The sequence below is a fragment of the Anabrus simplex genome, chromosome 2 (assembly GCF_040414725.1).
Source record: "Anabrus simplex isolate iqAnaSimp1 chromosome 2, ASM4041472v1, whole genome shotgun sequence".
In the NCBI taxonomy this organism is placed as follows: domain Eukaryota; kingdom Metazoa; phylum Arthropoda; class Insecta; order Orthoptera; family Tettigoniidae; genus Anabrus; species Anabrus simplex.
Genome location: NC_090266.1, coordinates 585,405,904 through 585,477,992, shown reverse-complemented (window position 1 = coordinate 585,477,992; position 72,089 = coordinate 585,405,904).

Below are 72,089 nucleotides of genomic sequence, written 5' to 3'. Positions count from 1 at the left end.
CGAATTTAGTTTCGAGTTGTTGATCTACTGGAAGTTGAGCTATGACCTGTTCTACTTCAGCAATGGTTGTTATGTATTGCTTTTGGTTGTATGGATTAGACCAATTATGTTTGGGTCCTTTGTTGATAATCTGCAATTCTTTGTCCTCGAAAACAACGTCAGTTAGATTCTTAGTCGGAGGGTGAAAGGTTGAATTGGGTTCAATGTTAGTGGAGGATTCTTTTGACTGATTTATGTTTTTTTGATTTAGAGTAAGACCGTGAAGTTTTTTGTTCAAGATTTCTTGTTTCTTATCCAAGATATTTTGAATTTTTGTATCACCATATTTCAAAAAGGAATCCCATTCAATAGGGGCCATAAGGGAGGAAGCTTCTAGATGAGCGTTATATAACTTAGAGTTTAAAAAAGACTTTTTTCTGTATAGAAATTTAATTTCATTTTTGAGCCATAAGTCGTTAGTTTTTTCCTGAGTAGCTTTGTGCCATTTTGTTGTACAAGGTTTTCTCTGTACTGAATTTAGAAATTTAGGAACGAGTTTTTGATGTAAACATTGTTTTAGGAAATTTATGTCTTTGCCAATTTTTGGCAATTTAATCTTTAAGTTCAAATAGGTATTTGATTGTTTTTTTGCCTGGTTGGCTAAATTACAGCTTATAAATCTCATGTTTATTCCGTATTGGCTCAACACAACTAAGGTTAAGTTAAGAGTAAGTTCCCACCTTCCAATACTTAACAATTTCTATATAATAGACTTATTAATTACATAATATAATCCATATAACCTCTAGTACATGTTTCGTTCCGATATGGAACATCTTCAGCTAAAATTGGTAAAATGGCAAGACAATTAAAATACATTGATGTTAAGATGATATATAAGCTAAAAGATATGATACAATGGCTCGAAAATTAAAACATATGATAAAGATGATGAGATAAAGTTCATTCATGTTGGTTAAAAACACAACAAGTCAGTTTTCAAGTGGCGAATTAAAAACAGCGATAAGGTTCTTCATGTTGGAGGCGTATACATTTTGTCGATCTTGAAAATAAATTGAAGAATACAGGATTTTCTTATATGTGATTTATCGGGGAAATCTTGATAAAATGACCGTAGTTGAAGTTGAGTTTGGTAGGATTATTAAAATGTGTCTGAAACGAGAAAAGGAGAAGTGAAATAGAAAATATTTTGAGGAGAAAACCTTGTTAAAAATGTATGTTCGCGAGAAAGAAGGATAATAGAGTTGATTACCTTAAAGACAATCTTGTCGTATTTAACGTCCTCCCTTACGCCGTGTTGTTAACTGACTGAGTCCTGTGTACGTGTGTGAGGTGCTTGCGGTGGGCGGGGAGTATTGGAGGGAGAGGTAAGTGACGTGAGGAGAGCGGGTGAAGTGTTGCGTAGGGTGGAGCTTACTGAGGAGTGGTGTTGTGATAGGCTAGGGGAAACGGACGGAAAGGTAGGGGGACAATTATGTAAGGTGGAGCTGTTCGGAAGGAGGTGTGTTGGTTGTTTGTTGGGATTCTTTTTGATGGTTTTTCTGGATGAGTCTAAATTAGTAGCCTCTTCTAATAATATATTTATGTTTTCCGTAATTTCGTTAACATTCTGGTTGGGATTTCGCTTCTGATCAATTTCAATATAGATATTTTCAAGGATATTCATTAATTTACCTTTGTTTAGCGTTTGTAGAATGGTTAAGTCCCTTTCTATTGATGTAAAATTGTGTTTATATTCGGTCATGTGAAGACTCATGGCCGAGTACTTCCTGTGTTTTTCGGCATTAATATGTTCTTGGTATCTTACTGAGAAATTGCGGCCTGTTTGTCCGATATAAGAAGTGGCACAATTTGAGCATTTAAGCCTATATATCCCGGAATTTAAATATTTGTTATTACTTGCAATGCTTTGGTGATTGAAAATTAGCCGTTGATTGTTGTTATTGGTGCGGAAAGCAATATTGAAATTAAATTTCTTAAAAATGTTAGTAATCTGGTAAATATTCCCGTTATTATAAGTAAAGGTGGCGTAGTTCTTCTTTTTATGTTCTTTTACTAGCTGCGTTTGAGGTTTATTCTTCATTTTATTCACTAATCTATCTATGTAGTGTTTTGTGTATCCGTTGCTTATCGCTATTTTATAAATGAGATTAATTTCTTTTTGGAGGTCGTTTTTAGATAAGGGAATGTTGAAGGCTCTGTTTGACATGCTTAAAAAGGAACTCTTTTTATGTGCCTCAGGATGGTATGAATCTTTTCGTATGGTATTTATAGTTTGAGTCGGTTTTCTAAAGATTGTAAAGGCCAACTTTTCTTCTTTCCTTTCGATTGTTAAGTCAAGGAAATTTAGTTTTTTATTGTTCTCAGTTTCTAATGTAAATTTTATGAAAGGGTCCAAACTGTTGATTTGGTCTAATAAATTAGTGCTACTATTGATTTGTTCATCTATAATTGCGAAGATGTCGTCGACAAACCTTAGCCAGATAATGATGCCTTTTTCATCATTTAAAATTTTATGTTTTTCTAAGTGATCCATGTATATTTCAGCAAGGATACCTGACGCTGGAGATCCCATAGGAAGACCACTTTGTTGGTATACTGTGTTATTGAAGGAAAAATAATTATTGTTAAGTGTGAATTCTAGGAGTAACATAAATTCTTCTATTTCATGGTTACTAAGTTTTCTGTGTGTCTTTAAGTTGTTCTTAATTATATTTAAAGTTTCTTTCGTGGGGATCGTAGAATACATATTAGTGACGTCGAAAGAGTTCAAGGTGAAAGATGATTTTAATTTTGTGTTCTTGATAATTTTACAAAATTCTATTGAGTTATTGATTGTGGTTCTGCTTTGGAAAGTATAGTACTTCTTTAGGAAGCTATTGATAAATTTAGAGGTTTTGTAGGTGGGGCTATTTCTAAAGTTAATAATTGGTCTAATGGGTGTGTCAGGTTTATGTATCTTAGGCAAAGCCCTTGCTGTTGGTAGTCTTGGATTCATATTAATTAGGTTTGATATTTCGTTCTCATTAAGGATGAAATTAATGTTTTTAAGTATTTGTTTTAATTTTCTTTGGACAGAGTTAGTCGGATCTTTTTTAATTTTTGTGAAAGTATTATCTGAAAAAAATGCTTCGGTTTTTTCTATATATTCTTTTTTATGCATAATAACTGACACATTGCCTTTATCCGCCTTTGTGATTATAAGGTCATTATCTTTTATTTTTTGTTTTAGGCCTTTTATATCTGTAGAAGGTAAATGGGGTGTGTTAACTTTCTGATCTTTAAATAATTCTACAATAAAATAATTAAAAATTAAATTAATAATTAAAAATTAAAATAATTCTACAATTAAATAATTCTACAAACGCTAAACAAAGGTAAATTAATGAATATCCTTGAAAATATCTATATTGAAATTGATCAGAAGCGAAATCCCAACCAGAATGTTAACGAAATTACGGAAAACATAAATATATTATTAGAAGAGGCTACTAATTTAGACTCATCCAGAAAAACCATCAAAAAGAATCCCAACAAACAACCAACACACCTCCTTCCGAACAGCTCCACCTTACATAATTGTCCCCCTACCTTTCCGTCCGTTTCCCCTAGCCTATCACAACACCACTCCTCAGTAAGCTCCACCCTACGCAACACTTCACCCGCTCTCCTCACGTCACTTACCTCTCCCTCCAATACTCCCCGCCCACCGCAAGCACCTCACACACGTACACAGGACTCAGTCAGTTAACAACACGGCGTAAGGGAGGACGTTAAATACGACAAGATTGTCTTTAAGGTAATCAACTCTATTATCCTTCTTTCTCGCGAACATACATTTTTAACAAGGTTTTCTCCTCAAAATATTTTCTATTTCACTTCTCCTTTTCTCGTTTCAGACACATTTTAATAATCCTACCAAACTCAACTTCAACTACGGTCATTTTATCAAGATTTCCCCGATAAATCACATATAAGAAAATCCTGTATTCTTCAATTTATTTTCAAGATCGACAAAATGTATACGCCTCCAACATGAAGAACCTTATCGCTGTTTTTAATTCGCCACTTGAAAACTGACTTCTTGTGTTTTTAACCAACATGAATGAACTTTATCTCATCATCTTTATCATATGTTTTAATTTTCGAGCCATTGTATCATATCTTTTAGCTTATATATCATCTTAACATCAATGTATTTTAATTGTCTTGCCATTTTACCAATTTTAGCTGAAGATGTTCCATATCGGAACGAAACATGTACTAGAGGTTATATGGATTATATTATGTAATTAATAAGTCTATTATATAGAAATTGTTAAGTATTGGAAGGTGGGAACTTACTCTTAACTTAACCTTAGTTGTGTTGAGCCAATACGGAATAAACATGAGATTTATAAGCTGTAAAATGAAAGTGACTGAGGTATGAGTGATGCTAGTAATGCCATTCCTTCTGCAGCCAGTCCCTGCTATGAATGGTGTGAAAATATTGCTCATAGGGTCGGTTGGTGCATGCATTTCAGTGGGCTTGGCAGACTGATATGTAATAGCAACTTCTGGCTCGGTGAGGAAAGCAACGGGAAACTACCTCACTCCTCATTTCCCTAGTACGCCTCTTCAGTGATGCCCAGGCCATCTATGATAGCTGATGGCGGAGCTGTTGAGGATCCAATCAGCCTTCGGGCTGAGGACTAAACATACATACACATCCAGTGAAACAAAACCCAATGAATCTACACAGCCAAACATATCGCTTTAAAACGTCCCATATCTATTTCACAAATGCTCCGATTTACTGAAAAATTACCGCCTTGTAATTTATGAACTTTACTAATTGGAAACTCGTCATTACAGTCAAACAACACCAACCGTGTATACACAATGCTCTTTTATCCTTGAGGTCATATTCTAATATTCATTACTGACTTTACGTAACTAGTCACTTGAAATTTTACTACCAAGAGTTACCCACCAAAATCGTTTTTCACTTGGGGTCTTATTTGACATTTACTGTGCTTCACACAATAATTATCTCGGACCGACCTTCTCCGGGTCCCAGCTTTTGGACTGTTAGCGGAATATACTACAGCTTGCCACATCTCACATTTAATATACAGCCTGTCTCAAAAATCCTTCCTCGGCAAACATAACCTGTCTCAAATACTCTTCCTTGGCAAATATAGCCTATCTCAAAAAATCGTTCTCCTCGCCTTCTCATGGCGGTATTACGTAAAATCCAGGCTCCCTTTTGCTTTCAACATTTCTATCACTCTCATCTCCACATATATAAATTCTTCGCTCTCAATCCATTTTTCTTATATTTCAAGACCTTTTTCAAATCTGAAACCTCTTGTGAAAAACAACTTTTATAAAAAAATATACCTTTTTTATTTTTACTGTTACAACAACTTTCCGACCTCGAAATTACAACAACACACCGTGATTTTCCATACTATCGACATACACGATGTCACAAAATTTTACTTCCCATGGATAAAACATAACTTTATCGGATTTCACTGGAAACTTTCTAAATGCCCGCAGTCCTAGTAGAACATACTTGTTATATCCACTTTTAATATAGGAAAATTTTATCCCGCGGTAGACATTATTATTATTATTATTATTATTATTATTATTATTATTATTATTATTATTATTATTATTTCGACAAAAATTTCTGAATTCAAACGATATTCGAAATGAAGACATTCGCCAAGACTACTTTATCATGATCACCTTCCTAATTTTCCTCACTTCGGGCAATATCTCAAAGAACATTAACACAAGTTTTAAACGTCGCATTTTTATAGTTTCTCGATGTGAAATTTGACAAAACTAAAGATTTTCACACGCTGACCAAAATATAATATCTTTTTCTGATCATTACAAAATATCTGCCCGACACACGCAATGCAAATTTTGGTTGGGACAAACAACATTCTAACTACAACATTGATTAAAGGTTACAGACCTGTGATCTTAGCCGTCATCCTTGGAGTTCTGGCTGCATTTAGTCAGCAAATCTCTCGTATAGCCCACCATAGCTAGGTTATATATCTTCTTTATAAACATAACATAAATTACACAACACTTTTCAACGCACTTTCAAACGTTTAGCAAGCGACGAGCACTCTGCTCAAATGACCGCATCTACTGCGTTTTCAAGACTGTTCCCTCTCGCCCGACTATGGCCAGGTGTTCCAACAGATAAGAAACCAGACACAGTAGCTAACTTCAAACGCCTCTTTAACAGACACACACTGAATATCGAGAGAAATTCAATCACTTCTAAACCTTCAAAGTTTCATTAGCGGCAGCTCAGAAAATTTCTATCATCTTCCATTCCTAACAGTAGATCTGAACCATAGCCACGAACAAGTAGTAAGTTATTTGGAGATCAATTTTTTTTTTACACTTTTCTGTTGACGAGCGACGTGGACTCCGCTACTTCAGAAACCAGACAGACACACTGAGAAATATACGTAGGGGGTTTATTTTATACTCTGTGGGATGACGCTACTCACACCATGGAGCTTGGTTATGCAATATGCTAATTCCGCATCCAATAGACCGACTTTCCTGAAATTTGTTCCCTGACTTCGGACAGACTTACAATTTATTTAGGCGTTAATTTCATAATTTTCCCATACTCGCAACAGACGAAATAAATTATTTCTGCCCGGGCGTTTCGCGGATTTTCTTCATTCATTGATCTTGGCACGTGTGGGTAGTCCGCGGATCTGACGCGGACTTGTCTCTAGGCTTAACTGCATTTGTATTTACCCTGGGGGTTCTGTCTTCACGTAGGGTTTAAGAATAATTTAGATTCTTTATTTCTGGACTTACTGTGTTGACAAAATATCTCGTTACGAAGAATTCCTTGAATATGAAGAATTGTTGAATATTCGAAGTCCACCGATGTGTCACGGTATTTCACGAGCTTGCGGCTCGGTTCGACACGGTGAGGTCGCTCCCACGAGACAGCCAGACTCATGAAATGACCGCTCTCAAACAAGTAACTTTCATTTGAAATAAATATTGAGAAAAAAATATTCTCATCGTAGAATTATGGGTTCAGTATATACGCTGTAAAGTGATGTACAGATGAACAATCAACAATTGCCGCCCCTCTGGAGAAGTGAAATATAAAAAGACAATTTCGGCTATAATGGGATTTGTACAGTCAGCTGGATGAGATATGCAGCAGGGCCCATAGTGTTCGATTATTATGTCAGTCACTCTAACTCTCCCGTCTCCACACACCCTTCTTTTGTGACATGCACTTGCATTAGCATATGACACACTCCGTCGTAGCCCAGTGGGTCAGCTGTAGGCTAAAATGTTCATGCTTCTTCATAACAGTTAAATTTCGAATCACGACGTGAATGACTTTTTGTTCCCGAATGAATACACCGCTATGACGTCAGGCAATGAACACACCGAGTTTGACCGAACTAACTTCGATAGAACGTGCTCCATTCCATTCTGTCATGGCACACTATTCGCACGCGTCAAGCGAAGAAGTGCTGGCTCCCGTCCAACACGGCAGTATTAACATTCGTGGGGCAGCGATTCGGTGTAGCGTTTCGCCTAGGGCTGCTCAGAGTTGGATACAGCAGTGGCAACAGTTTAAATGAAACTTGCCGGGATAACCCGTTTGTAAATCCCGCGCAACTCATGCAGGCAACCAGTTTTCCTGGATATCTATACACGATCCGTGAACGACTACGAGAAGCTGGATTCTGTGGCAGAAAAGCTGCCGCCAATGTGTCTTTCTCCGATAAAGAGAAGCCAGATGGTCAATCAGTGCTCCTTTGCCGAGGTAGAGTTATGTCGTAATTGGGGGTCATTTGATCTTATCTGACGAGATTTCTTTCAGTTCGGTGGAAGTTGTGCCGGTTCATGTTTACAGGCCACGAGGAGACGGCAAAAGATATACTGTATATAGCGGAGCGCTCACGCACTGGCCGAATATGGGTCGTGCCGTGGGTGGATACCGTCTGATGGGTCTGGAGTGCTTCATCAGATAAATGACCGTCCCACATCGGACCAATATTTTTATATTCTGAAAAATAATGCGGTTGTTGTGAATGTGAGAGAGCGCTATCCAAGTGGCATACTACAGTTCGTACAAGACAACTTTCCAATCCACATGAACGGTCGCGTTCATAGCTGGTTTTCTGAGTACGACTCCACTGAACTGCTCTATTGGGTCCCTTGTGCTCCAGACTTAACCCGCTTTGAACATGTGTGAGCTAGGTGGAAACGTCATACAAAGCAACATTGGCCTCGACGAGGAATATTTTAGGAAGCTTCTTGAGTCAATGCCACGTCGGCTTTGACAAGCTGTTCAAGCCCATGGAAACTGTCAAAAATAGTCCATTTTATGACTAAGATAAATGAAAGCTCAATGGGATATTTCGCATTGAATAGAAGTAGACATGTATTTGGTTAACGGAGCCAATAACCTAGATGTTACACCCTTCAAAAACAATTAAGAATCACAATAATTTAGTTTACGCTTTCTCGGAGTTAACTGACACTCTTATGAACATACTTAATATGGCATGCAGCATATTTACACCTCTATAAACAGTTCTTCGAGGAGCCAGTGCAAGAATGCGGGGTGTAAATGCAAAGTCTGTTAGTATGGTGCAGTCACATAATAGAGTAAGTGAGTACAGTAAGAGAAACTGCCGATACCCGCATTGGAACCCCAGATCTCTTAGTTGATAACCCCTACACTAACACTTACACGTCATGAATTATTTCGCATCGAGCTCCACTTGCCAGGCTTGTCCCTCACTTCAAGTATTTATTGTATCATTTTGGCAATTTCTCGTCATTTCATTGTATTCTTTTATGTTATTCTGATAACAATGCGGACAGTTGCATTGTGTACTAAGAGTCGCATTTCGTTAGAAACGTGTCGTTTAACAATAAGCGAGTTGTATCACTTATTGTTGTAGCCGCATCGCCTCACTCAAGTACGATGATATCCAATGCAGGACTTCAAAATTTTTCATACGTTCATTTTTGATTTTTCAACTGTACATTATTTGGGGCTACATAAATTTATTGGTCATAACACGTGAAAAAAACTGTACAACAGCTGAAATATAATTTAAGTACTTTTGGTAAATTTGTATTCTTATAACGAACAACAGAGTTGAATGTTGTAAAAGTTAGGTAAATACAACTCTCGTTGTTTGCAAAGATGAGGATAACCTAGTTTCGTTCCATTGTTGTTGTTGTTGTTGTTTGAGTCATCAGTCCATAGACTGGTTTGATGCAGCCCTCCATGCCACCCTATCCTGTGCTAACCTTTTCATTTCTACGTAACTATTGCATCCTACATCTGCTCTAATCTGCTTGTCATATTCATACCTTGGTCTACCCCTACCGTTCTTACCACCTACACTTCCTTCAAAAACCAACTGAACAAGTCCTGAGTGTCTTAAGATGTGTCCTATCATTCTATCTCTTCTTCTCGTCAAATTTAGCCAAATCGATCTCCTCTCACCAATTCGATTCAGTATCTCTTCATTCGTGATTCGATCTATCCATCTCACCTTCAGCATTCTTCTGTAACACCACATTTCAAAAGCTTCTATTCTCTTTCTTTCTGAGCTAGTTATCGTCCATGTTTCACTTCCATACAATGCCACGCTCCACACAAAAACATCTTTCTAATTTCGTTCCATATGCCATAAAATGTGTAAGAATTAGGATAAAAATCGCCTTGAGAAGATAAGAATCCCATGAAAAACTGATAAGTAGAATGTAGGTTTAAATGCACGGGAAGAACTATCCTCGTGAATTAAACACAGAATATAATATAACCTAATAGAATTCAGATCGGAATGAATAAATAATTTTCAACATTAAGGTCTTGTTCAAGATTACCTGATGACCAGTGACCATTCCGGCAGTTTGTGTGGCTCTCTAGCACTGTCTTGCTTTTGTATAGCCACATGATGATCGAAAGTTCGTTCTGTACGATTGCAGCACTTGCCTGCAAATTTGTTAACGGAGTAAAGTGCAATGATTGTAATACTGTAGGCCAGGGCCTCTCAGAGTGCAGGAGACGACTTCACTAGGTTGACCAGAGTGCAAACCCCCACTCCACTTCCCCTACACCTGTCACACCCGTTCGCCTTCTACACCTTCCCCGCTGATTCTCTCCTCACTGCGAAATGTTTATGTGCGGTGAGCGGTGACACTGTTGTATGGGATAATGTTACCGGTGTTAAAACACTCTTCTTTCAATTTAGTTGTACGACTCGTCGGCTGAAAGGTCAGCGTACTGGCCTTCGGTTCACAGGGTCCCGGGTTCGATTCCTGGCCGGGTCAGGGATTTTAACCTTAATTGGTTAATTCCAATGGCTCTGGGGGTGGGGTGTGTAGCGTATTCAACATTAGAAATCATCCTAGGTAGGGCCCTCATCTTCACAGGCATGCAGGTCGCCTAATAGGCCGTCTACTAGAAAAAAGACCTGCACCAGGCCTCTCCGGAGGCCATACGCCATTATTATTCAATTCAGTTTGAGCAGATAATTTATCTTCTCTAGCTCTACTTTTCTTTATCTTTGCAATGATACCAGTTATGCCTGGAACAAAGGACCGGCTGACAGCAATTCTGAGAGCCTTCTTTAAATTACAATCAAAAGTAGGCCTACTCGCACGCAATCTAGTTTTCGTACAAGTCAAAACAGGAAAAAATACTTTTCACATATGCACGTGGAACCAAACATAGAAATAATCTTAGCTGCTTCTCGATACAGCTTAAGAAAATCTTCCTTCGACAAATTCTCGTAAAATTTGAGCAAAGTATTTTTATTGGAAAATAGATCTTTTTGATTAATTATTGTCCCACGGATTAAGCACTTGGGTTCATCGTCAGAACTGACAAAAAAATACGAAAGTTCCCAGTTCGATTGAAATGGACTTTCGGAATTCTTTGCTTTCTTCGAAACAGGTTGCTCGATTATTATGTTGATGTCTTGCGCTTAATCTATTTCACTGATGAACAAGCTGTCTACCAGCGAACGCTTCGTCGCTCTCAGCACACTACACCATCCGAGTCAAGCCGAATTGAGCCGAATCGGACCGATGCACAGTGCACGGAGTCTCTGCGCCTCGATTTGCACGCGTGGGATTTTGGGCGTTTGAGAGGCTCTGCTGTAGGCTATTTGCGGTAAGTTAACTAATAGCATTATACATATCAATGATACTACCAGTACTATAAAATGCTGTGTGTGCGATGGTGAGTTTGAATCTTCTTCTTCTTGTCCTTTTGATATTTCGTTAAACTGTGGTGGAGTCATGGGTGTGAACTGCTCCATGTACGTGAACATGGCCTAGTTTTATGGCCGAAAGCCCTTGCTGACACCAATTCTGTGAGGAGAGATGCATTTGGTTATGGCGTGTTGCTTTGGTGGATGGCACTGTGATGTACTGCGTGCAATTGAATATGTACGTATAAAGACAATCATAAACACCCTGCCTCGATTTGAAGGAAATGACCAGACTAAATGCCCGGACCGTCCGAGAATCAAACCCGAGGCGAGTCGAAGCCTGCTACACTGACCTATCATTCTAGGTAAAACAATATTGACTAAAATTTTTGTGATGCCCTTCAGGATCTTGGAGGCTGTAATGATAAAATAACTTTAAAATGGTTTCATATCTATTATTACAGAATGAACGATTCGTAATTACATTACGTGAAAGAGTAAATGTCTTTAGAAAGGAATTAGATTCACCTAGAAGTGGGACGTCTGCCTCGCGTGTAAATAAAAACGTAACTGATAATAGAGTGCACCTCTATGGTGTAGTGGTTAACGTGATTAGCTGCCGCCCCCGGAGGCCCTGGTTCGATTCCTGGCTCTGCCACGAAATTTGAAAAGTGGTACGAGGGCTGGAACGGGTCCACTCAGCCTCGGGAGGTCAACTGAGTAGAGGTGGATTCGATTCTCACCTCAGCTATCCTCGAAGTGGTTTTCCGTGGTTACCCACTTCTCCTCCAAGCAAATGCCGGGATGGTACCTCACTTACGACCACGGCCGCTTCATTCCCTCTTCCTTGTCTATCCCTTCGAATCTTCCCGTCCCCCCAAGACCCCTGTAACGCATTGCAGGTGAAGCCGCCTGGGCGAGGTACTGGTCCTCCTTCCCAGTTCATCCATCGACCCAAAGTCTCACGCTCCAGGACTCTGTCCTTGTGGCGGTAGAGGTGGGATCCCTCGGTGAGTCGGAGGGGAAAACCAACCCTGGAGGGTAAAAAGATTAAGAAAGAAGGAAAGAAACTAATAATAGAAGTGTCTTAAAAATAACGCAATCCAGTACTATTGTTGTACAGTCAGAAAGTAAACAGTTCAAAATGCCGAACACGATGGATGTCTAGACGAGTCTCGAAGAGGAAATAGGTAAGTGCCCCTCGCGTGCTGGCACACTGAACGAGCGCGATTGCGTTTGGCCGGCGCTGCAGCTTTTCCCCACAACCATGATTTTCTGTAATGAAATGTCGTATGGCTTTTAGTGCCGGGATATCCCAGGACGGGTTCGACTCACCAGGTGCAGGTCTTTCTATTTGACTCCCGTAGGCAACCTGCGCGTCGTGATGAGGATGAAATGATGATGAAGACAACAAATACACCCAGCCCCCGTGCCATTGGAATTATCCAATTAAGGTTAAAACCCCCGACCCGGCCGGGATTCGAACCCGGGACCCTCTGAACCGAAGGCCAGTACGCTGACCGTTCATCCAACGAGTCGGACATGATTTTCGGTGAAAATGTGTTAGAGAAAAGGATGTATGCTAACACTCGTGAGAAGTGGGGATAAGCGGAAGGTGTACTTGTGATGAAATGGGACTGATGAAGCAAAATCCACGTTCACAGCCTTCCTTTTTCTTTCTTAAACATGACAGAGTGGGATGTGGAAAGTAACATATATGGACATTTACAAACATATGTTTTGAAGTAGTAGCAATTATTACTTTTCTTCTCCGCATAGAAGGGGAAAGTTTACTTCTTCTCCTTAATCCGTTTTTCTCCAGTGTTGGTTTTCCCTCGGACTCAGAGAGGGATTCCACCTCTACCACCTCAAGGGCAGTGTCTTGAAGCGTGAGCCTCTTGGTCCGGAAGATAAAACTGGGAAGGAGGACCAGTACCTCGCCCAGGCGGCCTCACCTGCTATGCTGAACAGGGATCTTGTAGGGGGGGGGGTAGGTTGAAAGGATAAACAAGGAAGAGGGAAGTAAGCGTCCGTGGCCTTAAGTTAGGTACAATCCTGGCATTTGCCTGGAGAAGAAGTGGGAAACAACGGAAAACCACTTCGAGGATGGCTGAGGAGAGAATCGAACCCCATCTACTCATCTCTACTCATTTATTCATATGGTTGCGAGGGTATTTACTAGTTGCAGTACGGATGTAGCCTCTACAGGAGAGGGTTTTGAAGTATCTGGTAAGATCCCGATTAGAATTAGACCATCACCAGAATTATTTGATTGGAGAACTGAAAAATTCCACAGGAACGCACCACGATTTGTTCTGGTTGATTTCCGACAGAAGAGTAGTGTATAGAAAATGTTGCAAGACTTGGGGCTAAGGAAACGAGATTATTGACTAACCGGTGTGCTCTGGGCTGTCAGCAGAGCCTGAGAGATCTTCGATAACATTCCAACTTCTTTGAAATCATTTAAGAAGATACTAGGGAATCTGTCACCTCGGCGACAGACCTAAATGCAGATAAGTGGGGATTGATTGATTGATTGATTGATTGATTGATTGATTGATTGATTGATTGATTGATTGATTGATTGATTGATTGATTCCTCGACTGAGAGTCAACCGCTAGGAGTTGCGCAGGTTTAATTCCATTAATTCCGCACTTTTCCGGGACTTGGTAAATTTAATATAAGAAAAATAGCCCATTCGCACTTATAGATGAACTGAATATTGAGAAAATGTTCGCAGCTTGCCTATGCAGTCGAGAATATTGCAGTCGAAGAAGTATTTTACGAAATTTTCGTATGTACTCAGAATATGAAAGTGAACATATCTAGGAATCAAATTGCTATTGGAAGCAAATTTGTCAGTGAAAATCGAAATATCAGATATTGGGTGTGGCAAAGACTTTATCTGTACCTGTTTACAGGCTATCCCATCAAGCTGAAATTGATCATTTTTCTGGTTGTTTGAAGCCCAACTTACCTGATGTGTCCTATGTTAAACGTGTCCGTAAACATTCTGAGATTTTCGCATCATCGTCATAGCATTTAATGCGGAAAACTTGTCGAAAAATACAAAACATTTTATCACCATGACCCAAAAGGTAACGATCGATAACCCCAGAAAAATCACAGGGTTAAATATCTATAATGATTGAAAACTCTAAGAAACGTACAATGGCCTGCAAGGGAAATAAAAGCAGTGTCAGATTTATATCACTAATGATAGTTTGTGATATTCAGTGTCTGGGCAACAAATCAGCCATTCCTAATGTCTCATTATTGCCTCATGATTATGGAGTAAAATATTTTAGTTGAAATCACGAATATGTTTGTTTTCTTGATGGTTAATCAGTTGGAAGTACTTTTTTCAGGCCGAGACATAAACAATGTGTATATTAAAAAAATAAACTCGATGCCACAAATATGAACATAACAAAATCCTCTGTGGTGTTACCCTTTGGAGTACACATACTGGAATCATTTGAATATTTTAACTAGTTAATAATTACAACACATGGGTCTACTGATAGTGAACTTTACACTTTCTTTGATTATTCTTCAGCTGACAGTAATTTATGCTTACAGTGTCCATACATGGTGATTTAAAAGCTAGTATCTTATTCAGTACTAAAAGTGGTTTACTTTTGTGTAAGATTCTCAGATCATTTCTGTTTTCAAACAGCATTCGAGCCACCTAGAGGTAAATCAAATCCTGGCTGGATAACTTGTTTACAAATTTGAATTTAAAATATAATATAAAAGTCTGTGATCTAGGTTTTCCCAATTACTCTTTTAGGACCTACACTAAGTATCAAACACTTGGTGAATTCAAAGTGATCTGTAAGACCAGTGTGTACGCTTTTGTAGGAGAATTAGCTGGTGATTGGGAGCATCTCTTCATAAATACACCGTAGTAATGAGGGATATATTTAATGGATTTTACAATTACTTCAATACATAATTCTGTAAATATTTCTCACTACTTTAATATTTCCCACTACCTTCTGAAAGGAAGTTTTCAACACATGTGATGAGCTGCTATACAACTCCTTTAACCACCTTCAAAGAAGGTTACACTCTTATTTTTAAAGAGATTTATACGACGCTGTACAATCAATATTTATTGGAGATTTATTAAGCCAAAGTAGACAGAAACGATTATTAAAAATAAGGACTAATCCATATCCATGGTCTAAGTGTTAGTGTGGCAGCTTGCTGCCTGGTTGATTTGGGTTCGATTCCCATTAATGTTACGTATATCATTGGTTTTATAATATAGAACGGAATGCCTTTACAAATACCATCACCTGCACAGCCACCAGTGCACACAGGATTCAAGACGGGTTTCACACCTACTAAATATAGGGAGATATCGGTTATGGTGTTCCAAGCTTCTTACATGAAGCAGAAAGAGATTCATTTTATTCAATAGCATATCCTCGGCGTAGTCTCTGATTTATTGACCTCTTAAAGATAGTAATTGTATGCTTTTACACTCCACATTTACCGTAAGACGATGATGCAGCATGCCGCTTTATGAAGCTCAGATTATTCTGAGATCGCAAGTATTCCTAACTCTGGTTAATAAGTTTCCTTATAAACTAGCAGGAAATTAAAGCAGCACATCCGGAAGGGTTGTGGATTTAAATTATAATTAACTGTATGATAATGACCGTTTGTATAGCGTACTTGGTTGAGGTACTCGCTTTCCATACTGAAGATTAGGGGGGTAAGCAGTCTGCCTCTGTGGTGTAGTGGTTAGTGTGAATAGCTGCCACCCCTGGAGGCCCGGGTTCGATTCCCGGCTCTCCCACGAAATTTGAAAAGTTGTACGAGGGCTGGAACGGGGTCCACTCAGCCTCGGGAGGTCAGCTGAGTAGAGGTGGGTTCCTTTCCCACCTCAGCCATCCTAGAAGCGGTTTTTTTTGGTTTCCCACTTCTCCTCCAGGCAAATGCCGAGATCTTACCTAACTTAAGGCCACGTTCGCTTCCTTCCCTATTCCTTGCCTATCCCTTCCAATATTCCCATCCCCCACCAAGGCCCCTGTTCAGCATAGCAGGTTAGGCCGCCTGGGCGAGGTACTGGTCATACTCCCCAGTTGTATCCCCGACCCACTGTCTCATGCTCCAGGACACTGCCCTTGAGGCGGTAGAGGTATGATCCCTCGCTGAGTCCGAGGGAAAAACCAACCCTGGAGGGTAAGCAGATTAAGAAGAAGAAGAAGAAGAAGAAGAAGAAGAAGAAGAAGAAGAAGAAGAAGAAGAAGAAGAAGAAGGTGGGGAAGCACGATACAGTAGGTTGGCGTTGCTTAAAGTTTAGAGAACCGTGTCGATAAATCAAGCCATTTTCGGATTAAAATTATGGGATTCAAATGTCTCTTAATAATTACGGGGTTTGAAGCTATATAGTTATGGTATCCTTCTTTAATGATTAACAAGTACACTGGAATTGGAGGACATCCCGGTGAAATTGCCTGCTAACAGTGGTATAGCAACAGAGTTAAATCAAAACATGAGTTATGTAATAAAAACTACAAAAAATGACATGAAAACAGAATATTACAAGAATTTATAATAAAACAAGAAATTTCATGAGAATAATAATAATAATAATAATAATAATAATAATAATAATAATAATAATAATAATGGCGTGTGGCCTTCGAAGAGGCCTGGTGCGGGTCTTTCGACTTGACGCCATAAACCATGAATTAATTATCAGTGACATACATTTTAGAAGCAATCATCCCACGAGGTTCTTCTAGAAACAGACTTTTAAGAAATACTGATAGAATCTACTTTCTCAGAAAAGGGTTTAAGGAACAATGCAATCTATTTACTCATTATATTATTTCTAGAACTGATAGAGGGCTTTCTTGTTCCTGTCCTTTGTGATAAATGAGACTACCAAACAGAACTTCTTCTCCTTCTTTTTCTACCGCTTTTCCCACGCATGTGGGGTCGCGGGTGCGAACTGTGTCGCACATGGGGATTTTGCCCTGTTTTATGGCCGAATGCCCTTCCTGACGCCAACCCTATATGGAGGGATATAATCACTATTGCGTATTTCTGTTGTGGTTGGTAGTGTAGTGTGTTGTCTGAATATGAAGAGGAAAGTGTTGGGACAAACACAAACACCCAGTCCCAGGGCCAGAGGAATTAATCAAAGGCGAATAATTCTTTACTTCCTGTAAACCATGGCAGTTATTGTTTTACACTGAATTTGAACAGCAAGGAAGATACATTTCACCTCAGAGAATATCAAATATGTTGGGCAGCACATAAATCATGGCTACCTTAATGAGAAATTAACGACAATACCATCGATCTAACAAAAATATGTGAGTAAACAAATCAGCTCTACAATCTCACGTACTACACCTTACAGAATCCTCCTCCAAGGTTAGACATAATCATAGATATGAAATCTTATTGTAATGCATGTCTTAGAACGTATTTATTTTTTACAATTTGCTTTACGTCGCACCGATACAGATAGGCTTTATGGCGATGGTGATGGGAAGGAAGCGGCTGTGTACCAAGTAAATTTACAGCCCCCCTAGTTGCCTCGTGAAAAAAAAGGGAAAGCACAGAAAACCGCCTATATGGCTGCCGACAGTAGAGTTCGATTCCTGTATCTCCCAAATGCAATATCTTAGAATAATTGACTCGAAAAAATATTATTTACCAATCTCTCAGCAATCAACGTTTATTTCAACACCTTTCTAAACTGAATTTAAGGAATTTTACCAAATACTTATAAAAGTTCGGCACTGTATCAATGCATCACCTAAATTCTCAAATATAAGTTCATAAAGTGCACTTTATCATACCTTTCATCATTTGGAAATTCACTAAGTTTAAACCAAGAGAGAAGAAACATCAGCTGTCTGTCCTACATTTTGAAAGACACGTCACAGTGCATTAAATTTTCCACGCAACTGGTGCCAACATGTCGTTCGTGAGGACAGATATCTCATGGGAAAGTCACATCGCCTATCGGAATCTGGACAGTCAGTTATTGTGACATATGCTGAAAAGGATGATTTATAGACACAGTTTTAGGTACTGGCGATAGAAGGGCGAGAGGGTGGATGGACGAAGCAGACGGGCTGAACAAACTACAATATCGACAAAGCTCAGCCAATTGTAAAACCATATCTCGTTTTGTGTGTTTTATTTTGACAGGCAAGAGTAATAACTTATCGATTACTGGCAGCAGCGATCAGGTGATGTACCGTCGATCTTGGGGACATCGATACGGTGGTAATTTATCAAAAAGAAATAACGTTCCACGATCTGGAACATATTAGTGCTACTTCAGCTACCATACCCGGCTTCTTGGCTAAATGGTCAGCGTAGTCGCCTTCTGGTTCGATTCCCGATCGCGTCGGATATTTTAACCTTAAGTGATAAATTCCCCTGGCTCGGGGACTGGTTGTTTGTACTGTCCCCAACATCCCTGAAACTCACACACCATTCACAACACTATCCTCTACAATAACACTCAGTTTCCTATCCACAACAGAAGCCGCCCACCCTCGCCGGAGGGTCTGCCTTACAAGGCAAGAAAGACTAGAAATAGCCACACAAAATTTTAAAATTATTATTAACTGCTATTAGCAGCTCTCAGGAGAAGAAATACAGCGCACGCTCTACACAGGTCTCGTAATGTGACTTTGGTTAAATTTTGATATAATCATATCACTTGTTCAACGCTCCTTCAAATTTAACAAGTTTTAGGAGACGAAAGTGTGTCGGAATTTTATTCCACTCAAATGACATCAACCCAATCTGGATCAAACTTTTTCTCTCTATCTATCTCTCTCTCTCTCTCTCTAGGGAACATAAGGACAATGTCGAACCCCTTGAGCTACTGGGATCATTATATTTTCAAATAAATACAACGAATCACTTATGTGATTACAGTTATTTCTGAGCTTCAATATGTTCGACATGGAAAGTAATTATTGTTCCGAGTCGATGCGAGTGTTAGCCCTGCTGTAGTCCCCTTCAGTATTTGCCGGAAGCGATGAGTGGGTAAGGTCGGAGACCTCCTAGGCAACCCGAAGGCATGTGCCAGAACCTCCTTGTAATGTGCATTGGGCTGGTGCCTGCGTGGACCTTCTGGAGGCAAAACTCAAATGTTCCCATTCCGGTGGCGCCCCGAAAATTCCAAAACTCCATCGCCAGGAATATAAATGGAGGCTAGCCGCGAACAAGCGGAAGTCGGTGTGGGAGAGTGTTGTCGTCGAGGAGTTGTGAGAATATCGTCGTTGAGTTAACTGGACTAGTGTGTTGGAGTCTAATGTGAAATTCTTGTCTTTACCCGTGTGTGCTATTGTCGAGTGATATGTGTTGAGTAGTTCGTTGTCGGTAGCAGTCACGTTTATTGTGATATAATTGTGTTAAGATGATTGTGCGAGTCATCGACCTTGTCTGGAGTCGAGTCTAGTGTACAGCAGTGGTATGACTGTATGAGTTATCGGCCTTGTCCGAAATCGAGCCAGATCAACAACAGCCGTGTATTGTGATAATCAACAGACCTGTGTTCGCACCTAAGTACAAGGAACTGCCGGGCGAAGAGACCGGTGTGTGCGTAACGAAGTCAAAGGAAAGGCCTGTGAAGAGCCTTTGTAAATAACCACTAATTAGTGAATTGTTGTCATTCCTTTTCAAGTATAATTGTTCGTATATACTAATTGGGTCACCCTACATAAATTAGATCAACACAACACACAGTCTTTTATTCGTAACAATAATGACGTGCCACTAGATCTGACAAGGGGGCATTCCCTACTCGTCACCACCGATTTCGCTCAAATTTATAGAACATGCAGGGCTTGGCTAGAAATTCAAGTACCTAAAGTGGGAACTCCAGATGGCCTAGCGTATTGAAAATAAAAATAAAAATGAAAATGTTGACGCGGCTATCGCACCGTATAAGCCACTTACGTTAGCGCGCGTGCCGGGTAGTTGTTGGCATAGCGGAAACAGCTCGGACTGGTAATTTGATGGTCGTGTGTTCGACTCCCCGTGTGGAGAATATTTTTCACAATTTTTATATTATTCATTTATTTTAATTTATTTATTTCTTTATATGCAAAAGGCATATATGACGTCATTTTTTAAATGAGCGCACAATTGTAGAACATTTGGAGTTGCGAACTTTCCCGACGTGTTCAAACAGAAATCCTTTTTTCTCCTTTATTGGCTATCTCCCCTCCTTAGAGAATGTGCCATAAACGTGAATAGTCGTTTCGCTGTAGGATTCGTTTCCACCTGACAAGTGAAGGTTCCTCCTGGCGGCTTTACACAAACAATAGATTCTTGGGGCAGATAAAAAAAAGTCTGACAATGAAATCCCAATTTTTTTTGCCTTTTCAATGCCTTTTGCGTAGAAATAAATAAAATAAATTATTCACCTCTTTGCTTATTTGGAAAATGGATAATATAAAAGTTGACAGAAAAAGCAGTCTCCACACGGGGAGTCGAACCACCAACCATCGAATTACCTGTCCGAGCTCTTACCGCTACGCCAACAAGTAACAACTGGAGGGTAAACAGATGATGATGATGATGATGATGATATTAAGAGAATGCCATCTTCAGTTAAAGATAATTGATGCTCATCCTCTGAAAAATCGAGTTTGTTAAGTGGCTTTACAGCTAACGGTGTAAAGCTGTAAGGTGTAAAGGTGTAAAGACTCTTGGTCGGGGGATACAACTGGGGAGTATGCCCAGTACCTCGCCCAGGCGGCTTCACCTGCTAAGCTGAACAGGGGCCTTGTGGAGGGATAGGAAGATTGGAAGGGATAGGCAAGGAAGAGGGAAGAAAGCAGCCGTGGCCTTAAGTTAGGTACCATCCCGGCATTCGCCTGGAGGAGAAGTGGGAAACCACGGAAAACCACTTCCAGGATGGCTGAGGTAGGACTCGAACCCACCTCTACTCAGTTGACCTCCCGAGGCTGAGTGGACCCCGTTCCAGCCCTCGTACCACTTTTCAAATTTCGTGGCAGAGCCGGGAATCGAACCCGGGCCTCCGGGGGTGGCAGCTAATCACGCTAACCACTATACCACAGAGGCAGACATTCTCTTAATATTCTCTACAAAATTGGTGCTTGACATCTAACGACTTCTTCCTGCAGATGACATATGACTGAATGAAATGTGCGTGGGTACGCAAGTGGAAGATGACTGGCTGATTTGCACATGGTTTCGAATGAAAGGGAGGTTGCTTTCGTCATCCAAACAGAAAACAAAATTTCCAACTTAATTATAAAATATACTGACCGATATAGAGGCCGGCTCCACGGTGTAGGAGTAGCCTGCCTGTCTCTTACCCGGAGGCCCCGGTTCGATTCCGGGCCAGGTCAGGGATTTTTATCTGCATCTGAGGGCTGGTTTGAGGTTCACTCAGCCTGCGTGATTACTATTGAGGAGCTATCTGACGGTGAGACGGCGGCCCCGGTCTAGAAAGCCAAGAACAACGGCCGAGAGGATCCGTCGTGCTTACCACACGACACCTCATAATCCTTCGGGGCTGTTGCGCCATGGGGTTTGGTTTGGTTTGGACCCATATAGAGTAAAATTACCAAGTGTTAATAAAGACCATTATTGATTCTCCTCTACACCACGATGACAGCAGGCTGAGACGGTCTGCTGTTAACGTATATATCCCTGGAATCTATAAACATTGGTCATATGAATGACTGTCGCCATATCCATGACGGAATTTATTTAAGCCCCTGAGCACTGAAGGTATATCAATATTGTGGCAAAGATGTATTTTGACACGTTGATCCAGCTGAGATATTTTCAAAGACCTCTCCTTCCACATCGAATCTCTCGTAAACTGAGCTTATTACCAAATGTGAACAGATCTAATTACGTCCTATCGCCTGTACGATGAAGATGACTTTTTTTGCTATTTGTGCTTTAGGTCGCACCGACACAGATAGATCTTATGGCGACGATAGTATAGGAAAGGCCTAGGAATGGGAAGGAAGCAGCCGTGGCCTTAATTAAGGTACAGCCCCAGCATTTGCCTGGTGTGAAAATGGGAAACCACGGGAAACCATTTTCAGGGCTGCCGACAGTGGGGTTCGAACCCACTATCTCCCGATTACTGGATACTGGCCGCACTTGACTATATCTTCATTATGGTAAAAAGTACATTGCTTACCAAACTCCACATCAATGATTTTCCATCTAATAACATTATTAACAACTACCGAGGTGAATCCTGACCAAATACAGATATCAGAGTGGTTGTGTCAGCATATTGAATCATCCAGTCGTGCTGCTTCACATTCACGAGCAGGGTTGCAGATTTTCATATCAAACAAGAAAGTCAACCAATGATTTACGTCATTAGATATTGTGAGCATAGCTACATGGCTTGCAGTTCTGCGTGGAGTACGAACCACAGGGACGTTACATTTCAATATTCTCACATGAATTGACCAGAATTCGAACCATGACCACGGCCCAAATATCAAAGTTCAAATCCTTTAAGGGCATGCCAGCCGCGTCGTGTAGAAGTAGAGTATCTACTTCATACTTCGAGATACCGGGTTTGACAACCGGCCAGTTCAAGGATTTTAGTTCTGGACTAATTGTAAGGATTGGAACGTGGTTAACCAAGCTCGTGATACCAACTGAGACGCTATATGATATGAGAGGCAGTGGACCCGACCACAATAACCAAGAAATAAGTCTGAGAGTGTAATCACGTTGACTGCGTACACTTCAATATCAGTAGGCGGTCTGATTGGTCACCAACCAATCCAGAGCACGCAGAAGGCTGTATTTTCCACAGATATATTACGTGACAGAGACGCTACTCCTCCATCACCAGATCAATAAGAGGAGGAAGAAGAAGAAGAAGAAGAAGAAGGAGAAGAAGAAGAAGAAGAGGAATAATAATAAAGTGCATTTAGTGATCCATGAGCTTTGCTGGTCTTTGCCTTGTAAAGCGTATGTCGAGATTCAATCCCATGAACTTGCGTACACAAGGTGAGATCGAAATAACTGATCTACGCAACTGACCTTGTAATTATAATCCAACTCTGTCGTGTACTTCTTATTCACTTAAGTAAAAAATGATGTGTTCAACCAGGTTTCAAACTCAAAGCACTCTTAAGCTCGTGGGTCACAAATCCAGCACCAGCCGGCGCCTAAGTTGGCAAGCCTGCGGACCGGGTTTATAATCTAACAAATTCCCCCCATTATTCATCGCTATATATCATCGACGGCGTAGAACGAGAAACAATGGTCGCCGGCGGTCGTATCCCTAATCCGGCTCGGACCTAGCTCTCGCGGTCACCATTTAATGCGGTTTCGTGCCTCGGTTGAGGATGTAGCAATAAATAGTGGACGCAGCACACAAGAAGGCGGTCGTTGCCAAACGTTTCACACCACATTCCTTCCAAAAGAAACACTAGGCCGGACAGCGAGAGTACAGACAGCTTGGAAGACCCGGGATCAACGTCGTTTCCAGTAAAAGCAGACACGGCGGCTTATTATTAAGGACTTCAACTTCATCAATAACAATAGCCTTATCATGTGGCTAACAGCGAGCTCGGCTTATGTTTCTTAGTTACCATCCAGCGGGCCAACTCTTTAGCACTCTGTTGGCTCAGTATCTATTTCCGTCTCTTCCACGATTATGAGACTAGACTGAGTGATTGGTACGAAGTTCAATCACATTAAGAAAAGAAGTAAGATAATCTCACATTCTAGAACCAGAACTTGGCGGAGTTACGGGTAAAAGCTAGAGTATTACATAAATCGAAAACAGTGTTTGATTCTCGGGCTATAGATGTCTTGACACAGAAGAGGTTTTTGGAAGTGATGTATTATTTCACCGGTTGTATGTTGCAAAGCGACGTCAAGAGTAAGGTAATTCCTCAATCAATCAATCAATCAATCAATCAATCAATCAATCAATCAATCAATCAATCAATCAATCAATCAATCAATCAATCAATCAATCAATCAATCAATCAATCAATCAATCAATCAATCAATCAATCAATCAATCAATCAATCAATCAATCAATCAATCAATCAATCAATCAATCAATCAATCAATCAATCAATCAATCAATCAATCCTGATCTGCATTTAGGGCAGTCGCCCAGGTGGCAGATTCCCTACCTGTTGTTTTCCTAGCCTTTTCCTAAATGATTTCAAAGAAATTGGAAATTTATTGAACATCTCCCTTGGTAAGTTATTCCAATCCCTAACTCCCCTTCCTATAAATGGATATTTGCCCCAATTTGTCCTCTTGAATTCCAACTTTATCTTCATATTGTGTTCTTTCCTACTTTTATAAACGCCACTCAAACTTATTCGTCTACTAATGTCATTCCACGCCATCTCTCCGCTGACAGCTCGGAACATACCACTTAGTCGAACAGCTCTTCTTCTTTCTCTCAATTCCTCCCAAGCCAAACATTGCAACATTTTTGTAACGCTACTCTTTTGTCGGAAATCACCAAGAACAAATCGAGCTGCTTTTCTTTGGATTTTTTCCAGTTCTTGAATCAGGTAATCCTGGTGAGGGTCCCATACACTGGAACCATACTCTAGTTGGGGCCTTGCCAGAGACTTATATGCCCTCTCCTTTACATCCTTACTACAACCCCTAAACACCCTCATAGCCATGTGCAGAGATCTGTACCCTTTATTTACAATCCCATTTATGTGATTACCCCAATGAAGATCTTTCCTTATATTAACATCTAGATACTTACAATGATCCCCAAAAGGAACTTTCACCCCATCAACGCAGTAATTAAAACTGAGAGGACTTTTCCTATTTGTGAAACTCACAACCTGACTTTTAACCCCGTTTATCAACATACCATTGCCTGCTGTCCATCTCACAACATTTCCGAGGTCACTCTGCAGTTGCTCACAATCTTGTAATTTATTTATTACTCTATAGAGAATAACATCATCCGCAAAATGCCTTACCTCCGATTCCACTCCTTTACTCATATCATTTACATATATAAGAAAACATAAAGGTCCGATAATACTGCCTTGAAGAATTCCTCTTTTAATTATTACAGGGTCAGATAAAGCTTCACCTACTCTAATTCTCTGAGATCTATTTTCTAGAAATATAGCAACCCATTCAGTCACTCTTTTGTCTAGTCCAATTGCACTCATTTTTACCAGTAGTATCCCATGATCCACCCTATCAAATGCTTTAGAAAGGTCAATCGCGATACAGGCCATTTGACCTCCTGAATCCAAGATATCTGCTGTATCTTGCTGGAATCCTACAAGTTGAGCTTCAGTGGAATAACCTTGCCTAAAACTGAACTGCCTTCTATCGAACCAGTTATTAATTTCACAAGCATGACTAATATAATTAGAAACAATGCCTTCCCAAAGCTTACATACAATGCACGTCAAACTTACTGGCCTGTAATTTTCAGCTTTATGTCTATTACCCTTTCCTTTATACACAGGGCTTACTATAGCAACTCTCCATTCATCTGGTATAGCTCCTCTGACCAAACAATAATCAAATAAGTACTTAAGATATGGTACTATATCCCAACCCATTGTCTTTAGTATATCCCCAGAAATCTTATCAATTTCAGCCGCTTTTCTAGTTTTCAACTTTTGTATCTTATTGTAAATGTCATTGTTATCATATGTAAATACTTCTTTGGCCTTAGTCTCCTTCTCTATCTGGACATTATCCTTGTAACCAACAATCTTTACATACTGCTGACTGAATACTTCTGCCTTTTGAAGATCCTCACATACACACTCTCCTTGTTCATTAATTATCCCTAGAATGTCCTTCTTGGAACCTGTTTCTGCCTTAAAATACCTATACATACCCTTCCATTTTTCACTAAAATTTGTATGACGCCAATTATGCTTGCCATCATGTTAGCCTTAGCTGCCTTCTTTGCTAGATTCAATTTTCTAGTAAGTTCCTTCAATTTCTCCTTACTTCCATAGCCATTTCTAACTCTATTTCTTTCCAGTCTGCACTTCCTTCTTAGTCTCTTTATTTCTCTATTATAATAAGGTGGGTCTTTACCATTCCTTAGCACCCTTAAAGGTACAAACCTGTTTTCGCATTCCTCAACAATTTCTTTAAACCCATTCCAGAGTCTGTTTACATTTTTATTTACCGTTTTCCACAGATCATAGTTACTTTTTAGAAACTGCCTCATGCCTGCTTTATCAGCCATATGGTACTGCCTAATAGTCCTACTTTTAAGGCCTTCCTTTCTATCACATTTATTTTTAACTACGACAAAAACAGCTTCATGATCACTAATACCATTTGTTACTTCAGTTTCCCTATAGAGCTCATCTGGTTTTATCAGCACCACATCCAGGATATTTTTCCCTCTGGTTTGGTTCCATCACTTTCTGAATCAGCTGTCCTTTCCATATTGACTTATTTGCCATTTGTTGGTCATGCTTCCTGTCGTTCGGATTTCCTTCCCAACTGACATCTGGCAAATTCAGATCTCCCGCTACAATCACATTTCTTTCCATGTCGTTTCCCACATAGCCGACTATCCTATCAAATAATTCCGAATCCGCGTCAGTGCTACCCTTTCCCGGTCTGCACACTCCAAATATATCAAATTGCCTATTATCTAGAATTTCATTTTTCGTAGCTTACAAATTCTTCTTTCACCAGAATGAATACTCCCCCTCCCACCATTCCTATCCTATCTCTACGATACACACTCCAGTGCCGTGAGAATATTTCTGCATCCATTATATCTTTTCTCAGCCATGATTCAACTCCTATTACAATATCTGGTAAATATATATCTATTAAATTACTTAGTTCTATTCCTTTCTTTACAATACTTCTACAGTTCAACACTAACAATGTTATGTCATCCTTACTTGATTTCCAGTTCCCTGTTCCCTTATCACCGCTCTCTAGGCCACCCCGTTTCCCTGAATGTACCTCCCTATTACCCTTCCAAACAAATTTCCTAACTTATACGTACCACTGCGGTTTAAGTGAAGGCCATCTGGGCGCAGATCCCCATCTCCTACCCACCCATTAGGATCTAGAAATTTCACTTCCATTTTTCCACATACCCACTCCATAGTCTCATTAAAATCCCCAATCACCCTCCAGTCAGTATCCCTCCTGCACAGTATTCCACTAATAACAATCTCCGATTTCTTAAACTTCATCCGTGCTGCATTTACCAGATCCCACACATCTCCAACTATGTTGGTACTTATATCAGCTTGCCTTACGTGTTGGTACCAACGTGAAACACTTCCCCTCCTCCCTCTCTTCTACTTTCCTCAACATCTGCCTCAACCTAATTCCTGGATAACATTCTACCCTGGTTCCCTTTCCTCCACACACTTTCCCCACGTGTCTAACGATGGAATCCCCCATGACCAGAGCCTCAACCCTACCCACCTCATTTGATCCCCTCCCCTCCTGGTCAGCCCTATCTTTCCTGATAGCTGCCGAAGCTACTTCCTCCTCCCTTTTCTCCTTCCCATGACCCTGTTCCACGTGTCTTTTCCTATCCTCTACTCTATATTTCCCTTTCCTACCTTATACCTTCCTCCTACTTCCACACATCTCAGTAACAGTTCTCTGTCGCTCATCTTCCCTCTGTTGTTCTACCTGGAGTGACTCGTACCGATTTCGCACAGACACCTGTCCTGAATTCTGATCCTGAATAGAGCCCTTAGCCTGCAATCTCCTTCCCCTTAGAACATTAGACCACCTGTCTTCTACAACTCCACCTTTCCTTCCCCTCCCTCTTGTACACCTACTTTAACCTGTACATTGTTTGAAAGAGTCCTATCTTCCTTCCTGTCTGTGAGAATCCTAATTATCTCCCTCAAACTCTCCAAATTCTCCCTCATACCCCTCAATGCCTCGCCACACCCACAGTTCGTACACTCGCGCTCCTTAGCCATTCTTTACGGAAAAAATGAAAATAAAAATAAAATAACTTATTTGCAAAAAATAAACGAACGGAGGGATATATTGTCTGGGATAGTACTCAAAGATCACACTACACTAAGGTAATTAATATACGACTACACTACAATACTACTTAGTCGTACTCTATTTTTAATTCTACAACCCCTAACAGGATAAAAACTGCTGTTAATTACTGAATATCGAAAGTAATACACAAGAACTACACAATTCCAAACTGCGATTTAGCCTATCCTAATTACAACAACAGAATTTTAGTAAGAGTTTCTACGGATACCGCTACTACACCAGTGCTACACAAATATTTTACAATAATAAAATAAGCACACTAAATTCTAATAGGATATTACTCGTATACTACTGTACAGTACACTACAGCAATTTTTAAACTACTTTCAGGCTTATCCTAATTACGATACCGGTACCTTATGTCATTACTAAGCACAAACAGAAATGAAATTCGGAAGAACTACTGTACTCAAAGATTACCAACAAAGCTAAATGCTTAGACAAATTATTATTAATTCTACGCTCTAATAGATACACACGTAAGATAACACACGAATATAGCAGGCAAGATACGGCACTATCTAAATGTACTGTATCTATACTACAATGTATCTACACTACAATTTTCAGCTGAAGTGTGGTTATATGAACTTTTACCGCTGGTGGATTAGTATTATTTTCCCTACTACGCGGGACGGAGAATAAAAGTGTCCTTAAATGCTGAGAATAATAGGTTGTCTACTATAATTTCTGCCAAAACCACGCCCGGGGATTGAAGTGCAATATTATTGGGATATAGGAATTTGATTATTAACTTTTACTCGATGAATAAACGAAAGTGGAAAGTACAAAGTATGCAGGGAACTAAGACTACAAATTATCGGAATAATGAATCAGCTGACTTTGTATTTATTTACACTACTATCATGTGCATGTAGCAACAATCGTCAACAATCCAAAAAACTGTTAAGTACCGTAATTATCCAGTGAAATTACCGTGAATTCTCTTTAACTTCTCTTTAAATCGATGTTTACAGGCTTATCGTTTTATTTAATGTAATAAATTATTACCTTCGTGATAGTTTGAACGGATATCTGTACGAAATATCGGAAAAGCAGCGGCGGAAATTACAATGAGTTACAACTCCTTATGATAATCTGCCTTTGTGAGTATAATACCAACGAACCTACAGATATTTAAAAATATTGTTTTAAAAGTTAATATTATTACCTAAAGTATTTCCTAAACCTAAATTCGAAATACAGTACACCTAGCTAGCCTGCTTAACCTAGAAAACGTAATCTACTGAACACCAAATGAATTACTTGTTATAAAATTCAAATAAATAACACTACTCCCACTTTCTACCAACAAGCACTGTTCCTTGCGAACAGTGAGTATGTCAACATACAACGAACTGTACATTAGCAATTCAGTGACACTATACTTGATGAGTTCATTTGTTCAGTTTGTCCCTTCAGCTGCTATAGATCCATACAATATTTGGTATCAGTCATAAAAGTGCATTTTATTTGTGATATCTATAAATTGTAATTTAGTTCTGTTTGGAAGTGTCCGACTCATTGGCTGAATGGTCAGCGTTGTGGCCTTCGGTTCAGAGGGTCCAGGGTTCGATTCCCGGCTGGGTCGGGGATTTTAACCTTAATTGATTAATTCCAATGGCCCGGGGGCTGGGTGTTTGTGCTGTCCCCAACATGCCTGCAACTCACACACCACACGTAACACTATCCTCCACCACAATAACACGCAGTTACTTACAAATGGCAGATGCCGTCCACCCTCATCGGAGAGTCTGCCTTACAAGGGCTGCACTCGACTAGAAATACCCACACGAAATTAAAATTTAAAGAGGGAGGGTGTGTTATTTGTTGATGAGTCAATGTTCAACGTCTTCGGGTCCGATGGAAAGCAATTGGTGTGGCGGAAACGTAACGGGGAACTGAAAACAAGCAATTTACAAGCAGCGGTAACACATGGTGGAGGAAGTGCAATGGTGTGGGGTTGTGTTGCATCGAACGGGGTTGGTGCACTGAGTTTCATTGAACATACTTTGACAAAAGAGGGATATTTGGCTATCCTCAAAAACAATTTGCGACAATCTGCGGAACAACTTGGTATATGGAGTACTTTCAAGTTCTATCAAGATAACCCCAAGCACAAGTTATACCTTGTCATGGAGTGGCTGCTGTAAGCTGCCCGAAGGTTTTGGAGACTCCATCACAATCACCCGACCTGAACCCCATCGAGAATATGTGGAGTCAAATGAAGACAGTTCTGCAGTTGCGGCCGACAAGTTCCCTTACAGACTTAAGAGGAGACTGGTACAAGAATGGGTGGCGTTAAGCCCTGATTGTATCAAGAAAGTTATCGCCAGTATGCGGGATCGACTGGAAGAGGTAATGAAACATACAGGTGGACCTACAAAGTACTGAATGTGTAACAGGGTTGTGAATTGTGCGAGTTTATGTTGCTTTTGGAATAGTTGTCGAAACTTTTGAGGCATCAATGGAATTACTGCTTTTATTTAATGAACGGCAGATGGCGTACCAATGACTGTCAGAAGAGTTTGACTTACATCACAATGTTTGTAGAATGTGTTATTACGTTTTCCTACATGTTTCGTTGTATTATAGGTTATCATTCTAGTGTAAGAATAACAACACAATAAAAGTGTGTAAAAAATCAGAGTGACCGAATATTTATGGGAGATCTGAGCATGCATTGGCAAACAATCAAACTGCAGTTACTTTCCAGTTAAGCCAGAGAATACGTCACTCGATTATCACGCCCCACCCCATGTAAGTTCGAACATACGGAAAGTATCCCTGTTTTGTTATAAATGTACGTATTCATTGTCTTGTTCCCGCGGATGTAGCAACATGGTTAGGAAAAAGGCTAGGGAAACTCTTAAGATTTATTTATGAAGGAAGGGAAAATAACGCAATATTTATACACTTCTTTTGATTCTATTCAGACTCATTTGCATTAGATTCAATGAATGGACGCGCTCTGTTGAATCTCTCAACATAAACAAGTGATTTACTTCTACATGAGAACACACTGCAATGCGTTCTACGTTCAGGGAGACCATGCCATACATTCTGTGAGCATGCTCAGGTTCCCACACTGTATTCTATTATCGCAACGCGTAGCGAGACTCCATGTCATCCGGGTTTACGTTTGATATTCGCATAACTAGATCCACATAAATAATATACTTTTGTCTGTTCTCTTCATATTCTTTACCCATGCTTCGTTTTTTAATCTCGCATTGGGTGTACAATAGTCGAGAGTGGGTTCAGTTCACTTGCAGTTCACTTCAGTTCACTTCCTTTTTCTTTTTGCTTGTTATGACACTGGAAAACAGATCAACAGTATTTCTCGAAATTCGATCTTTTTAAGTTCGAGGCTAGCCAGATTGTGCACTAACCTACATATCATTCAATTAACATATTCAATTAATATAAAATGGCATAGTCATATTACGGGGTTCAAAACAGTAAATGCCACATTTCTCCGTTACTATTCGCTGTATAGAAAATGTGAACAAGTCGTACAAGAAATAATTTCTGATAATTTACGTTTCGTGTCTTTTTGTCCCACGGGGAATAATAACGAAGAAGACATTTGTGGTATTATATGTTTCACAAATTTCAAAATACCTCCGCAAATAATAGTTTTATCTAAAGTCTGTATGTATTAAAATTTGTAGAAAGTATTATGTCCGCCTCTGTGTTGTTGTGGTTAGTGTGATTAGCTGCCACCCCCGGAGGCCCGGGTTGGATTCCCGGCTCTGCCACGAAATTTAAAAAGTGGCACGAGGGCTAGAACGCGGTCCACTCAGCCTCGGGAGGTCAACTGAGTAGAGGTGGGTTCGATTCCTGGAAGTGGTTTTACGTGGTTTCCCCCACTTCTCCCCCAGGCAAATGCTGGGATGGTACCTAACTTAATGCCACGGCTGTTTTCTACCCTCTTCCTTGTCTATCCCTTCCACTCTTCAAATCCCCCCGCAAGGCCCCTTTTCAGCATAGCAGGTGAGGCCGCCTGGGCGAGTTACTGGTCCTCCTCCCCAGTTTCGTCCCCGCCCAATGTCTCACGCTCCATGACACTGCCCTTGAGGCGGTAGAGGTGTGATCCCTCGCTGAGTTTGAGAGAAAAACCGACCCTGGAGGGAAAACAGATAAAGAAGAAGAAGAGACTTTTTTTTGCTAGTTGCTTTACTTCGCATCGACACAGATAGGTCTTATGGCGACTATGGGACAGGAAAGGGCTAGGAGTGGGAAGGAAGTGGCCGAGGCCTTAATTAAGCTACAGCCCCAGCATTTGCCTGGTGTAAAAATGGGAAACCACGGAAAACCATCTTCAGGGCTCTCGACAGTGGGGTTCGAACCCACTATCTCCCGAATACTGGATACTGGCCGCACTTAAGCGACTGTAGCTATCGAGCTCGGTGAAGAGGGTAGGAAGCAGCCGTGGCCTTAAGTTAGGTACCATCCCAGCATTCGCCTGGAGGAGAAGTGGGAAACCACGTAAAACCACTTCTAGGAATCGAACCCACCTCTACTCAGTTGACCTCCCGAGGCTGAGTGGACCCCGTTCCAGCCCTCATGCATATTAATCACACGAGCTATAACAACGTAGATATTCTTGAATTCAGACTTTTATTGTTAAATCCACAGACGTGGAAATAGTGTTCAATCGTCATTGTAACGCACGATTTGATGAGGGTGCTGGTTGTCATGAATTTTTAAAGGTGCGAACGTCGTGTTCGTTAGCCACTATTGCTATGGAAGATAATGTAGGTGATTATAAAGCGAGAGGGAAAACGTGAAGTAACGATAGAAGGGAAGAATGTCATAAAGGAGGGATATAATCGGATGTATTGGAAGTCTGTGCCTCGAATGAAATATTATAGCTTGCAGTGTCGAAATCCGCTAAAACTTATCAACAATGACATTTCATTGACTGACTATTGTCGTTAGTTGAGATGTGCTCTGTCTCTTTTGCTGCCACTCATCTGCGCTAGATAGCATTACCGCTACAATTACAAAAACTAGCTCGTCAGCCATGGGTACATAACAGTTAATGTATAAATAAAAACGTTGACAGAGAAATCCATATGTTTATGATAGTTAAATTTCTCTCTCTTCTCCAGTTTCACGTTCAATGTACTGGTTTATATGAGTTAAAATTAATTAATTCCTGTGCTTCCTGTAAAATTAAATCTATAGACCTATATACTTTTAATACGAGTTTTGTTAACCCGGTGAGTTGGCCGTGCGGTTGAAGGCGCGCGGCTGTGAGCTTGCATCCGGAAGATAGTGGGTTCGAATCCCACTGTCGGCAGCCCTGAAAATGGTTTTCCGTGGTTTCCTATTTTCACACCAAGCAAATGCTGGGGCTGTACCTTAATTAAGGCCACGGCCGCTTCCTTCCAACTCCTAGGCCTTTCCCTTACCCATCGTCGCCATAAGACCTATCTGTGTCGGTGCGACATAAAGCCACTAGCAAAAAAAAAAAGGAGAGAGTTTTGTCTGTACATTGCCCAGAATTTAAAAAGAATGGTATTTCTGTATCGGTCGTGTCCACAGTAATGTATGTCTGTCTGTCTGTATGTACGCGCATCATGAGAAATCTGCTGAAGATAATTTAATGAAAATTGGTATGTAAAGTCGGCGATTAACTCGCTACAATCTGGACCATAAATTATTTTGTTCATGCTGAGTGAAATGGTAATTTAGGGGAAGGCCTAAAATTTAATCTCCAATATTTATGTTATTAATGGTCCTATCGATAAATACTACATAACTAACGTTAGCCTATATAGTAATACATTTCCCATCATTTATGTCTTATATACTTTTACCGTACCGGCTATGGTAACAGAGATATTCATAAATTTGGATTTTTGTTGCAAAGTCCATAGCAGCGCCGAGTCACGAGAAAAAGGGTAAACAGAATTTAATGAAAATCGGTATGTAAAGTCGAGGAATAAGGAACTACAGTATACGCTACAGATAATTTTATGATACTCCCTAATATCACAGAGTCGAAACAGAACTGTATGTGATTATGTGAAGGCCTACAATATAGAAAAGGCGTGCTCGGTTCGTCCGGGAGGACGTGGGTTCTAATCCCCGTCAGGATGTCGTAAAAATTTAAGAAACGAGATTTCCACTTCCGGAGGTGCATATGGCCCTGAGGCCTACACCAAAAATGAGTACCAGGTTAATTCCTGGGGGCAAAGGCGGCCGGGCGTACAGCTAAGCACTCTACCCCATCACGTGCCGAGGTTAACAATGGTGGAAGTCTTTACCTTCCACTCCTCCAAGGGCCTTCATGGCCTGTACAGAGGTGACATTGCTTTGCTTTTTGCTACAATATAGAAAGCTTATAAGATTGATCAAATATAACATTACATTGATCATTGTGTTTTGTGATGTGCTTTGTCTCTCCTGTTGCCACTCATCTCCGATAGATGGGATTAATGCTGCTTACCCAGTATAACAACCTGCCTGGATATTGGCGGGAAGTAGCTGGGGAGTTAGATCTCTCTCTTCTTTAGCATGTCATTTCTCTGGTTCATACATTTTCTGATACTACTGGAACGTAACACACTGGTTCATCATAGCATTCCAGCTATTCAGTCTCTATTCTGAGGCACTGATTGGAATGAACAGTGTGCACATTTAACGGAATAATGACAGAGGAGTGTTCACGGGCGTCTGCGGCCTGGTCATTCCAGAACTGGAACTTGGGACTGTTAGATTGGCACCGTAATACTGTTCGTTAAATGTGAGAAAACGTGCGGTATTTCATTTGATCGAGTATTTTATATGATAACTTTACTTTTAATCGCTGCCATTCCTACTGACGTCATTGTAATGATCTGTGTTGACTTCAGTTGGGAAAACCACAAAGACAGTCTTCCTGATAATTCCGTAGTGAAGCACGGGTACATCAGCTAGTGTCTAAATAATAATAATAATAATAATAATAATAATAATAATAATAATAATAATAATAATAATAATAATAATAATAATAATAATAATAATAATAATAATAATAATAATACTGGTTTTGGTTTTACGTCCGACTAACTACTTTCACGGTTTTATTAGACGCCTAGGTACAGTAATTTTGTCCCACAGGGGTTCCTTTACGTGTCAGTAAATCCACCGACACGGGGATGGAATACTTGAGCTCCTTCAAGTAAAATTGAACTTAGCCATGATCGAGCCTGCCAACTTGAGCTCGGAAAGCCAGCGCCATAATCGTCTGAGCTACTCAGCCCGGCAATTAAATCCCTGAGTGGATCACAATATTCACACATTAATCATGAACCGTCATTGAAGGAAATGTTAACTGTTATTTTCCCAGACGTAGCAAGCCAGTTGAATCACATAACGATACAATCTGTCAAAAATGATGCTACGGCGAAAGCAATAAACTACATCTTATGATCCTGCCTTTGCAATATTAAATGAGAGATTTTCAGTACAATTGTTATTTAATCGCACCTCCATGTGAAAAATTCTTGAAATAATTTTAGACGTGTCCACGAATTCCGGTATTAAACCAGTCTTGATAGCAGACGTTCAACATGAAGCAAGGTGTTACAGAAATGGGTGTCAGTATTACTTGTGTTGATAGGGAACTATTTCAAGCATGAACATACGTAGATTAGTCCACTAGCCCCATGCACCCTTAGTTTATATACAAAGTAAAAATAGGTCCCTATTTCTGAACGGGATTACCACAACATTGTGATTGGGTTTACGCTCGATAATACAAACGGAATCATTAGATGGAATTGTACGTCATTAAAAGAAACGCTAATAAACACAAAAAACAATCACAAATGCGAATAAAATTTATGTCAGCTCAGGAAGTGCACATCAGGACAGTGAAGTGATACAGTATTGACGGCGATCGTTCGACCATGTCATTAATTTTATCGTATCTAAGGAGGCAAACGCGTTCACTTCTACGGATGAAAAAATCAGGCTGTGCGAGTGTAGGTGTATATATAACTCTTCTGTTTGCCTATTAAAGTGGATGCGATATAGTCACATGGCTGCTAGTAGGTTGCCTCCGATAGTAATAGACCAAGCTCAGATTGGCTGTTGGGTTTGTGACGTGACATCGCGGGAGATTTGCACGGGAAGTTGGCTGTTGACCATGTGACGTCACCCAGCGGGCGAGTTGTAAAGTGGGCGGCTGGCTACGTTTGCAAGCTTAAACTGACAGGCTTAACCTCACAGTGACGCTAGCATTACATACTAAAGTTTAACACTCGGTCTAACAACATAAGAGTAATCTTAACCTTACAGGCTTTGATTTGATACCAGGCTTAACCTAACTGTCCTACTAGGCAAGATGGCAACTATATACTACTGTTATGAGGCTCACATCTTGTAACTTAAGACGTATTGGTATTATCGGACTAACTCTGGGGAGCTGACGCACGGGCTTTTGGGGAAGATAGTTGTTATACATTACTCCTATAGGACTAAAACTGCAGAGTTGCATCAGGGGCTCTCCACCTGTAACATATGACCTGTTGGTCTTATCGAATTAACTCTCTGGAGCTAACGCAAGGGTTACTGGGCGAGATGGCCTCTATACATTACTCTTATGGAGCTAACTCTGGATGTTACCTGAGGGGCTCACAACTTGTAACTTAGGACTTATTTGTCTTATCGGGCTAACTTTCGGAAACTGACGCAAGGGTTACTGGGTAAGATGGGTGCTACACATTGCTCTTATGGGACTAACTTTGGAGAGCTACCTCAGAGCCTCACGACCTGTAACTTCAAATTCGCTTTGTGTCATACTGAGGACGTACGGCGTTGATGGGATATGAGCAGATAGGAAGCGATCATGGTAATAATTAAAGTACAACATCTCCAAGGTTGCCAACAGTTGGGATTTCGAACCTACGCGTATCCCGAATGCAACTGGACAGCCTCTCGCTCCTCTTGCATTCGGAATGTGACCTACCTGCAGCGTCTCAAAAATAGGACAAAGGAGGTAAAGGATTGATGTCTGGTAGGGAAAAGATCGGGGGTTCTTTGGGTTACAACTTATAACTAAAACGTCTAGGAAGACGTGATAGGGTGAGATAAGGTGAAATAACGAAAAATATATAACATACATGCCTATTATAAGAAAGCAAAGAAAAACAAGTAAAGTAATGAAATTGGTCTTATCGGCTTAACTCTAGGTAGCTGACGCAAGGGCTACTAGGCAATATGACTGCTATACATTACCGTTACGGAGCTAGCTCAGGAGAGATACTTCAGAGATTCACAACTTGTAACAAAGAACATGTTTGTCTTATCGGGCTCGAGTTTAACTCTAGGCTGAAGTAGTTTAGTGGTTAGCACTTTCTGAACATGAGTTTAAGGTTCAATTCTCTTATGCTTGAGTCGATAGGGATTTTACTTCGATCCTCAACTTGTGGTCAAGAGCCCGATTCTTGTATGCTTCAGCTAATTCTGTTATTGGGAGGAGGCTCTTGTTCGATCCTCTGTAGGGATAATTATGGAGAGCTGGTGCAGAGGCTAAGAGTGTTAAAGTGCTCTTATGAGGCTACCTCTGGAGAGCTACCTCAGGCACTCATAACTTAGGAGGGTACATGACTCTTGCTAGTGCACTTAACTTCAGACCGCGGAATCATTCGTGCTAGCGTTTGAGCTGACTCGTGACTCTCTGTTTCTCTAGGGACTGGAATACTCAAATTCTGATGTTATCTTTCCGAACCGGGCGAGTTGGCCGTGCGGTTAGGGTCGCGCAGCTGTAAGCTTGCATCCGGGAGACAGTAGGTTCGAACCCCACTGTCGGCAGCCCTGAAGATGGTTTTCCGTGGTTCCCAATTTCACAACAGGCAAATGCTGGGGCTGTGCCTTAATTAAGGCCACGGCCGCTTCCTTCCCACTCCTGGGCCTTTCCTATCCCATCGTCGCCATAAGACCTATCTGTGTCGGTGCGACGTAAAAGCATATAGCAAATATCTTTCCGACCTTATATATTTGGACTGTAGAGACTTCTAGTAGATTACAGTAGTTTTTACATGACTCGGGGGTCGAACGCTCGTGTTCGGAACCGGAACCTGTTCATGCTACAACTGGGCTGTGGACTTCAGGCTCATGAAATTCTTCTAGTGCTAGGCTGAGTAGCTTAACCGGTAAAGCTCTAGCCTCTTGACCTTTAGTTAGTGGCTGAATCTAGCGGTGCTTGAGGATGCTAACTTACAGTTTTGGTTTGATTCTAACATTTGAGCTGATAGATTTGATTTCGAGAAACTATTAGTAGTTTTCACATAACGCAGGGATTGAACCTTCATATTAAGAACGCAGTTGAAACTTGAAACCGGAAACTACTGAGACGACTAATGAAACGAGATGGTCAACAACTCCATGCACATAGCATTAGAAGTGAGTCATACAACTTGTAACCTATAACTTCTAGCTGAGTTTGGCTAGTCTTACTCGTATGACCTTTCTTAGTTACTCTTGCACTCTTATAAACTGTTATGAGGAGGAGGAGGAGGAGGAGGAGGAGGAGGTCATGCGCTACTAGGTCTATGAGGAGCAGAAGGCCATACGCTACTATGTATGTGAGGAAGAGAAGGATGCGGCGGAGGAGGTTAACGGTAATAGTTCAATGAGAAGGAGTAGCACAACTTCGTTCACCTCATTCGCTTTCTCCGGATCCCTTTGCCGTATCCTCAAAGAACGAATTGATACATGAAGTGTATCATGCTGACGTAGTCTCTTCTTAACATTCAAGAACATATGCGTGTATCATGCTGACGTAGTCTCTTCTTAACATTCAAGAACATATGCCGCCTTTCTGAATATTTCTATGCCTAAAGGCGCAGCTGCTTCTAATTCTATGCCATGGAACTCTCCTAATATAAGTAACACTGTTAACTTGACATTCGTATGACATGGCCGTTTACTTAATACGGCTGTGACTAGACCGAATATTTAGGCGCTAGAGCTATTTTTACCCTGAACAAAGTACAGAACCGTCACGCAGTATTGCAGCAAACTGAGTCCCTGGTTAGGCTGCAGCGCCTGTGATGTTCAGAAACTACTCCGACTTTACGTTGTAGCATGTAGCGGTTTCGTGCATCATAATGAATCCTTCAAAAGCGGACCAGGTAGATCAGGGCCTTTCAAACGTCCAAAATCTCACGCGTGCAAACTGAGGCGCAGAGGTCCTGTGCACAGTGCATCGGTCCCACTCGGCTCGGCTCGGACCAGCGCGTCGTCTCGGGGCGACTCGGCTAAGCTCGTCTCGGATTTGGAGCGCTACGGAGCAAGTGAGGAAGAGGGAGAGAGGCGGAGCGAGCGAGACAGGCGTGGGGACAGAGAGAGACAGCGCTATTGCTCCATATCGAGGCGTCGGGATCTGCACTCTGGTCAACCAAGCGAAGTCTTCTTTTGCACCGTGCACATCGCAATGCACTGTTGCATGCACCCTGAGAGGCCCTGAGGTAGACCAACCATTCTACTGTGAATTATGTATCCAAAGCACCTGAAACATCTGAAGCTTTTAATTATCTGTTTCAGTTTGGAAGTACCCAGTCCCTTCATACCGATGTCACGAATCAATTCTTTTGCTTGCCTTGCACTCCTAAATTTGTAGTCATTGCTCTTCATATTCCATATACATTCATACTCACGATAGAGTTTAGCAATTTACAGATATCCTCCTCAGGTCACTTCATTGTTAATGAGCACTCTAGATATTCCCATTTCTACTAAATGCAATCCATTCAGTCCAGGCTAGTATGCAGTAGAGCAAGACGGCGAGTGAAGTAGGTGCTGGTGGAGGAAGGTGAGTGGTAGAGTCACTCTACTGCATGGTAATTTCACTCTATCGGTTACTAGCTCTCTTTCAAGATCATGCACATGATACTAGTAAGTCTAGTAGCCTGGATTTCTCTCCTATCTACCCTACCCGTACTTCAAGGAATAACAGTACTGGATATGTTGCGTATCGTCAAGAATTGCGAGGGGCTGATGGGCCACTGTGTACAACCAAATAATGTGCAATGCCAATACCGGATACTCGCTTCGTTCAGCATGCTATACGGGCTAAGCTGAAGTTCCCGGCCAGTACCGCCGGGCCGTTTAATTTAACCTCATTTGTATTGTACCCGTAAAAGCGTTCATATCTTTAAGGCGCTTGATATTAAGTTAACGAGCATGGATCTTATCCTAGGGAGTGGCTTTATCATTGGAGTTAGTACAGAGAGGGGTGTAGTTATCAATTTTAGAGATTCTTTTGATAAATGGAGTTTATTGATCATCAAAAGCAAGTTCATATCACCTTCGTAGAGCAGCATGGAAGTGTCGTGGCTGGTTGGTACCTCCGAGTCCTGGGATGGCGCTGGACATCGCCTGGGCAGGGACCACACCTGTTCGGATGAGGAGTTCTGGAATGTCTTGAGGTTCTGGAATGTCTCGAGGTTCTGGAATGTCTCGACCTTCTGGAATGTCTCGAAGATTGGCACACGTTCCTGGGTTCGATTTGAGACGTAATTCACATTTGAGTTTTCTGCACGGCACTCCACACATCCATGGCACTGTCTGAACAGATATGACCTTTTAATTATGGTTACTGCACTCTAGATATTAAATCAAAACGTTCTGGAATAATCACTCGAAGGACAAGATGATTTTGACTTTGTACCGGTAGAAATGCAAGTTCATAATGCAAGCTCACTGTAAATTGGAATGTTCTAGAGGATTATAGTCACCACAGTTCTTAATGCATAGTTTCTGAAGATTGAAAACACATTGGCAATGAACTGAATAAATAGCACTCGGAAACTGTCTTGTTCCGTCAATAGGCGAAGTGAATAGCCATTAAAGAAAATGATATTTGAAAGAAAAAGTCTGACTTCATAAATTATGGATTCGCTCAAACTACTGGAAAGATCTAGGCTTTCTGGGAACGCGACATGCGTATTCTGAATTGTCACAGTCTTTAATGAGGATAAGAATCAAAACACAAGTCCCAGTGCAGCACTTGGAAAGTATTGCATATTTCACAATTAAATGTAATGTTGAACGTCCCCTAAGTTTCACAGTTTTTACAAGACGTAAATTCAATGAGGCAATTGGGAAAACAAGTCATATCGTTCACACGAAAGTTTATGTTGGTAGGGCACAAGTTCATCCTACACGCTCGGAAAATTTCAATGTTCCAGAAATTGATTCACAAAATACAAGTTCGAATAAATTCGAAACGTAAGTTCCATGTGGTACACAACACTCGTGAAAATTCAAAGTCCTTTCAATCCTCGTCGAATAACTAAGACCCTATGTGGCACTTCAAAAAATAACAAAATTCCAATGTGTAGAAATAACAAAGTTCCGATGTGTCAAAATATTAAAGTCCTAACACGACACTCGAAGAAAATAAAGTTCCGATGACAATGTTCCAGTATGTCACTTTAAGCAAATAATAAAGTCTTACCGCGACACTTGGCGAAAATAACTAAGTTCCAATGAGACGCTTCAGAAAAATAACGAAGTTCCTATATGGCACTTTAAGATAATATCAAAGTCCAATCACGACACACAAAAAATAACAAAGTTCCAATGTGTCAATATGACAAAGTTCCAACACGATGCTCGCAGAAAATAACAAAGTTCCAATCAGTCACTTCAAGAATATGATAAAGTCCCGACACAACACTTAGAGAAAATACCGAAGTTCCAATACTTGGATTTCAAAGACTGTCAACTAGAAGTTCGACACACACAATACTCCTCCTGTCACCCGTGTCACAGAGACGGCGGAGTGACAGATACTGAATTCGTAGGTCGGGTGGTCCTCCTTTTATACACGTTCACATGGAAGTGTCTAGAACCCGGGTATTATCTACCCTTGTAACTCCTATAATACTCGGCGTATTTCCTTGAAATCTTAACAGATTACGTCCATTGTAATGGTTTTTAAGATGGTAGTGTCGAAATAGCGATAAAGTAGCGCAAAATGTACTTTTGAGGGTAAGCTGGAACATTACCATATCTGGCACGTATAGCTGGCTTACGGCGGCCACGTCCAAAGACTTTAATATTACTTATCTAGACTCACAGAGCGCGCTGATGCTATGCGGAATATTGAACACATTCGCGCATCGCCATGTTGCGGGCGCTTCAGCTTCGAATGCATGGTTAGCACGTGGTAATGTTTACTGTCCCTTGCATGTTTTCGTTTTGAATCATGTCTGTTAGTGGATCTGTTGTAGTATTATATGTGACGGAGTGATACTATATTGTCAAATATCGTCAAGGAATGTGAGAACTTGTACGACACGCTAGTTAAATTTTTCGGGAATATTAAATGGAAGTAAGTTAGGCCTTACGCGTGGAATGGAAAGGTACCGTATTCACCAGGGTGAATTCGTGTGCAACCTTTATTTGAACAGATCGCTATCAGAAGGGATCTGGTATTTCTTTTCACATGTGAGTAAAAATTGAACTGTTATAAAATGACCTTCAATGACCATATTAGAAAACTAAACAGGATACAAGGTGGTTGATTCAGACAACGTATGGACATTAAATTTAGAATTTTTAGGCTTCTTCTTTTCCCTCTTCGCCTCTTTCCAATTCATCGGGGAAAACTTTTTAGAACTATACAGCTGTTCTGAAAAATCACACATATTTTTCGTACAGACTGTGTACCGGTTTTACAAATCTGATAAACTTGGGCCTAGAATCCGTAAGATATGACTGATAAAGCTTGACCCTTTTAATATTAGGGTAAGGTATTGCTTCAAATTATCATCAGTTATCTGAAAAATGATTTATTGGTGTCGTAACTCTTATATCAATTATCTCAAGGCGTGAGGTGACAAACTCACATATCTGGCAATATACAGGGATATGGATCAGGACAATATTAAATTACTCTTGCATTCCACAATTGAGGATTGTATATGGGACTGGAATAACTTCTTATAATTAAAATACAACTGAGTTTATGACTATAATTTACGTCACAATGAACAAGCATTGACGTCTTTTAATTTAACAAAAAATATATATATAGTGAGATTTGCGGTAAAAATAGAAGGAAAATTTAATCTAAACAAAAAAAGCTATTGGCATGAACTTGAAGTGAGATGTGATATCGCCGCTGATTACATTCTTCTTCATGTTATGAATGCATAACATGTCTGATGCTTTAATTACCTGATGTCTGCATACAGCGCTGTTGAACTTGAAATTCTTGGAAAAACCTATGAGCTGAAGTCGGGAGCCGTCTGCTGTTATCTTCTTATATAACAAGGAGTTGGCCTACATACCATGTACGCGTGTAGGGAGCTCCAATGTAATTACGTCCACTCAATATATTATAAGAAATTGGAAAATATTATTGAAACATCTTGTGAAGTCCATCCTCACAAGAAGATGTTTCTTTATCAGCATAGTACCCGTCTCTGCTCGGATACAACCACCACTTGTAGACCTCCTCGATTATTACAAGACCTCTTGAAAACACAACTCTTAGCTCTGACCATCACACTAAGACCACTTCTTCCATTTGATACATCTGACTGTTACATATGACCTGCACGATATGATCTGAATACCTCTCACCACCGTTGCATCGACTTTTATAACCTCGCGATGACGACTCATCTCCCTACTCTCTGTTCATCCCTTCCACTTCAACATAAAGTAGCTGGCGAATACTGACACTTGGTCGCAATCACGTGCCCACGCACTGATGTCATCAGTCAAGTGTTGTCTAAGCGTGCCCAAGCGGATTGAGGATGACTATGCTGAATGCGTCACCGGGAAATCTACTTGCACATAACATTCTCAGTTAAACATAGCCTCGATTGCAAAATACTATGCCAGCTCATCTAGCCAGAGTTACAAGCCACAGCATGACAATATGAAACGAACAAATCTCACTTACTACAATACAGAATAATTACAAACAAATTTCACTTAACCTATGATTAAATACAATAATATACGTGATACCTAATTATTACAGTCTAAATGATGAGAAACAGAATATAAAATCTAATGAATCGGGTTAATAATAATAATAATAATAATAATAATAATAATAATAATAATAATAATAATAAATACTTAATGGAATCTGTAACCCGGTTGTACGGTTACAATCTTAAGTTCTCCTAAATCCAAATCACACAGAAATGATAATTTAAGTTCTACTCATACCATTACGTTATGTCATATATAAACCAAAGCAAACCTAAAGGCCATGGCCTACCAAGCGAGAGCTGCTCAGCCTGAAGGCCTGCACATTACGAGGTGTCATGTGGTCAGCACGACGAATCATCTCGGACTTATTCTTGGCTTTCTAGACCGGGGACGCTATCTCACCCGCAGATAGCTCCACAATTGCAATCACGTAGGCTGAGTGGACCTCGAACTAGCCCTAAGATCCAGGTAAAATTCTCTAACCTGGGTGGGGACTGAACCCGGGTCCTCCAGGTAAGTGGTAGGCACGCTACCCCTACACTGCGGAGCCGGTATTTCATATTCTGAAAATGATAAATGTATCTAATATTTTATAAAGATTTTCGCAGTTGTGTGCTTTTTAATCAAAGTGTGCAGAGACTTGAGTAAAATTTGCTGTAATGACTTATCAAAGAGGAATTATAAACTATGTAGGCCTACCGTTCATAGAAATATTTTATTTCACAGGTTTCTTTTTGTTGATACTGAAGATTATTGTTATCGGTACTAATGTATTCTCCAGTCTGCTGAGAGACGGGCATTTTTTCTCTCGCGATATGTAATCGTACTTAAGTTGTAGACCGCTGTCATTTGAACATGCCTTCGTATTCTCAATATGGCTAAAGTGTAGAGCCTAGGTTTCAATTACATGTATCTGTTCCGAATGTTCAAACATATCAGTTACAAACATGACCCTTATATTAAAATGAGCGACATGATAATGTTTAAGTACCGCTAGGCCTATATACTGCTTTTTTTCTGTTTTGGGGGACTGAATTTCAAATAGGAGTTATGCATATATTTTTTTAGTGGTGCATTTTTCAGTCTTCTTATTCAGTCTGCTAAAGGTTTTCTTATTTTTTAATTTTCTTTTATGTGGGCCACTTATACGCTATCCAAAGGAATTGTGTAGATTGTTCAGTACAATGCAAAATGTGTTCAGTTTTTATACATAAGTATTTTTAAAATTTTACCGCAGTCTTGATATTATGTATATTTATTGCGTGTGTACGTGATAGTCTGTGTAGGCTGTCATTAATTTACTAGGGCAGGTGTTTTCATATGTGCGAAATGTAAGTTAATGCATGAATCCCAGCGAGCTGTGGAGTCCCCGCAACATGGCGGTACGCGCATGGACATATCTTCCCCAGTCACACGCTTCTGCGCAGCCAGCGGTGTGGGGCCTTGGCCACCTCACTCGCTGGGTACGTCACTGCGTTCGGCGGGCTGCCTACCTTCCACCTCGCGCGAAGTTCAACATACATACTTCGGACTTCTCTCGTAGCGGTGTTCCCGGTACAGTATGTTGAAATAGAAGCAGCCTGTCCGAGGCTGTCAAGGCGTGATCAGTTCTCCCGGAAAGACAAGGGTTCGATTTCCGACAGGAAGTCGAAATATTTAAGAAAAGAGATTTCAACTTCCGAAGGTGCACATGGCGCTGAGGTTCACTGAGCCTACACCAAAAATTAGTACCAGGTTAATTCCTGGGGGAAAGGTGGCCGGGGGTAGAGTTCCACTAAACGTCGAGGTTACGGGCAGTGGAAGCCTTTCCCTCCAAGTGCCTTCATGACTTGTACGGAAATGTCTTACGTTGAAATGGTACCACTATATTATAAAACCGGGCGAGTTGGCCGTGCGGTTAGAGTCGTGCAGCTGTGAGCTTGCATCCTGGAGATAGTGGGTTCGAATCCCACTGTCGGCAGCCCTGAAGATGGTTTTCCGTGGTTTCCCATTTTCACACAAGGCAACTGCTGGGACTGTACCTTTATTAAGGCCACGGCCGCTTCCTTCCCACTCCTAGGCCTTCCCTATCCCATCGTCGCCGTAAGACCTACCTGTGTCGGTGCGACGTAAAACAAATAGCAAAGAAATATAAATATTATAAATAATACAAAGTAAGACTGCCTCCAAGGAAACCAGTAGTCGTAGGAAATGTAGAGGCTTATAACTTACAGCATTCATGGAGACGATGGTCAGCAGTGGTGTAATGTTTGCACTCATATCGACTCAGCAGTCCGTAACCATCAGATAAATTTCAATGAGACAAAGTCAGTGCTAACTAAGAAATCATCTATATCGGAGAGAGGGAGTAACCTCCAGAAGGCCGCGCTAGATGAATTAAATTACGTTGTAAATAAATAATAACAGTGAGTTCCTGTTGATATACTGTTAACGTTCAGTTTGTATTATCCATCTGTTCCTCTATTTTTGGTACTTATTTAAGATGACTTATTGGAATGATAATATGGAAATATACTCAAGTAAAACAGTTTATACATAAAGGTTTGGAATATATTGTACATAACAGGGTTTATTACTTTCAAACACTATGTAACACAATATTTGAGATTATTACCGCCATTCGTACATTATAGGCCTAATCTAAAGTGCAACCTTCGTCCAAAATTTGTATGTACTAAGTAGTAAACACCAGAATATCTAATGATAGTATATTTAGAACGAGGAGTATAAATTTGGTGACATATTGTTTAACGTATCATAGTCATTCCTAACTCCCCTAATCTAAAGTGCCACCTACGTCCAAAATTTGTAAGTACTAATAGTAGTACACACCAGAATATCTAATGACGGTATATTTAGAACAAGGAGAATAAATTTGGTGACATATTGTTTAACAAGCAAGATACCCGTGCTTCGCTACAGTATTATAATGACATTTATATTTGAATGCTTAACGTTTAATATATAATCCGCCGAAATTCGCGATTTAACTCGTTTTCTGAGAGAATCCGCCAAAATTCGTGATCTGACTCGTTTTCTGGGAGATTACTGCAAAGTTCCTCCCATTTTCAATCTTTCTTTCCAAAAATCGATTCCACGCGGTCAGTTGGGTCCCCAAATATTTTCCATCTTTTCCTGTAAGCATTTGTAATACGGATCAAATCCTTGAGGAGATCCGGCATGGTGTCGTCTTGGGCGCCTTGGCGGTACTGAACCCGCGGCCGGACTGCATTCGCAGTCATTACCCGGCCAGGACCCGTTTCCAGCACGGTCCGCAAATTTAGACGACGGTCCAGAAAATTATTATTATTATTATTATTATTATTATTATTATTATTATTATTATTATTATTATTATTATTATTATTATTATTATTGATGTTCTGGACCCCACAGCAAGATGCAAGGCCGCTACTTGGTGGTAAATTACATCTGCTGCCATTGTCATTGCTGACAATGTGACCAGCACCGTTGTCGCGCGTAGGCAAGTGCACGGGATTTCTGGCGATACAAATGATATACTTCCATGCATTATTGACCTTATTATAGATGTGAACAATTGCACGGTCAATATCATTCCTATAGTTTACTTCAAATTTGTTTAAATTTTTATTTATATGCTAGGGGAATGTACTGTAATCTAACTTTAAATTCTCCAAAGGAAAAGATGGCTCTTGGAAACGAACCGAGGAAAGATTAAAAATGATCGGTTTATGATCAGAATAAGTACATTATGTACAGTCAAATCAATTGGTCTCAACTAATTTTTCACCCCACCGCCGTTATGTTGATTTACACCCCACCCAAGATTAAATAAAGCGTGTTTCTTTATGTTTAAAGGAGATTCCAAATACCAATGTTCACGCCTTTTACCTTCAGTTTTGAGATTTGAGTATCCCCATAAAAATAAATCATTTTTTTCACTCCCATTGACGCTCCGCCTCCCAGAAGTGAATTTTCCGGCAAAATGTACTTGTTTCTTTACTAGTAAAGGATATTCTAAACACCAATTATCCCGACTCTTAACATCTGTGTCCTCATAAAAGGAATTCAACTCCTTTTCACCACCGCCTCCCAAGATGACTCCCCCCCAAAACCGTTTTTCTTTGTTTTTAAAGGGGATACAAGTACCAATTTTCACGTCTGTAACAACTTTAGTTTTTATTAGATGTACGTATCAACAAACAATTAATTCAATTAATTTTTCAATTCTTTCACCTCCGCTCCCTTCATTTATTTTCCGAGAATGCGTGTTTCTTTACTTTTAGAGCAGATTCCAAATACCAATGTTCACCTCTGCAAAATATTTATTTTTTGAGATAATAGTATCCTCATACAAATATTTCAACTAATTTTTCAATTTCCCGCCCCCACTTTAAGTGGATTTCTGAAAAAACTACGTATTCCTTTATTTTTAAAAGAGATTTCAAATACCAAATTTCACGTCTGGAACATCTTCAGTTTTTGAGATATCAGTATCCTAATTAAAAGAATTCAACCCCTTTTCCATTTTCTTTTACCTCCACCCAAGTGGTTTTTCCGAAAACAAAAAGTACACGTTCCTTTATTTGTAATAGAGATAAAAATGTTCACTTCTGTAACATGTTACGTTTTTGAGGCATACTGTAAAAATGCTCATTTTAAAATTTCACCCCCTTTTTAGTTCCCCTTAAGTGGAGTTTAAAAAAAATCACCTATGTTTCTTTACTTTTATAGGAGATTCCCAATACCAATTTTTACGTCTGTAAAATTTTACGTTTCTGAGATACATTGTAGTTACAATTTTTCTAAAAATTCACCCCAATTTGTCACTCCCGTGGATTTTTCAAAAGCAAAAAAATACGTGGTGTTTGTTTTTAAATGAGATCACAAATACCAATTTTCAGGTGAGTAATATCTCAGTTTCTGAGATATAAGTATCCTCATTAAAGGCATTCAAACGCTTCTTCACCCTTTTCACCCCTCCTATTGGGTTTTCCAAAAACAAATAATGCTCGCTTCTCTATTTTTAAAGGAGATTCTAAATAACAATTTTTGCATCTGTAAACTTTTAAAGTTATGAGATATAGATACACTCATTTTAAAAATTCACCCCCTTTTCACCCCCATTAATTGGATTTTCCAAAAAATACGCTTTTCTTTGTTTTTATAGGAGATTCCAAATACAAATTTTCAGGTCTGTAATATCTTCAGTTTCTGAGATATAAGTATCCTGAATAAAGGCATTCAACCACTTTTTCACCCTTTTCACCCGTCCTATTGTTTTTTCCGAAAACAAAAAATACGTGTTTGCTTTATTTTTAAAGGAGATTCTAAATACTAATTTTTACATCTGTAAACATCTAATGTTTTGAGATATTGGTACACTCGTTTTAAAAATTCACTCCCCTTTTCACCCCCCATTAATTGGGTTTTCCAAAAACAAAAAATACGTATTCCTTTATTTTTAAAGGCGATCCCAAATACAAACTTTCAGTTCTGTAATGTTTTCAGTTTCTGAGATATAAGTATCCTCATTAAAGGTATTCAACCCGTTTTTCAAACTTTCACGCCTCTCCTATTGGAAATTTTTGAAAACAAATAATACATGTACTTTTTTTTTGGATAGATTCTGAATACCAATTTTTAGATCTGTAAACTTTTAAAGTTTTGAGATATAGATAGACTCATTTCAAAAATTCACCCCCCTTTTCACCCCGTTAGCGATGGAATATCCAAGAATCCTCCCTTAGCGAGCACCTACATTGTAATATAAATGTGTCCTCAGAATTTCATTTCTTTATGTCCAGTAGGTTTGGCTCGGCGATGTTGAGCCAGTCAGTCAGTCAGTCAGGACAAGTTATTATATATATATATATGTACTAGCAAGATACCCGTCCTTCGCTACGGTATTATACCGAAATTTATAATTTAATGCTTAACGATTTATATATAATCCGCCGAAATTCGCGGTCCGGCTCATTTTCGGAGAGAATCCGTCAAAATTCGTGATCTGACTCGTTTTCTGAGAGATTAGGGCAAAGTGCCTCCCATTTTTCAATCTTTCCTTCCAGCAATCGATTTCCTACTTCCCGGGCTAGGTCCAGGTATGCCATCCGGTCAGCTGGGTTCCTAAAGCTTTGCCATCTTTTCCTATAAGCTTTTTTAATATGAATCAAATCCTTGAGGAGATCCGGCGTGGTGTCGTCTTGGGTGCCTTGGCGGTACTGAACCCGCGGCCGGACTGCAGTCGTAGTCATTACCTGGCCGGACCCCTTTCCAGCACGGTCCGCACATTTTGACGACGGTCCAGAACATTATTATTATTATTATTAGTGATGTTCTGGACCCCACAGAAAGATGCGGTAAATTATATCTGCTGCCATTGTCATTGCTGACAATGTGGCCAGTACCCTCATCGCGCATAGGCAAGTGCGCGAGATTTCTGGCAACACGAGTGATATACTTCCGTGCACTATTGACCTTATTATAGAGGTGAACAATTGCACGGTCACTATCATCCATTCATTCCTATCGTTTATATAAATGTGTTCACATTTTTATTTATATGCCAAGAGAATCTACAGTAATCTAATATTTTGTTCTCCAAAGGAAAATGTGGCTCTTGAAAACGAAACTACGAAAGATTAAAAATGATCAATTTATGATCAGAAAAAGAACATAATGAACAGTAAAATCAATTGGTCTCATCTCGTTTTTCACCCCACCGCCGTTAATTTAATTCCCCCCCTAGAAATGAGGTGTGTTTCTTTATATTTAAAGGAGATTCCAAATACCAATGCTCACGTCTGTTACCTTCAGTTCCGAGATTTAAGTATACTCATAAAGAGAATTAACTTTTTTCACTTCATTTCACCCCCCTCTTTAAGTGAATTTTCCCGCAGAAAATACTTGTTTCTTTAATAGTAAAGGATCTTCTAAATACCAATTATCACAACTCTAACATCTGCAGTTTTTGAGATATGTGTCCTCGTAAAAGGAATTCAACTCCTTTTCACCCCCCGCTCCCCAAGATGATTTCCCCCAAAAACGCTTTTTTGTTTTTAAAGGAGATCCAAATACCAATACGTCTGTAATAACTTTAGTTTTTATTAGATGTAAGTATCCTCACACAATTAATTCAATTAATTTTTCAATCTTTTCACCTCCCCCTTCATTGGAGTTTCTGAGAATACGTGTTTCTTCAATTTTAAAGCAGATTCCAAATACCAATTTTCATCTCTGCAAAATCTTTCGTTTTTGAGATAATAGTATCCTCATACAAATAATTCAACTAATTTTTCAATTCCCCCCCACCCTTAGGTGGATTTCCGAAAACAAAAAATACGTATTTCATTATTTTTAAGGGAGATTCCAAATACCAAATTTCACGTCTGTAACATCTTCAGCTTTTGAGATGTCAGTATCATAATTAAAAGTATTCAACCACATTTTCAGTCATTTTTACCCCTCCACCCAAGTGTTTTTCCAGAAAACAAAAAATACATGTTTATATATTTTTAATACGCGTAAAATACTATTTTTCACTTCGGTAACATGTTAAGTTTTTGAGATATACAGCTGAAATGCTCATTTTTATACGTCTCCCCCTTTATAGTTTCCCTTAAGTGGAGTTACCAAAAACAAATCGCCTATGTTTCTTTACTTTTACAGGAGATTCCAAAATACCAATTTTTACGTCTGTAACATTTTACGTTTTTGAGATATACTGTAGATAAAGTCTTTCTAAAAATTCACCCCAATTTGTCACTCCTGTTTAACCCCCATTAATTGGATTTTCCAAAAACAAAAAAATACGTATTTATTTCCAAAGGAGATCCCAAATACCAATTTTCAGGTCTTTAATATCTTCTGTTTCTTAGATATAAGTATCCTGATTTAAGGCATTCAACCCCTTTTTCACCCTTTTTCACTCCGCCTATTGGGATTTTCGGAAAACAAAAAATATGTTTCTTTATTTTTAAAGGGAATTCTAAATACCAATATTTACATCTGTAGACATTAAAGGATTTGAGATGTAGATACACTCATTTTAAAAATTCACCCCGTTTTCACCCCCCATTAATCGGATTTTCCAAAAACAAAAAGTACGTGTGTTTCTTTATTTTTAAAGGAGATCCCAAATACCAATTTTCAAGTCTGTACATTCTTCAGTTTCTGAGATATAAATATCCTCATTAAAGACATTCAACCCATTTTTCACCCTTTTTCACCCTTCCTGCTGGGATTTTCCGAAACAAAAATACGTGTTTCTTTATTTTTAAAGGAGAGTCTAAATACATATTTATACAACTGTAAACTTTAAAAGTTGGAGATATAGATACAATCATTTTTGAAATTCACCTCCGTTTTCACCCCCCCATTAATTGGATTTTCCAAAAGCAAAAAATAGGCATTCCTTAATTTTCAATGGGGATCCCAAATACCAATTTTCATGTCTGTAACCTCTTCAGTTTCTGAGATATACTGTAAGTATCCTCATTAAAGGCATTCAACCCCTTTTTCACCCTTTTTCAACCTTCCCATTGCGATTTTCCGAAAACAAAGAATACGTGATTCCTTGTTTTTAAAGGAGACTCTATATACCAATTTTTACGTCTGTAAACTTTTAAAGTTTTGAGATATAGATACACTCATTTTAAAATTTCACCCCCGTTTCACCCCCTTAGCGACGGAATATTCAAAAATCCTCCCTTATCGAACACCTACATTGTACTATAAATGTATCCTCAAAATTTCATTTCATTATGTCCAGTAGTTTTGGCTCGGCGATGATGAATCAGTCAGTCAGTCAGTCAGGACAAGTTATTTTATATATATATATATATATATATATATAGATAGATAGATAGATTGTACCAGGAAGGCATAGGCCCTGGCACATATGTGTTATAAAATCTTTATTCATGAAGGAACGGCTAAGTTACGATGTCTGAACAGCTGTACGAGAGAACGTTCTCTTCTCTACGGCTCTGTGTGAGGAAGACAGCATGAGAGGGGGCACGGTCGAGTGACGTCAGCACCACATGTATCTCACCTCCCCGTAGAAACGTCTCGAAATAATTTTTATACTTCTCCGCGACTTGACCGATAAATTCGAGACTTTCACCAACATGTAGCTCACATCTTATATGTACGACATTGCAAATTTCAGATTAATCCGCCTGGTGGTTTAAAAGGTATGCCGAATTGAAGTTTGGAATGTATAACCACCCCTCTGTCGCCTGACTCAGAGAGCTTGCTTCCAGCCGGATATAAATAGGTCGACGACCCGAGGGTATGGTCAGTGTGTCTTAAACTCCACGACTCGATCATGACTAGACGTCATTATGCTCCGTCGCGCTTCGCGAGAGATATGAAAGTTATACTCTAGAACTTTGAATTTCTTCGAGGTCGTAGTAAGTGAAGTTTCAACCGCGTCGTGACGTGTGGGATGTTGTAAAATTTTCTCAAACTGAGTTTTCGTTGTATAAGATTTACGAGTGTCTTAACTAAGTGAATTTACGATAGAGACTGTGCATTGAAGTATAATTGAGAATACCAGTGTTTAATTTACCATTCGACGGTATTGTGGACTTCGTTAATCTTCATATTTTGAACTTTATCGTGATCATTGACAGTGACAGTATACTAGGAAATTGTGCGGGATAAACTGAACTTTCAATTTATGACAACTTCATTAATTTTGAGACGCAATTCTCGTATACAGTTATGATTGTGAACTGTTCGAAATACCATTCCACTCGAATATTCAATAATTAATAGGACTAAATGTGACTATTTTTCACGTATTTTCTCGAAATTTCGATCACTACCATACGAAAAGAACTGAGTGTTAAGGACATTTCATGACAATATTAGGTCATACGGACTCGTGTCATGCAAACTCATTCATAAAAACCTCCTAAACTGTGAACATTACTATTCAAGAGATTGTTATAGGAGTGATATTAATTGCATTTTCTCGAGTGTTTCACGAACCACGATAGTTATTCTAAGATTGAATTTAAGACATAATCAGTAATTATTATGAAATATGATAGTGTTCAATTCATGTTTTATAAACTGTGAGTGAAAGACTGTGCTTTCCATTTTGAAAACGACCTCAGGTCATTGCTGCATTAACTTGACTTATGGTTCAAACTGTAGCATAGACTGTGATATTCTGAGTCACATATTTAATATCGTAGAACAAAAGCGCGAGTACAAACTGTGCATTAAGACTTATGTCAGTGTAAAATACAACTCATTAATGATAATTAAGAGTCCTACAGCTCGTTGTATTGTGCCAATTGAATTTTCCGTGTTTCAACATTCCTCTTTAAAAGAACTTCGGAAATCTTGGCGAAGTTTCGTGATATTACACTACGTAGAACGTCATCTCCAGCGTGGGATTAATCGTGGTTTCTTCGTGGGATATTCGTGGTATCCAGCGAGGGATTGATCGTGGTTTCTACGAGGGATGATAACGTGGTGTCTTCATGGGATGGAACGAGTTACGCTTCTGCTGCCGAGTTCGAGTACGGGCTGCACGCTGCAGAAAGTTCCAGTCACCAAGCCGCAGGACACTACTTCATCTATCCTTATGAGCAAATTACAGGTGATATAAGTGGATTTCATTTATTTTTAGTGAGTAATTACACTTAAACTCTAACTGACGTTTTGATAAAACACTCAATCATTCACAATGCTTCATACTTCAAAGGAAAAGTGCTTCGTGTGGATTCTAATCTTATTGTTTATAATAATTGTAGGCGGTTATTCAAGAAGACTTCAGGTCTTATTTTGAACTGTAGGTTCCTCTTCAAGCACTTAGATGAACTATAGGGCTTGCCGTAAAACAAGTGCACTATTTTACCGTCTTATATAATTGGTTTAGATGAACTGTAGGAGTTTCCAGCATGTAATTGAAAATATTTATTTGAACTATCAGATTTTTAAAGGAAGTGTGAGTTAATGTTATGTTTAATAATCTTAGAAAACTATTGGATTGCATCACAAGTGATGGACTTAACTTCTATGCAATCTACAAATTTGATAAATCGACAATTGGTTAAATGAAGTTCTATGTACTATGTGTTAATTTGAATTTGAGTCTATATAAGGGATCCTAGATGACCTGTAGGGTGTTTGAGATCTCACAAAATTGGTATTCATTTTGGACATTATTAATATCAAGTGGATGTCTCAGAATACAACAGCGCTTATATTTCATTTTTGCATTATCAAAAGATTGATTGAAAATTTAATTTTGATAAATCAACAGCAGGGTGATTTACTCGAGAATATCAATAAATATTGTCAAAAACTTTAGTTACCATCTATTATTCGCCCTGCGAAATTATCCTTCTCTGTACCTGCTCCAATAGTAACCGCACACAACCTGAGATCCTTCCCATGCTCTGGCCCCATAATCCTTTCCCGGTACAATATAGATGTATCATAGTCACTCCTAACTCCTTGATTAAAAGTAGTCATCACTATAGATATAAAGAATTTAATTTATGTACCATTTTGTAATTATTTTCGCCGTTTCCTGCTAGTTAATTTAAAATTTTCAGGCTCTTTAGGAAATCGTTCATTCATTCCCTTTTATAAATGATAGACTAATTAGCGTTAGTCTGTTGCACATTAGCACATTTAAGCCGATCAGAGCACTTAAAGACCTTAACTCCACATAGCGCAGTTATACCATGAAGTAATCTTGTTGAAAGGCATTTGGCTTCCTGGAAATCTCTAACATCAATGATGAGCTGGATTTGCAGGAATAATTCTAGGAATATGAAGCAGCTCGTCCCATTCTTTTTAGATAGTCGTAAACATTTACGCTGCGAATTGCGATGCTCTTAACTGCTGTTTATTCAGAATTATATTCTGAGCTATAATCGGAACCAACCCGGGGGATTCAATAATGTGAAAGTAGGTATACATATAATCACATCGAAAGGAACACGAAACGTAAGTTTCTTGCTGAGCAAATACACGCTCGAATATTTCCTCACCAAGCTCGATAGGTGAAGTCGCTTGACTGCGGCAAGTATCCAGTATTCGGGAGATAGTGGGTTCGAACCCCACTGTCGGCAGCCCTGAAGATGGTTTTCCCTGGTTTCCTATTTTCATACCAGGTAAATGCTGGGGCTGTACCTTAATTAAGGCTACGGCCGCTTCCTTCCCACTCCTAGCCCCTTCCTCTCCCATCGTTACCATGGCACCTGTCTGTGTCAGTGCGACGTAAAGCAACTTGCAAAAAATTACAATATTTCCTCACCTCGGAGCATTAAAACGTACTGCACACTTGCCATCTGTTTCACGTAGAGAAAGGCCTTCGGTTCTGCGTGAGAGTATTCAGCTTCTTCAGCGTATTCTTTCATTCTATTCTTTCGACCACGTCTTTTGTTCTGGATATCATATTGCCTGCCAGATAAGTTAAGAGAAGGAGCCGTTTTCTTCTTCAGTATTTTACCATGAATTGCTACCATACTGGTAAGCTGATAATTGCTTGCAATATTAGGTTCACTGAAATTGACCGATGAAAATGCGTCTTATCGTTGGTTGATAAAAATTCATATTCCTAAAGTCCGGTGCCTGAAAATGTCTCGAATAAGTCGTGTATGTTACAGTTTCTCATGACCGAATTTCTTGAATAACGTTTCTATATCCACCCTTCAACTTAAAGGAATCCACTCAGCATAACTGCAAAATTGGAATACAAAATTTAAAAACAGATAATCAAAGATTGTAAACTAGTAAAACGGGTCTTTATCTCGTAGAAACGTGAAGAACGACACAATTTCACGATGCTATTGATATTCCTTGTTAAAATATACTAAACAAGCTTTTCTAGATTTCTAGTTCACCATAAAAAATTAAAAGCTCGTCAGAACGGGATCAAAAGGAATCAACAAAAACAGGTTTGTAAAGTAGTTAATGTATTCAGGAGAAGTATTTACACGCAGTCAAGACAACCATGGAATAATGCGCAGTCAACGATACACACTGTTCTAGTTTTAGAGAACTTGTTTTAAATAACACTAAGGACCACTTACACCGTGAACGTGAACAAAAATGAAATGCAAAACAAGTTATTATTATTATTATTATTATTATTATTATTATTATTATTATTATTATTATTATTATTATTATTGAGGATGTCCTTCGAAACAGACCAATACATTTACTTCTAACGGATTACAGAAATGTTGTTAAACAACGTATTAAATTGAAGGTTTGCAATTAATCCATTACAATTAATTATACTGTTCCTTTCCTGAAAACGGTACCCATCAAACAAAAAATATGTAATTATTAATTAAACGGAATGTACGATAAATCCATGAACTCTTAAGAATTATGAGAATGGATCTTTAAACTGTATGTTTTTCCAGTAATTACAGGACCGTTAACGTCATCTTTCAAAACGTTTAATCCTTTCCTTCAGAGTAAATTCTACACTCATGCTCAGAAATTAAGGATAATGCTGATACATGGTGAAACAACGTTGTGGTGGGCGGTTTGTGGTTTTAAATCACCTCGGGGTATGACCATGCGGTGCATTTGACCTGCGGTCGTCGCACGGTGGCGCTGGCAGCTGTCCAAATACGCAGAGGTGTGTTGGTGCATGTCAGACTACGGTGCAGCGAGTAAGTGTGCAGATGTTTTCAGACGTGCTAATGGTGACTGTGTGGTGAAAATTGCTCAACGAACACATATTGATGACGTTATGAGGGGTAGAATAATATGGCGACTGGAGGCTGGTCAAACACAGCAAGTCGTAGCACGGGCCCTCCGTGTTCCACAAAGTGTGATCTCAAGATTATGGCGACGATTCCAGCAGACAGGAAACGTATCCAGGCGCTACAGCACGGGACGTCCGCAGTGTACAACACCATAAGAAGACCGATATCTCACCATCAGTGCCCGCAGACGGCCTCGGAGTACTGCAGGTAGCCTTGCTCGGGACCTTGCCACAGCCAGTGGAACAGTTGTCTCCAGACACACCGTCTACAGACGACTGAGCAGACATGGTTTATTCGCCCGGAGACCTGCAAAGTGCATTCCACTGACCCCTGTTCACAGGAGAGCCCGTAAAGCCTGGTGTCAAGAACACAGTACATGGTCATTGGAACAGTGGTCCCAGGTTATGTGCACGGACGAGTCCAGCTATAGTTAGAACAGTGATTCTCGCCGGGTTCTCATCTGGCGTGAACCAGGAACCAGATACCAACCCCGTAATGTCCTTGAAAGGGACCTGTATGGAGTAGTGGTTTGATGGTTTGGGGTGGGATTATGATCGGTGCACGTACACCCCTGCATGTCTTTGACAGATGAACTGTAACAGGTAAGGTGTATCGGGACGTCATTTTGCACAAGTATGTCCGCCTTTTCAGGCGTGCAGTGGGTCCCACCTTCGTCCTGATGGATGATAACGCACGGTCCCACCGAGCTGCCATCGTGGAGGAGTACCGTGAAACAGAAGATATCAGGCGAATGGAGTGGCCTGCCTGTTCTCCAGACCTAAACCCCATCGAGCACGTGTGGGATGCTCTCGGTCAACGTATTGCTGCACGTCTTCAAACCCCTAGGGCACTTCAGGAGCTCCGACAGGCACTGGTGGAAGAATGAGAGGCTCTACCCCAGCAGCTGCTCGACCACCTGATCCAGAGTATGCCAACCCGTTGTGCGGCCTGTGTACGTGCGCATGGTGATCATATCCCATATTGATGTCGGGGTACATGCGCAGGAAACAGTGGCGTTTTGTACCACATATGTTTTGGGACGGTTTTCTCAACTTATCACCAATACCGTGGACTTACAGATATGTTTAGTTTGTGTTCACTATGTGCCTATGCTATTAGCGCCAGTGTTGTGTAGTGCCACGTTGTGTGGCACCACAATCTGCAATTATCCTTAATTTATGAACATGAGTGTGGATATATCCTCCATTGGTTCGACTACATGCTTCTACGTGGAAACACTTAGGATATCTAATCTCCTACGATACCATAACGTAAGTTCTTTTAGGAGTGAAGGCGTCTCAGATGCGTTGCTTTAGGGTTATTTAATCGAAAATTGCCATTTGACACGCAAAATACTTGAGATTCCATTAGAAATAATAACCGACATAATTTAAATTGTGTTACTTTAGTGACTGACTGATAGAATGGGTTCACTCTGCAGTTACGATTGTAGCCTTCCGTTGCCTTCAGCCTAGCAGCATTATCAACATTATTAACCCATGCTGGATAACATAAGGCCATGTCAGCCAATCATCCAGACTGCCTTTCTTGGAACTAATGAAGGACCGGTGTCCCTTTCCGATTAATCATTCGTTGGTCCGGTCTCTATTTAAAACAAATTCCCGCCCGATACGATTGCACCTTAGGTTCGCCTTCTTGATTCGTTGAGACATGCAAGCCTCTTCTTTGTGGCAAAGCTAAATGGTACACAAAGAAGCTATCCGGACATTTGATGGACTTTACACAGCGTACTGGCCTTCGGTTCAGAGGGTCCCGGGTTCGATTCCCGGCCGGGTCGGGGATTTTAACCTTAATTGGTTAATTCCAATGGCACGGGGGCTGGGTGTATGTGTTGTCTTCATCATCATCCTCCTCATCACGACGCGCAGGTCACCTACGGGTGTCAAATAGAAAGACCTGCACCTGGCGAGCCGAACCCTTCCAGGGATCTCCCGGCACTAAAAAGCCATACGACATTTCATTTCATTTTTTTTTCATGGACTTTACACACAGGAGAACAATGAAATTATTTTCATCCACACAACTCACCTTACCTTGCCCTCAGCGACTTCCGATTCGATACAAAACTGAAGACACTCATTTAGGGAAAAATATCTTATGTGTAAAAGTACCTTAGAAAGTTCTGTTTTGCACTGTCTAAGCCAAGCTGAGTGGCATAGACGGTAGAGCGTTGGCTTCCTGAGTCGAAGTTGGTAAATTTGATCTTCGCTCAGTCTGGTGGTATTTGGAGTTGCTCGAATATGACGGCTCCTCTCGGTAAATTTACCGACAACTAGATCTCCTGCGGGACACAATTCTGGCACCATGCTGTATCTAAAAATAGTAAAATGAGTCAGAAATTCGTAACTGCAATAAAGTTTATATACCAATGTCTGAAACACATAACTGAGATTAATTTTGGAGATTACTTTGTTTGAAGCCAGTCAGCTTGACATGTGTTGCATGTAAGCTCTGGAAAATAATTCTAATAATGATAGACACGTTTGTGACTAACTGGTTTGGTAGAAGTTAGTTTAGATTTAGGAAAAAATACCAGTGAGGTTCAACTTGTAGGATTCCAGCATAGTATAGCAGATACAGGGTCTCTCATATAAACTAAGACCGAACACACGGTGTTTGCACTCTGCGCTACCGCAGCTGCCTTACATCGCGCCGGCCACCCGGCTTTAAGCGTGTCTACAATAGTATATGAAATCTTACCTTATAAATCCGGAGGTGCATATGGCCCTGAGGTTCACTCAGCCTACACCAAAAATGAGAACCAGGTTAATTCTTGGGGGCAAAGGCGGCCGGGCGTAGAGCTAACCACTCTACCCCATCACGTGCCGAGGTTAACAATGGTGGAAGCCATTACCTTCCACTCCTCCAAGGGCCTCCATGGCCTGTACGGAGGTGACTTTGCTTTGCTTTGCTTTACCTTATAAGAGATACTGGAAGTGTCGTCCTTCCTGTGTATTACAGGCATTGTGTTGCACCCGCTCCCTACCCACACGTGTCTTCGGCAATAATGTCAACAGGGTTGTATCTGGGTTATAAATGAATGAGCATAATGAATATATGTATATATAACTTAGCGGTTTAAAAGGGTAGGAGAACACGGATGTCATCTAACAACTAACGAATGAAAATATTATGCAAAATGTTCACATGTAAGGGGTTTATTATACTCGTGATGATGATGAATAATGACACAAGTAAACAATGGTGAATACAAATGATTAATAAATGTTAATTATTGAATTCGTTAGGAATTGTTTCGATGTTTCGAGAACAAGACGGAGTATAACCGTTCCACAATTGTATTTAGCGTGACCTCACGTGTACGGAAAAAGTAAAAAAAAAAAAAAAAGGAAAAAAGAAAAAAAAAAGAGAAATAGACACTCAAGCTATCCCAATTTTAAACCCCCAAACCCCATGTCACTACAGCCCTTGAAGCGTCTAGGCCTAGGTCCTGCAGGTCCTTCAGGCACAAAGGGCCAAAAACAAGGCCTTTCAGGCAATCAGCGCCCATCAGGCAGAGGTCTATTGAACTTTAAACCTACACGGACGGAGGGTGAACACAACCCTGGGCCCTCAGCGACCGCGGCTCAGCTCTAAGACCTGCAGATTACGAGGTGTCGTGTGGTCAGCACGACGAATCCTCTCGGCCGTTATTCTTGGCTTTCGAGACCGGGGTCGCTATCTCACCGTCAGATTGCTCCTCAATTCTAATTACGTAGGCTGAGTGGACCTCGAACCAGCCCTCAGGTCCAAGTAAAATTCCCTGACCTGGCCGGGAATCGAACCCGGGGCCTCCGGATAAGAGGCAGGGACGCTACCCCTACACCACGGGACCGGCCATCCCAATTATACTGGGAGAATATTACGCACAAAATGCAGAGCAAGTCTGAGGGAAACATAACCTACATCTGACCTGTTACCCTATGAAATAACTTACATTGTCCTAAATAAATATTGCCATAAAATGCCACGGGAAGAAATAAACCCACGACTATGGACACATGACATAAATTGACCGTTGGGTCAGTACACAATCAACAAATATAAAATAGAACACAACCAATACACAAAGAAATATAATACACTGAATACATCTGGTTGTAGTGGAACAACCCGCCATTTGCCGGTGTCGTCGTGATCCAAACTCACTTCCTGAGACGATTGAAGTTGGGGCTGAAATCCCTACTACTAATAATAATATTTCTAAAAGGGTTTAATGGCCTCTCTCGGTAATTAACGTGCGCCGAGAAAGATGGGTGGTTTATATTCCATAATGCAACAAATCTAAAATGTCGCCGTGTTACTCAATAAATAGGACATTCCTTCCTCGCCATGTGGATAGACACAAAAACAACAACAGTCATCCCTCCTAGAGGAAAGAAAAAATACAGGCGGGCCTCTCTGCAGCCTTCAGGGGGCGTTCCCAAACATATAATTCACTGGTTCTTGGGGAGTCTCTCTCCGCGCCGTTCTTAACATGCCGTCTGTTTAAATCTCAAATGACCCTTTCTAGGCCCTCATTCACGTAACTTAATTCGCTCACTGATTTCAATGTGGCAAAACATAATTCATCAATATCGTTATCTCTCTAATAATTCCTTGAATATCTCGACCCACCACATGGCTTTCATATTTTCCACCAGTAGTCCGGTCCTCATTACCTACTGTCATCATGGACTAACTCATTTCTCAGCTGACTACCTTAACATTTCTCTACAACTTTCATGTAACAGGGCAACCGAGTAACCCGAAGGAAATAAATTGTACGATAGCAAAATACCAGCTTGTTGTTTAATAATAACGCTATTTGCTTTACGTCCCACTAACTACTCTTTTACGGTTTTCGGAGACGCCGAGGTGCTTGAATTTAGTCCCGCAGGAGTTCTTTTACGTGCCAGTAAATATACCGACACGAGGCTGACGTACTTGAGCACCTTCAAATACCACCGGACTGAGCCAGGATCGAACCTGCCACGTTGGGGTCAGAAAGCCAGCGCCTCAACCGTCTGAGCAACTCAGCCCAGCAAACTTGTTTAAAAGGGGCGTAATATCTAGGTCATCGGCAAGCATGATAACACTCTTACGTGATGATCCAATTCCGTACTTTTTTGCTAGTGGATTTACGTCGCACCGACACAGAGTCTTATGGCGACGATGGGATACGAAAGGCATAGGAGTTGAAAGGAAGCGGCCGTGGCCTTAATTAAGGTACAGCTCCAGCATTTGCATGGTGTGAAGATGGGAAAGCACGAAAAAATTCCGTCTTTACAGGTAATCCTTGACAAATACGGAATCAAATATTATTATATAAAAAACACAAATATGTGGTCACCTCTAAAATTCACAGAAACAGGGGCCTAGCTATTATTCAATGGAGCGCGCTAGTTAGGGTCTCCGAAGATTCGCTGCAGCACTACTTCCACTCGAGATGACGAAACTACATTAAATATAACTCGCATGCATTATAATACACCTGGTTGAGTATCAATCCCTCTTAAATGAACATTCCCATGGAAACTAATGGTAATCACCATTTTACACAAGTCAAACTACGAAAAGCAGATCCGAGAAAATTCCCGAGAATAAAATAAAATAATAAATTCCCAAAACAAATCTTCCAGTAATTCTTCTTCGTCTTTCTCTTTTCCCTTTATGCCTTCGCAGGCGTCGGTCCGTCAGCCACTTCCCATATGAAGTCCGGTCCAGTGCCAATCTTCTCACTTCTGCTGGAGTCATTCTCCTCTTTCGTGCCAGGTCAAAGACGTAGGTGTCCTACTCTAGCCTCAGTCGTCCCATCCCTATTTTGCCCTCTGGTCTTGCTTGAAATATTTGTTTGGGCTTCCTTTCCTCTTCTATCCTCACCAGGTGCCCCAATCATCAAAGTTCCTTCATTTCAATTAAACTGATCGGTGGTTGTTGGTTAAGACAATCTTCCCTTGTCCTAGTATTTTCAACCATATCCCTCCTTGTCCTTCCATCTGTTTTACGCAAATACTTCATTTCTGTGGCAGTGAGTCTGCTCTCTGCTCTGCTTTCAGATCCGTACGTCAGCACTGGAGGATATACTCATTTGTGTATTCTCATTTTTGTTTTCCTGGTAACTTCTCTCTTTCCTATGATGGTATTATTAATATTATAATATAGATTGTTAGCTTTATGGATTCTGTTATTTATTTCAGAATCCACTTTCCCATCTGATGTTGTGATGCTGCCTGAATATTCATACTGCTGAACCTGTTCTAAAATCTCATTCTGCCACTCGATGTTAAAGTATTTTTGTTCTTTTTCTAGTAAGGTGCATAACTTTACTTTTACTAACATTAACTTCCATCCCCCTGTCTTTGAGTGTGCACCCCCATTCCACCACTGCCCTCTGTGATTTATCTCTATCTGTTGGCAAAAGTGCGATATCATCTGCATATAGTAGTGCCTATATCCACACTGGCCTCGTCTTGAAATTTCCAACTTTGCATTTACTTGTTCGCCTCTTACATTGTTTAATAACTTGATCCATGAGTATTATAAAGAGTAGAGGAGTAAGCCTGTCACCTTGCTTGACACCTCTTTCCATTGTAAATTCCTTTGTGGTTTGACCATTTATCCTCACTATATTTATAACTCTCTCGTATATACTTCTAATCATCCTAGTCAGTTTGGGGGTAATATGTGCCTTCTGTAAAGCCATCCATAGCTCTTCTCACGGTACTCTGTCAAATGCCGACTTCAAATCGATAAATGGTGCAAACAGTTCTCCTTCCCGATTTAGGATCTTTTCAGCTGCATTTCTCAAACAGAAGATCCAATCTTGTCTTTGCCGATGGGGTCTAAATCCAGCCTGTTCTTTTTCCAGTTCTTCCTTCACTTGCTCTCTAAGTTTCTTCTCTATTATCGTTGAATATTTCTGGAGAACTGATACTAAGCATACCGCTCTGTAATTATGACAGTCAGTTGCGCTTCCCTTCTTGAGAATGGGAACAATGACGTTCTGCTTCCAACCTTCTGGTATTTTCTCAGATCCCAAACTAACTTGAAGAGATCCTAGATCCATTTCTCTAGTTCTCTTCCTCCGAATTTTACAAACTCCGGGTGTATATTATCCCAGCCTACTGTTTTACCAATCTTGATTGCCTTAATTCCCGGACGAAGTCTGTTCACACAAACCAAAGTAATAATTAGATATATCTGTCCTCATTCCTGAACTAACGCACGTGACTTCCCTGCCGTCAAGCGGCTCTAGAGATTAACCACATGGCCTCTGTAACTTTCCACTCCTATATAACTACTTACTCCTTCTTTTGTAGGAAATTATCGTCATAAAGGACGTCAAAGACCCCTATAAAATCCACTGATGACAAACAGCTCTTTTGGATACCTGTTAAATGCACTATTATTCAAATATTTAATGTCCATGATATCAAAAACTAAGTTGGCCATGCTGTTTTAAAAGCATGTTCGAGATTACGACTGTGAAAAGTTTTACGCTCTCCCTTTCACAGGCGACTTGTGGTTGCGACAACCCTACCCTTCTTTGACTCGGGGAGTCCCCCACTTCGTGACGAAACACAACCACGCTTTGCGTACCCCGGATTGTTAAGCATAGTATCTCAGAGCTCTGCACTACGATTTCCCGAGAACTTGCTTCCAGACAATAAAATGCGTGTTGTCTTGATCTCTAGTCCTTGCATCATGTCCCTGTCGGGTGCAGTATCTGGTAACCACGTTCTGACTGACGCGAGTGAGTTCTGCACTGCAATGTTTTCTTTCAGTTCCTCCAATGTGTGAGGATTTCTTCGATACACTTTTTATTTCAGTTTACCCCACAAGTAAAAATCACACACTGTTAGATATGAGGAACGAGCGGGAAATAGACCAGCAATGATCACTTTGTCTACAAACACTTCTGACATCGTATGAAAGGAATCTTCTGCTGTATGAGCAGGGGCTTAATCTTGCTGAAACCACCCATGTGACTTTTCTCCTTGTCAACGGCGTCAAAATGTAATCCTGTTATCTATCTGCATTTATGTCATCTCGAAAACATTAGGCCCAGTTATTCGTCTTGCACCAACAGCACACCAAACACCTATTTTCCTATCATAATGAGGGACTTCATAAACAAAATTAGGATTTTCTGCACACCAATAGCGAGGGTTATGACTATTCAAACGATCATTAAGATGAAACAAGAATTTCTACATACGAAAATACGATGTTGCAATAACTGTTTCACTATATTAACAACTGAGATTCAGACTGGCGACTGATGCTTGCCAGGTCGAACACGTGCAAGTTGCTTGCAAAGTCATGAACTATGCGCGCGCTTTTACTTCTCATACTGTGGCTTTCATATAGGAGAGTAATAAACGCCGCTTCTACGGTCTTATTTTATATGATGGACCTTATATTTTACATTCCGGAGGTCAAAATAGGCTGTATCACTATTGAGCTATCTAGAGTTTCTGACAGAGTAGATGCTGACAGACTACTAATGAAAATAGGGTCTATTGGATTTGTCAAAAGAGTGATTGAAAGGATGGCTGCACTTCTAGAAAATATTACCCTGCGAATTAGAGTTGGTGAAGCATTATCTGATTCTGTAGTGGTTAAAAAGGGAGTTCCTCAAGGCAGTATTTTTGGGTCTTTATGTTTTCTCATTATAAAAATAATACGAGTAAAGAACTGAAGACACACAGAGCATTTTGAGGATAATGCTATACTGTGTAGAGTAACAAATAAGTTACAGAATTGTGAGAGACTGCAAAAAGACCTCGACAATGTTGCGAGATGGACGGCAGGCAGTAGTATGATGTTAAACTGGGTGAAAAGATATGTAGTAAGTTTCATGAAGAGGAAAATGACTCTCGTTTTTAATTACGTTGATGAGGTGAATGTGCCTCATAGGGATTTCAATAGGTACCTAGACGTTAATATTAGGAAAGGTAAAGGTGTAATCATAATAAAGAGGTTCCAAATTAAGGTTACAGATCACTTCATATGGTTTTCATGGTATTCAGCGGTTGTGAGGTTGTAAAGGCGAGGGTATATACGTTACTCGTAAGATCGCATTAGAGTATGGTTTCAGCGCATGGGACACTCATCTGGATTCCATGATTAGAGATTTTGGAAAAGATCCAAAGGAAAGCTGCATGATTGAGTGTGTGTGTGTTTGTAAAAGAGCGATAAAGAGAGGGAGAGGGAGAGGGAGAGGAAGAAAGAGCGAGTAGAATGAGTTGTTTTAAATTAATTCGCCAGGTACCACTGGTTTTGGTCATTATCCTCTCCTCACGATACGGGTTTCTATTTCATCTGAGGATGTTGTTATTTGAGGATGAACGAAACTGGGGTGAAATAATTCACTATGTCTAATACCTCTGGAATGCCACGAGCTGTTCAAAACATGCCGTCCACATCATTACGCTTTTACATTCCCCTATTTTAAATATTGGCTTTCAAAATCCGTTCCTAATTTTTGGCATACGTATTTGTATTTCAATAAAATACTTATATTTTTATTTTGTACTAACAGCACTCTCCTCCGACTCCTTGTCTGAAAATTCAGCATTGAGCCTAGCACGGGGATTATAATCGCGTCTGATTAATTCCTTGGATTTGGGGACTGGGTGTTTATGTTCGTCACAACACTTTCAACTGTATAAACATGCAACACATCACACTGCGAACCACCAGAGGAACAATTAATGGTAAATATATCCCTTCGCATAGGGTTGGAGTCAGGAAGGGCATCCGTTTGTACACAGGATCAAGCTACAACGCGACCCCACCATGATGATGAGAAAGTGGTAGAGGAATGAGGATAAGCAACACTCTCGTTCTGGTTTTGAAACATTTGAGGAACGTATGAGGTATATGCATATTGAGGATGGTTTCCTAGTTGTAATTCCCCTGAAAACAATAAATACTGTCGTCACTACAAGAAGTAACAGTTCCGAGTGGCAGGTAATTAACCATTTTCCTTGCATAGAAGAATGTACGTTGATGTCCATATGTGTGTACATTCACTGGTCGGCACGGTATTGTAATTAGTTACATTTACATAGCCTCTCGAAGGTATCACCACCTTGACGAAGGCAAAATACATTTTCCCGGATGTTTTGGAGGCCTGCTTGTTGATATGACCCTTAGAGCTATGCTGGCGGAAGCATATGCTCCTGGTAGGGCCACCCAAGTGGGACAGGTCTAAGGTGATGGTCCAGACTTAAGAGTGATACCCTGGTCCTCCAGGTTGGGGGTTGGGCGTAGGGTTAACACCCCTACCTCGTAAAAAGGAAATTGTTACGGATATCTTAAGACTGAGTAAAGTAATATAGGTTGAGATGAATGGGAGCAATTGATTATGGAGGCCAACGACCTACATGGACTGTAGCGCCGACCAGTAAGTAAGTACATTTACATAGGCTAAAACCATGTGTGAATAATGGTGTTAAAGATTATCAGGTAAGCTGAAAAACCACGTTGTTTGTAGTCCCAAGAATAAATAATTGAAGAATATATCATCATTCTCACACATGCAAACTTTTATAACTATCTGTTTAGTTTCCCTGCCAAACGTGTATATACATGCAGAAGGCGAAAAGTACATTGACTTACCCTTGAACTTATTTTGGTCTATGTTTTGTGTATAATCGTTAAAGCAATGCATCGTTCTATTTGTTCTGAGTTGAGGAGGGGGCAGGCATTTGGTGCGAACATACAGTGGCTGTTTTTAAATTAGCCAGTTGTCTTTCAAAGGTTTGTATATTCTGACCGAAATACCGCCAGAGTTTTAACAACTTGAACGACTCGGTGGGGAAGTGCGGGCGAGAGAAGGGTGTGAGTCGTACGAAGCTGGATGGCAGTCGGGGTTGTAAGAAGATTACTAAGGTGTTTCTAGTGGTTTTTAAGAGGGCTGTGTTTTTATTCAAAAGGTAAACTAGTACTTCCCGTCTGTCGTGAGAAAGGAGGACACAGAGAAAAAAAAAAGGGAGAGACATTGAGCCAGGGCTACAGCTTCATTCTACCAAGTATCAAAGCCATTTACAAATTGAACTCACTTTCAATATTTCCATTATATAACACCCTAATATCTCTCAGGATCTGAAGGGAATCCGCACGTAGTACTTGACGTGTGCTATAACCCACAACAAAAGAGAAAGTAAAACTGAGGTACCGTACTACTGTGCCACGAAGCCGAGACGCCCGCATGGGATTCATGTTATAGTGGAAATGGTCATAGAAATAATGCACACAATAAGACAATCTCAAAGCAAAAATCTTTTGTGACTTATTAACATATTCTTTCAAATAAGTAGTATTGATGACCTTTATATCATATCAGTAATTTAGTTTACAAATGTATAACATGCTGCTTGACCTGGAAATATCACATAAACATGGCAAAGATATTGGGTTCGTACCCCATTGTACGCTGCCATTTCCACACCAGGTAAATGCTGGGTATTTACCTGAATTAAGGCCAAGCCCATCCCATCGTCGCCATAAGAACTATTTGTGTTAGTGCGACGTAAAGTAAATTGAAAAAAAGACATGAACACGGTGTAGAGAATCGTTTGCCAAAAATGAAGTTGCCACGTCCGACTCGGTTATATGTGTGTTGATCATTTTTCGTTACTTAAAATTTTCAATCATGGTTTTCGTCTAAATTCAGAAACTAGTGAAGATATTTATAGCCACTTGTCATAAGCTCTCTCCTTTGACACAAGTAATTTATATTTAAGAATATTTAGTATTGCAAAACGTTATTCTGTTTGTCTGTCAACATCTCTGAAGAAGTCTTATTAGTTAAGAGGCCAGATTTACGTGAAATGGAGTATTCCTTTGTGCAAAAAGCTCCAGTTGGAGAATCCTGTGACTATTCTGGAAAATTTTGCATTGGCCAATTTTCGCCCTGACGCACATTGTCAAAGAATATACAGTAGTGTAGGCTCTGTAATGGTGTAGGAGGTCGACAATTCGAGCCCAGTTTGTAATTTGGAATTTAACGCACTATGTGATGATCTTCTTTGGGTTTGTGGAAGTTTCTTGACCAAATGTGGAGTGCACACCAATGGCCATATTCAAGGCTGCTTCGAGGTCCACTCAGCCTACGTGATTAGAATTGAGGTGCTATCTGACAGTGAGATGGCGGCTCCGGTCTCGAAAGCCCAGAATAATGGCCAAGAGGATGCGTTGTGCTGACCACACGACCCCTCGTAATCTGCAGGCCTTCGGGCTGAGGAGCGGTCGCTTGGCAGGCCAAGGCCCTTTCAAGGGCGTTAAGTGCCAGGGGTATCTTATTTGATTAGTTACAGAGAGCTCTAACTGTTCCAGGACAAATTTTATTTTACAAGTTCTCTGTGCATTTAACTCACAGTCTAACTCAAGTGCATTTTTTCGAAAGGTTCACTAAAAGAGAAAGTTTACCAGTGAGACCAATGTTATTATTAGAATAACTTGTGAGATAACTTACCAAAGTGTCAAAACTTCGTCCATCTGTCACATTTCAGGCCTTCACGGCCATAACATTCCAATATAAACCTAAAATGCTCTATAAGCAAACACACATTTTTGCAAAACACTTGAACTGCAAATGAACTGGAAACTTTAAAACTCACTGAAATGAATGGAACATTAGTAAACGAATCATCATCCACCTTCACAATCAACATGAATTCTTCCTTTACTATTACAATGAATTGTTTAACCCATTCCTTCTGAAATTCACGGATGGTTGAGGTAAAATCAGTAATTTTGTCACTTTCACGCCACTTAATGAAATAACCTCTAAGCGTTAAAACATCTCTAAAACATTATAAATAACTACATAACAAATAAAAGAAGAAATAAAAAGACACTGGAATCTATTTAAAACAGAAAAATATTAGGTGGATAATTAAATCGCGAATTCCAGTTACAAGATAGACCTCAATCAATTAAACACGTGCGCGGCATAAACCAAAATTGAATGTAAACATGCCCCACACGCCAGCTACACGTGGCCCAATGTGGCGGCCATTTTGTCACGTATCGATTTGTGCATTCAGGTCTGATATTATTGTAGTTGTCTTGGTTGGTGGAGCCTCCGTGGCTCAGACGGCAGCGCGTCGGCCTCTCACCGCTGGATACCGTGGTTCAAATCCCGGTCACTCCATGTGAGATTTGTGCTGGACAAAGCGGAGGCGGGACAGGTTTTTCTCCGGGTACTCCGGTTTTCCCTGTCGTCTTCCATTCCAGCAACACTCTCCATTCTCATTTCATAGCATATATCACTCATTAACATAAATCACTTTGGGAGTGGCGACCCCATCGTAATAACAGCCTATATATGATTCATTCATTACATCCCTGACCCGGTCAAAGACTGGAAAACAGGTTGTAGGTTTTCATTTTCTTGGTTGGTCCTGCCCGTAGTAATCGTTGATGTTATATTCCTAATCCTATTGTTAACCGCCTTATTTGTGTATATATATATGTACATGACCCGTTGCGCGGGAAGCGACCTAAAGTCGGATTTTGGATTTTTGAGATTTCTTGATTCTAAAATTGGCATAACATACTGAGCATTCATAAACGAATTCATGTTTCGAGGTGCAGTTCTTGAGAAGATATTAATTATTAATTTTTGCCATTACCGAGCTCGATAGCTGCAGTCGCTTAAGTGCGGTCAGTATCCAGTAATCGGGAGATCGTGGGTTCGAGCCCCACTGTCGGCAGCCCTGAGGGTGGTTTTCCGTGGTTTCCCATTTTCACACCAGGCAAATGCCGGGGCTGTACCTTAATTAAGGCCACGGCCGCTTCCTTCCACTTCCTAGGCCTTTCCCATCCCATCGTCGCCATAAGACATATCTGTGTCGGTGCGACGTAAAACAAATAGCAAAAAAAAAAAAAAATTTTTGCCATTAAGAAAAGTGTATTTTGAAAGAAACGCAACTACAATCTTCACTAATTTCTTTAACAGTTATACAAAGTTTCCATGACAAGCAGTAGCAAAGACTTGAAAGGCGACGTAACTTAGTTTGTTAGGAAGAAGTCAAAAAGTAGCGCAAGAAATCAAAAATATTGAAATGCAATTTTTACACCCCAGACAC